Source organism: Euprymna scolopes, unplaced genomic scaffold (assembly GCF_053919585.1).
Source record: "Euprymna scolopes isolate OS-2025 unplaced genomic scaffold, ASM5391958v1 sca16, whole genome shotgun sequence".
Lineage (NCBI taxonomy): Eukaryota > Metazoa > Mollusca > Cephalopoda > Sepiida > Sepiolidae > Euprymna > Euprymna scolopes.
Genome location: NW_027633169.1, coordinates 1 through 52,500, shown reverse-complemented (window position 1 = coordinate 52,500; position 52,500 = coordinate 1). Strand labels below are relative to the sequence as shown.

Here is a 52,500-nt window from a genome sequence, read left to right as displayed (position 1 = left end):
CCTTGCGATATTCGTTTTCAGCATACCTGAACAAACTGAGGGTTGGAACCTTTCATATGCCGCCTCTTCAAACATGGTCGCCAGTGATTTACATTTCCAAATACATGCATGTTTTCAGCATACCTGAACAAACTGAACGGTTCGAGTTTTCCGGGTACGATTTTTCCAGAGACGAGTTTTCCCGGGACAAGTTTTCCGGGCACTGGTATAAATGCTATGGGTTCATGAGAGCACATCCCATTAAAGTACTTGTAAACAGGGATGCAACACTGAGGCGATGGGACAGACGTTGGAGATTGACCTATAGCACGCACGGGGCCTATTAGATTAGATACTCTTTTTTTTTGTTGTTTTTGTGCTCAACGATAAAAACCGACTTCTTCATTTGTGTTTGCTTCTCATTTTCGCTTTTTCTCTCATAAGTGTTTCGCTAATGTGAAAAAGAAAACATGTTCGAACGTTTGCTGACATTTATTGGATGTGTTCCTACCAGTATTTTGCTTAATTTTCGAGTTTGGAGCGATTATCGAGTCTCACAAGATGTCTGTAAAATGTCAGACACTTCTTTATTGTTCTAACTTAAAACCGTGCGCTACTTTTGTTTGTGTTAAATAAACGTTTTAAAATAAGTTAAAACAACAAACATGTGATCTAGGTAGGTAGAAGAGTAACTTTTCTTGCCTTTGGTAACATTCATTTTCTTATATATTTATTTGTTCACTACTTTTTCGTTTTGTTCTCTTGAATGCGAAATATTCGCCGTGGAATTTCCACGGGTCACGATTATTTCGTTTTATTAATCTTAAGTTTCATAGAATAAAAAGTTCAGACACAACTTTGTCGAGCCATTTATTTAACTTCTGTTTGACCCCGGCACGTGCAGTGCACAGAACACGACCCTTACTCCCCTTCCCCCACTTTCTCTCTTCTTCAGCTTGGTGACAAGAAGCGATGCCTATGTGTGCGTGCGTGCGTGTATGTGTGTACGTGCGTGTGTGTGTGTGTGTGTGTGTGTGTGTGTGTGTGTGTGTGTGTGTGTGTTGTCGGTTTCACCAAAATTTAAAAAAATAAAAACTTTTTTCCCGACCGGCCGGATTAGGGTTGTGAGGTGTGGTTAGAGTTTATGAAAATAAATGTTAGCAATAAAAACTTTTTAAAACCAAGTTAGAAAAAAGAAAACAATTTACTTGCCCACGGAGCCCCCGATTCTTCTTCTTTTTTTAGGCGATGTAATAAACCATATTTTTGAGTAGGGTTGCCTCCTCTCTTCATTTTGGTTTGTATATTTTTCATGTTGCAAAAATGCTCCCGGGAGATCTTTTTTAGGATTCTATAGGTTTTCTTTTTTTTACACTTTTTATTATCTTCGAAAAATGTAAAACAAAATGTAAACAGGCAGTTTACGATTTGAAATGCATCATTAAAATGATAGTTCTTTCAACTTTATATTTTTATTTCGTCGTCTTCAAGTCCTATGTAAATAAGTTCTTGATGAGCCGTTCCTCTTAAATAATCCAATTTACCAAATTTAAACTTCTAACGATTACTATGATATTGTCCATTGACTACTGTACACACTTTAACCCTTATCCTCGAGTGGCCTCTGGGACTTGATAAGTAGTGATTCCTATATAAAATAAAAAAAAATATTTCACTACTTTGATGGTGAATCTATAGTCAGTCTGTGCTGATTTTCCTTGCGATATTCGTTTTCAGCATACCTGAACACACTGAGGGTTGGCCCCTTTCATATGCCGCCTGTTTAAACATGGTCGCCAGTGATTTACATTTCAAAATACACGCATTAATAAAACTAGCTCCAAAACTAGTAGTCTGTCTGTCTCTGCTAATTTTCCTTGCGATATTCGTTTTCAGCATACCTGAAAAACTGATGGTTGCCCCCGTTCATATATCACCTGTTCAAACATGCTCGCCAGTGATTTACATTTCCAAATACACGCATTAATAAAACTAGCTACAACAGTATTTGTCTGTGCTCATTTTCCCTGCGATATTCGTTTTCAGCATACCTGAAACAAAAAGAGGGTTTGCCCCTTTCATATGCCACCTGTTCAGACATGGTCGCCAGTGATTTACATTTCAAAACACACGTATTACTATATCGAAAACTATTCGTCTGTCTGTGCTAATTTTCCTTGCGATATTCGTTATTAGCATACCTGAACAAACTGAGGGTTGCCCCCTTTCATATGCCGCCTGTTCAAACATGGTCGCCAGTGATTTACATTTCAAAATACACGCATAATTAAAACTAGCTCCAAAACTAGTAGTCTGTCTGTCTCTGCTAATTTTCTTTGCGATATTCGTTTTCAGCATACCTGAAAAACTGATGGTTGCACCCGTTCATATGTCACCTGTTCAAACAGGGTCGCCAAGGATTTACATTTAAAAATACACGCATTAATAAAACTAGCTCCCAAAATAAACTCTGTCTGTGTTTGCTAATTTTCCTTGCGATATTCGTTTTCAGCATACCTGAACAAACTGATGGTTTGCCCCTTTCATATGCCGCCTGTTCAAACATGGTCGCCAATGATTTACATTTCAAAATATACGCATTAGTATCTCGAAATATACGCATTAGTATCTCGAAAACTATTTGTCTGTGCCTTGCGATATTCGTTTTCAGCATACCCGAACGATTTTAAAATGGACAGTCCGAATGTTAACGAACCACACACACACAAAAAGACACACACACACACGTAAACTCAGTGAAAGTGTCTACTGTCGATAAGGTAGTTGTAAATTAGATTACTGGCTCTTATGAGTTTTAGTCTAACCATCCTTTACAACTGTGATACAGTAGAACAGTCCGTCTCTGGACAATTAGCAGTGTATCGCATAACTCAATGACAGTGTCGAATGTTGACTAGCTAGTTGTAAGTTAGGTTACTGGCTCTGATGAGTTACACTCTAACCACCCTTAATAACTGTGATACAGCGGAACAGTCCGTTTTTGGACAAGTGGCGGTGATCGCATAACTCATTGAAAGTGCCGAATGTCTATTAGCTAGTTGAAACTTAGATTACTGGCTTTAATGAGTTTCAGTCTAACCACACTTAATAACTTTGATACAGCGGAAGAGTCCGTCTGTTTCGCATAACTCATTGACAGTGTCGAGTGTCGATTAGCTAGTTGTAACTTCGTAGCCGAATGCCCCTTTAAGAAGAGACTTGAAGATAATAATTATTGTTATTTGTATTGTTATTCTTATCGTCCAGCCATGCACGTGCAGAAATCCATTTCCAACTCAACTGTGTTAAAAAAACTTACTTCAACAAGACAAGAACGCCGACACTCGACTTCGCACCGATACGCGAATGACGATTCATAGAAATTAAAGCTGTTGATTTTATGTATTGAATGTTACAACTTTGCCCCCACTCCTACACACACCCAGACACAGCGACGAACGAACTTGGCGACGCTTTCGATTGTAAATATAAGAGCGTTGTCGGCGGCGACAACCGGAAATGGCAAATCCTGTGTCAGTCAGATTTGTTTATTTCACGGCAATTTGAACTGCGAAATAATTCGTTTTAACTAAGGAGACCTGTGGAAATTCTAAGGTTAATCCTTCGGAGTTAAGACAACAAAGCGTAAAAGTTAAAAAAAAAACAAACAAATATATAATATATAAATGTTACCAAAAGGCAAGATAAGTTACTCTTCTACCTACCTGAACAAGTGTTTTAAGTTCTGCTGCGATATTCGTTTTCAGCATACCTGAACAAACTGAGGGTTGGCCCCTTTCATACGCCGCCTGTTCAAACTGTTCAAAAATGGTCGCCAGTGATTTACATTTCACAATACACGCATTAATAAAACTAGCTCCAAAACTATTTATCTCTGCTAATTTTCCTTGCGATGTTCGTTTTCAGCATACCTGAACAAACTGAGGGTTGGCCCCTTTCATACACCGCCTGGTTAAACTGTTAAACAGGGTCGCCAGTGATTTACATTTCAAAATACACGCATTAATAAAACTAGCTCCAACACTATTTGTCTCTGCTAATTTCCTTGCGATATTCGTTTTCAGCATACCTGAACAAACTGAGGGTTGGCCCCCCTCATATGCCGCCTTTTCAAACATGGTCGCCAGTGATTTACATTTCACAATACACGCATTAATACAACTAGCTCCAAAACTATTTATCTCTGCTAATTTTCCTTGCGATGTTCGTTTTCAGCATACCTGAACAAACTGAGGGTTGGCCCCTTTCATACACCGCCTGGTTAAACTGTTCAAACAGGGTCGCCAGTGATTTACATTTCAAAATACGCGCATTAATAAAACTAGCTCCAAAACTATTTGTCTCTGCTAATTTTCCTTGCGATATTCGTTTTCAGCATACATGAACAAACTGAGGGTTGGCCCCTTTCATTCACACCCTGCTCAAACATGGTCGCCAGTGATTTACATTTCCAAATACACGCATTAATATCTCGAAAACTATTCGTCTGTCTGTGCTAATTTCCCTTGCGATATTCGTTTTCAGCATACCTGAACAAACTGAGGGTTTGCCCCTTTCATATGCCGCCTGTTCAAACATGGTCGCCAGTGATTTACATTTCAAAATACACGCATTAATAAAACTAGCTCCAAGACTATTTTTCTCTGCTAATTTTCCTTGCGATATTCGTTTTTAGCATACCTGAACAAACTGACGGTTCGAGTTTTCCGGGTACGGTTTTTCCGGAGACGAGTTTTCCCGGGACAAGTTTTCCGGGCACTGGTATAAGTGCTATGGGTTCATGAGAGCACATCCCATTAAAGTACTTGTAAACAGGGATGCAACACTGAGGCGATGGGACAGACGTTGGAGATTGACCTATAGCACGCACGGGGCCTATTAGATTAGATACTCTTTTTTTAGTTGTTTTTGTGCTCAACGATAAAAACCGACTTCTTCATTTGTGTTTGCTTCTCATTTTCGCTTTTTCTCTGATAAGTGTTTCGCTAATGTGAAAAAGAAAACATGTTCGAACGTTTGCTGACATTTATTGGATGTGTTCCTACCAGTATTTTGCTTAATTTTCGAGTTTGGAGCGATTATCGAGTCTCACAAGATGTCTGTAAAATGTCAGACACTTCTTTATTGTTCTAACTTAAAACCGTGCGCTACTTTTGTTTGTGTTAAATAAACGTTTTAAAATAAGTTAAAACAACAAAAATGTGATCTAGGTAGGCAGAAGAGTAACTTATCTTGCCTTTGGTAACATTCATTTTCTTATATATTTATTTGTTCACTACTTTTTCGTTTTGTTCTTATTGAATGCGAAATATTCGCCATGAAATTTCCACGGGTCACGATTATTTCGTTTTATTAATCTTAAGTTTCATAGAATAAAAAGTTCAGACACAACTTTGTCGAGCGATTTATAATCGATTTCATTTAACTTCTGTTTGACCCCGGCACGTACGATCCTTTCTCTCCTTCCCCCACTCTCTCTCTCTCTTCTTTAGCTTGGTGACAAGTGATATGCTTATGTGTGCGTGCGTGTGTGTGTGTGTATGTGTGTACATGCGTGCGTATGTGTGTTGTCGTATTCACCAAAATTTAAAAAAATAAAAACGTTTTTCCCCGACCGGCCGGATTAGGGTTGTGAGGTGTGGTTAGAGTTCATGAAAATAAATGTTAGCAATAAAAACTTTTTAAAACCAAGTTAGAAAAAAGAAAACAATTTACTTGCCCACGGAGCCCCCGATTCTTCTTCTTTTTTTAGGCGATGTAATAAACCATATTTTTGAGCAGGGTTGCCTCCTCTCTTTATTTTGGTTTGTATATTTTTCATGTTGCAAAAATGCTCCCGGGAGATCTTTTTAGGATTCTAAAGGTTTGCTTTTTTTTACACTTTTTATTATCTTCGAAAAATGTAAAAAAAAAAATGTAAGCAGGCAGTTTACGGTTTGAAATGCATCGTTAAAATGATACTTTTCGCTAGTTCTTTCAACTTTATATTTTTATTTCGTCGTCTTCAAGTCCAATGTAAACAAGATCTTGATGAGCCGCCCCTTATAAATAATCCAATTTACCAAATGTACACTTCCAACGATTACTATGATATTGTCCATTGACTACTGTACACACTTTAAACCTTATCCTCGAGTGGCCTCTGGGGCTTGATAAGTAGTGATTCCTTTATAAAATAAAAAAATATTTCAATACTTTGATGGTGAGTCTATAGTCAGTCTGTGCTGATTTTCCTTGCGATATTCGTTTTCAGCATACCTGAACAAACTGAGGGTTGGCCCCTTTCATATGCCGCCTGTTAAAACTGTTCACACATGGTCGCCAGTGATTTACATTTCAAAATACACGCATTAATAAAACTAGCTCCAAAACTAGTAGTCGGTCATTCTCTGCTAATTTTCCTTGCGATATTCGTTTTCAGCATACCTGAACAACTTTATGGTTGGCCCCTTTCATATGCCGCCTGTTCTGACATGGTCGCCAGTGATTTACATTTCAAACTACACGCATAACTATCTCGAAAACTATTCGTCTGTCTGTGCTAATTTTCCTTGCGATATTCGTTTTCAGCATACCTAAACAAACTGATGGTTGCCCCCTTTCATATGCCGCCTGTTCAAACATGGTCATCAGTGATTTACATTTCAAAATAAACGCATTGATACAACTAGCTCCAAAACTATTTATCTCTGCTAATTTTCCTTGCGATATTCGTTTTCAGCATACCTGCACAAACTGAGGTTTGGCCCCTTTCATACACCGCCTGGTTAAACTGTTCAAACATGGTCGCCAGTGATTTACATTTCCAAATACATGCATTAATAAAACTAGCTCCAAAACTATTTATCTCTGCTAATTTTCCTTGCGATATTCGTTTTCAGCATACCTGCACAAACTGAGGTTTGGCCCCTTTCATACACCGCCTGGTTAAACTGTTCAAACATGGTCGCCAGTGATTTACATTTCCAAATACATGCATTAATAAAACTAGCTCCAAAACTATTTATCTCTGCTAATTTTCCTTGCGATATTCGTTTTCAGCATACCTGCACAAACTGAGGTTTGGCCCCTTTCATACACCGCCTGGTTAAACTGTTCAAACATGGTCGCCAGTGATTTACATTTCCAAATACATGCATTAATAAAACTAGCTCCAAAACTATTTATCTCTGCTAATTTTCCTTGCGATATTCGTTTTCAGCATACCTGCACAAACTGAGGTTTGGCCCCTTTCATACACCGCCTGGTTAAACTGTTCAAACATGGTCGCCAGTGATTTACATTTCCAAATACATGCATTAATAAAACTAGCTCCAAAACTATTTATCTCTGCTAATTTTCCTTGCGATATTCGTTTTCAGCATACCTGCACAAACTGAGGTTTGGCCCCTTTCATACACCGCCTGGTTAAACTGTTCAAACATGGTCGCCAGTGATTTACATTTCCAAATACATGCATTAATAAAACTAGCTCCAAAACTATTTATCTCTGCTAATTTTCCTTGCGATATTCGTTTTCAGCATACCTGCACAAACTGAGGTTTGGCCCCTTTCATACACCGCCTGGTTAAACTGTTCAAACATGGTCGCCAGTGATTTACATTTCCAAATACATGCATTAATAAAACTAGCTCCAAAACTCTTTATCTCTGCTAATTTTCCTTGCGATATTCGTTTTCAGCATACCTGCACAAACTGAGGTTTGGCCCCTTTCATACACCGCCTGGTTAAACTGTTCAAACATGGTCGCCAGTGATTTACATTTCAAAATACATGCATTAATAAAACTAGCTCCAAAACTATTTATCTCTGCTAATTTTCCTTGCGATATTCGTTTTCAGCATACCTGCACAAACTGAGGTTTGGCCCCTTTCATACACCGCCTGGTTAAACTGTTCAAACATGGTCACCAGTGATTTACATTTCCAAATACATGCATTAATAAAACTAGCTCCAAAACTATTTATCTCTGCTAATTTTCCTTGCGATATTCGTTTTCAGCATACCTGCACAAACTGAGGTTTGGCCCCTTTCATACACCGCCTGGTTAAACTGTTCAAACATGGTCGCCAGTGATTTACATTTCCAAATACATGCATTAATAAAACTAGCTCCAAAACTATTTATCTCTGCTAATTTTCCTTGCGATATTCGTTTTCAGCATACCTGCACAAACTGAGGTTTGGCCCCTTTCATACACCGCCTGGTTAAACTGTTCAAACATGGTCGCCAGTGATTTACATTTCCAAATACATGCATTAATAAAACTAGCTCCAAAACTATTTATCTCTGCTAATTTTCCTTGCGATATTCGTTTTCAGCATACCTAAACAAACTGATGGTTGCCCCCTTTCATATGCCGCCTGTTCAAACATGGTCATCAGTGATTTACATTTCAAAATACACGCATTAATAAAACTAGCTCCAAAACTCTCTGCTAATTTTCCTTGCCATATTCGTTTTCAGCATACCTGAACAAACTGAGGGTTGACTCCTTTCATACGCCGCCTGGTTAAACTGTTCAAACATGGTCGCCAGTGATTTACATTTCCAAATACACGCATTAATAAAACTAGCTCCAAAACTATTTGTCTGTGCTAATTTTCCTTGCGATATTCGTTTTCAGCATACATGAACAAACTGAGGGTTGGAACCTTTCATATGCCGCCTCTTCAAACATGGTCGCCAGTGATTTACATTTCGCAATACATGCATTAATAAAACTAGCTCCAAGACTATTTTTCTCTGCTAATTTTCCTTGCGATATTCGTTTTCAGCATACCTGAACAAACTGAACGGTTCGAGTTTTCCGGGTACGATTTTTCCAGAGACGAGTTTTCCCGGGACAAGTTTTCCGGGCACTGGTATAAGTGCTATGGGTTCATGAGAGCACATCCCATAAAAGTACTTGTAAACAGGGATGCAACACTGAGGCGATGGGACAGACGTTGGAGATTGACCTATAGCACGCTCGGGGCCTATTAGATTAGATACTCTTTTTTTTGTTGTTTTTGTGCTCAACGATAAAAACCGACTTCTTCATTTGTGTTTGCTTCTCATTTTCGCTTTTTCTCTCATAAGTGTTTCGCTAATGTGAAAAAGAAAACATGTTCGAACGTTTGCTGACATTTATTGGATGTGTTCCTACCAGTATTTTGCTTAATTTTCGAGTTTGGAGCGATTATCGAGTCTCACAAGATGTCTGTAAAATGTCAGACACTTCTTTATTGTTCTAACTTAAAACCGTGCGCTACTTTTGTTTGTGTTAAATAAACGTTTTAAAATAAGTTAAAACAACAAAAATGTGATCTAGGTAGGCAGAAGAGTAACTTATCTTGCCTTTGGTAACATTCATTTTCTTATATATTTATTTGTTCACTACTTTTTCGTTTTGTTCTCTTGAATGCGAAATATTCGCCATGAAATTTCCACGGGTCACGATTATTTCGTTTTATTAATCTTAAGTTTCATAGAATAAAAAGTTCAGACACAACTTTGTCGAGCGATTTATAATCGATTTCATTTAACTTCTGTTTGACCCCGGCACGCACGACCCTTTCTCTCCTTCCCCACTCTCTCTCTCTTCTTTAGCTTGGTGACAAGCGATATGCTTATGTGTGCGTGCGTGTGTGTGTGTGTGTATGTGTGTACATGCGTGCGTATGTGTGTTGTCGTATTCACCAAAATTTAAAAAAATAAAAACGTTTTTCCCCGGCCGGCCGGGTTAGGGTTGTGAGGTGTGGTTAGAGTTCATGAAAATAAATGTTAGCAATAAAAACTTTTTAAAACCAAGTTAGAAAAAAGAAAACAATTTACTTCCCCACGGAGCCCCCGATTCTTCTTCTTTTTTTAGGCGATGTAATAAACCATATTTTTGAGCAGGGTTGCCTCCTCTCTTTATTTTGGTTTGTATATTTTTCATGTTGCAAAAATGCTCCCGGGAGATCTTTTTAGGATTCTAAAGGTTTGCTTTTTTTTTTTACACTTTTTATTATCTTTGAAAAATGTAAAAAAAAAATGTAAACAGGCAGTTTACGATTTGAAATGCATCGTTAAAATGATACTTTTCGCTAGTTCTTTCAACTTTATATTTTTATTTCGTCGTCTTCAAGTCCAATGTAAACAAGTTCTTGATGAGCCGTTCCTCTTAAATAATCCAATTTACCAAATTTACACTTCTAACGATTACTATGATATTGTCCATTGACTACTGTATGTACACACTTTAACCCTTATCCTCGAGTGGCCTCTGGGGCTTGATAAGTAGTAATTCCTTTATAAAATAAAAAATATTTCAATACTTTGATGGTGAGTCTATAGTCAGTCTGTGCTGATTTTCCTTGCGATATTCGTTTTCAGCATACCTGAACAAACTGAGGGTTGGCCCCTTTCATAAGCCGCCTGTTAAAACTGTTCAAACATGGTCACTAGTGATTTACATTTCAAAATACACGCATTAATAAAACTAGCTCCAAAACTATTTGTGTCTGCTAATTTTCCTTGCGATATTCGTTTTCAGCATACATGAACAAACTGAGGGTTGGCACCTTTCATATGCCGCCTGTTCAAACATGGTCGCCAGTGATTTACATTTCACAATACACGCATTAATAAAACTAGCTCCAAAACTATTTATCTCTGCTAATTTTCCTTGCGATATTCGTTTTCAGCATACCTGAACAAACTGAGGGTTGGCCCCTTTCATACACCGCCTGGTTAAACTGTTCAAACAGGGTCGCCAGTGATTTACATTTCAAAATACACCCATTAATAAAACTAGCTCCAAAACTATTTGTCTCTGCTAATTTTCCTTGCGATATTCGTTTTCAGCATACATGAACAAACTGAGGGTTGGCCACTTTCATACACCGCCTGCTCAAACATGGTCGCCAGTGATTTACATTTCCAAATACACGCATTAATATCTCGAAAACTATTCGTCTGTCTGTGCTAATTTTCCTTGCGATATTCGTTTTCAGCATACCTGAACAAACTGAGGTTTTGCCCCTTTCATATGCCGCCTGTTCAAACATGGTCGCCAGTGATTTACATTTCAAAATACACGCATTAATAAAACTAGCTCCAAGACTATTTTTCTCTGCTAATTTTCCTTGCGATATTCGTTTTCAGCATACCTGAACAAACTGAACGGTTCGAGTTTTCCGGGTACGGTTTTTCCGGAGACGAGTTTTCCCGGGACAAGTTTTCCGGGCACTGGTATAAGTGCTATGGGTTCATGAGAGCACATCCCATTAAAGTACTTGTAAACAGGGATGCAACACCGAGGCGATGGGACAGACGTTGGAGATTGACCTATAGCACGCACGGGGCCTATTAGATTATATACTCTTTTTTTTGTTGTTTTTGTGCTCAACGCACTTCTGATGGTCCTTTTGGGCTAATTTTTCGATATTTCTCGTCCAGAGGGTCGGGTTTTAATATGATACCAAGTTTGTGAATTTTTGTTGCGTTTGTCAAAAGTTTTTACCAGACACACAAACATACATACATACATACATACATTTTCGCTTTTATATATATAGATAAATAGTATTTATAATTTTTTATTCGATAGATTGGCCTTTGTAAAGCCAAATTTGGCCTTTTTAATGCTGAACTGTTTTTTTTTTCTCATCTACCAATACCTACATCCCCTCTTGTTTGGACTTAGAAATTTTCAATTGAATACACGCTGAGATGCCTCTCATTCAGAAATCACTGGCGACCATGGTTGAACAGGCGACATATGAAAGGGGCGAACCCTCAGTTTGTTCAGGTATGCTGAAAACGAATATCGCAAGGAAAATTAGCAGAGACAAATAGTTTTGGAGCTAGTTTTATTAATACGTGTATTTTGAAATGTAAATCACTGGCGACCATGTTTGAACAGTTTAAACATGCGGCTTATGAAAGGGGCCATACCTCAGTTTGTTCAGGTATGCTGAAAACGAATATCGCAAGGAAAATTAGCAGAAACAGATAGTTTTGGAGCTAGTTTTATTAATACGTGTATTTTAAAATGTAAATCACTGGCGACCATGTTTGAACATTTTTAATATGCGGCTTATGAAAGGGGCCATACCTCAGTTTGTTCAGGTATGCTGAAAACGAATATTGCAAGGAAAATTAGCAGAGACAAATAGTTTTGGAGCTAGTTTTATTTTAAAAGCAATATGGCGGCCTCGATTGAATTTTGTTTCTGGTTTTATTTCAGCCTTTGGATCTAATAATGTGTTCTATATAAAAAATAAATAGTTTTTGTGAATGTTTGTCTGCCAAAAATTTTACGCCGCTAAACTACACATTTATTTGGACTCTTTGATATATAATTCTGTTTTATTTATTTATTTTTTTCTTTTTGTATTTTTAGGTACAAAATAAGATGACCAGACTTCATAAGAAAAAACCTCGGAGCGGAACGACTATGACCAAACATCAGATATTTTTTCAAATCTAACGAAATAAACTTTCTAAAGACTTCTTTTTAATAGCACGTCGAGGGAAATGAAGAAAAAATGGCTAAAAATAGCCAAAATTGGCGAAAGAGAAGTAGCTAAAAATAGCTAATAAAACCGGCTTTTTTTTTTTCTAAAGAAAAAAAATAAATGAGCCCAGATTTACACGAATTCAGAAAAATTATATTTTTAATCCACTAAAAGAAAAAGATTAATTAAAAATCCATCCATTTCTCTTGGCAAAAAAAAAAAAAAAAAAATACTGAAAACCTTATCAGGTTTGTATCGGTGCGTGTATGTGCAAATTTGCGTGCAATTTTTTTTTTTCGTATGTTTGTTTGTGTGCGGAAATTAGAAATAAAAAAATATTAATTAAAAAAAAGTATGTCTCTGACAAAAAAAAAAAAAAAAATTGGTTCTCCTGTATCAGATGTCTCCCTGATTCTGCTTATGCCTCTTCCGATTCACATGCCTCTATTCCGGATTTGTGGCAGCGGGCCGACATAGGTGTCTTTTTTTTTTTTTTTCTATCAAAGCGACCATAAACAATTTCTTTTTTAATATTTAATATATTTCGAACTGTTTTTTTTTTAATTATTGCATAATAAAGAACAATTGAATTAAAACAAAAATAAATTTTTATTTCGAATTGTTTTATCAAGTCAAAATGCTATTTGAAAAAGTTGTCAAAAAACAAATATATAATAAATAAATGTTATCAAAAGAAAGATAAGTTACTTTTCTACCTAACTGGATAATTTTTTAGCGTTTTTATTTACTGTAACATGTTTATTCAGCTCGAAAAACATGCAGTGTTTACAGATGTATTGGAAAATTAAAAATGGCGCTCGACTTTCTTGAGTAAGTTTGGGAAAATGAGTTTTAAAAAAATATATAAAAGAAACTCGCTCAATATATGTTACCGTGACATAGGCTGGGTTTTTAACAGTATTTTATATAATTTCTTATATTTAACTCATTTTCCCAAACTTACCTTGTTCAAGAGAGAGTCGGACGGCATTTTAAATTTTCCAATAAATCAGTAACCATTGTATTTTTTTCGAGCTGAATAAACATGTTACATTAAATAAAAAACACTAAAAAATTATCCAGTTAGGTAGAAAAGTAACTTATCTTGCCTTTGGTAACATTTATTTGTTATATATTTGTTTTTTTTTTCGGGGGGGGGGTGACAACTTTTTCCAATTTATGTGTATAGTAAGACAAACCACGTTTTTTATTTGAATAAAATGTTTAAAAATCTTTTCTAAATTTTAAAAGTTTTTTTTTATAGTAATAAAGTAAAAATATATATATAGTGTCGGCAAAAAGAATATATATATATATATATATATATATATATATATATATATATATATATATATATATAAAGGGGTTAGAACAATCTATATGTAGGTTACACACTTTTTGACGACACTTACGCTTGAATAAAATTTAAATGAGAAATTTGAACACTTTCAAGTGTCAGCACCAGAACAGCACATACATTTCTCCTTTCTTCTATTCCGAGGCATTACCTCCATCATGACACCAAAATTATTTGATTACATAATTCGAAATAATAAATTTTTTTTTTTTTAATCCAATTATTTTTATTCTGCGATCGTTTTAGTACATATATAAAAAAAAAAAAAGTCCACATAGGTCGGCCTGCTGCTTACGAATTCGGATTAGGAGCGCAAAAATAACACAGGCAACAGTAGAATCAGGGAGCCATCTGCTACAGGAGAACCAAAAGCTCATTGTAAAAAATTTAATTTTCAAAAAAAAAAAATTTAAAAAAAATTAAAAATACAAACTAGCAAATAAATATAAAATTGACGGCTCGTTAAGAGCGGTCGATTCGAAAAATCGAAATTTTTTGCACGGACGAAAACAATGCTGAAACGAAATCACACTTTAATTGGAGACTTTTTAAAAATATAAAAGTTTATAAAAAATATATGTGTATATATAAATAAATATATATATATATATACGTTTTTCCGCGGTCCCATACACTCTCATAAATATATATATATATATATGCGGGGGGTGTAAATACACATAAAAAAAAGACAGATGAAAACAAAAATTTTTTTTTTTTTACTTTTAATGGTTATCCTATTTCATGCATTCGCATAATAAAATAATATTTCATTCATTTGTTTTTCTTTTTTCTTTGTTAATTTTTTAATTTCTATTGTTTTTTTTTGTGTTTGCTGAGAGAGAGAGAGAGAGAGAGAGAGAGAGAGAGAGAGACAGACAGACAGACAGACAGACAGACAGACAGACAGACAGATTAACTTTATTACGACTATTGAAAATTTTGAAAAAACAAATGGTTTTCTCAAAATTTATATATATATTTAATCTTAAAAACTGTTTTTTTACCCATGGGTTTAACCTGTATCTATTTATCCAATAACAACTATATATATATATATATATATATATATATATATATATATATATATACATGTGTGTATATATATGTATTCACACATATATGTATCCATATATATATATATATGTATTAATATATATTATATATATATATATATGTGTATTAATATATATATATATATATTATATATATATATGTATTAATATATATATATATTATATATATATGTATTAATATATATATTATCTATATATCTATAAAAGTGAACGTGTCTGTCTGTCTGTGTGTCTGTCTGTCTGTGTACATTTCCCTACGCAATAACTCTGTCAATTTTTAGTCTATAGACTCGAAATTTGAAATACCGGGTACTGAGATTTGGGAAAATCGATGTGACGGGTGTCAGCCAGAAATTTGGCTGTTAAGGGGTGAAATTTCAACGATTTGACCTTTAAGAACTCTACCAAACTCCTCCGACAATTTTGGGTCTAGACACTTGAAATTTTAGATATAGGTTCCTTGAACCTGGATCTAACTTAATAAAGTGATTTGAGCCCGAAACTATAAATTTTAAGGGGTCATAATAGGGGTCAAAGTTTTAAAAAATTAACCATTTTTTTTTGTTTTTTTGCTTTTTTTGCACAGCATACACCTCCAAACACCCGAACAACGCCGGGCACCCCTGCTAGTATATATATATATATATATATATAATATATATATATGTATTAATATATATATAATATATATATGTATTAATATATATATGTATTGATATATATATATATGTATTAATATATATATATATGTATCAATATATATATATATATGTATTAATATATATATATGTATTAATATATATATATGTATTAATATATATATATAAATATATATATATTAATATATATATGAATATATATATATTAATATATATATATGAATATATATATATGAATATATATATATTAATATATATATATATATATATATATATATATATATATATATATGAATATATATATATATATACTAGCGGGGGTACCCGGCGTTGCCCGAGTGTTTGTTTCCGGGACGGGGGGGGGAGTTTTAAAAAATGTTATGGTAGGTTTTAAATAACTTCACATGAAAGAACTACGAAGCCAAACCGGTGTTCTTTTCTCAACTGTTCCTTGTGAACGATCCCCAAACGGTGTTAAGTGGTGGCAGGGGGGGGAGGGATTTATTAGAGAGAAAATATTTTACCACTTCCATTGATCTTAACCGATTTTGGCCGTGACTTCTCAGCAGAAAAAGTATAGAAATCTAAGATTATCGAGGAATTTGAGAAATAATAAGCCTATAACACACCTCAGATATTGTTCTGCCGTTTGTGCATATTATATTTGCATGAAATATCTTGATTTTTAATCCTATTAATGTCAAAATCAGACGGGAAAAAATGAGTTCATTTTATTTATATAGAGAAGATTAATATATATATATATATATATGAATATATATATATATTAATATATATATATATATATATATGAATATATATATTAATATATATATATATGATTATATATATATATATATATATTAATATATATATATATGAATATATATATATATTAATATATATATATATATATTAATATATATATATATGAATATATACATATTAATATATATATATATATATATGAATATATATATTAATATATATATATATATATATGAATATATATATATTAATATATATATATATGAATATATATATATGAATATATATATATTAATATATATATATATGAATATATATATATATATGAATATATATATATGAATATATATATATATATGAATATATATATATATTAATATATATATATATATGAATATATATATATTAATATATATATATATATATATGAATATATATATATTAATATATATATATATTAATATATATATATATATGAATATATATATATGAATATATATATATGAATATATATATATGAATATATATATATGAATATATATATATATGAATATATATATATATATGAATATATATATATGAATATATATATATGAATATATATATATATGAATATATATATATATATGAATATATATATATGAATATATATATATATGAATATATATATATGAATATATATATATATGAATATATATATATATGAATATATATATATGAATATATATATATATGAATATATATATATATGAATATATATATATGAATATATATATATGAATATATATATATGAATATATATATATGAATATATATATATATATATATATATATATGAATATATAACTACTTCATTTACTCACAGAAATTTAATATACGAAAGTATAGATTTATGCGTAAACTTTAAGTATTTACTTCCAAAGTGCTCAATACGTAGGTAGAGCTAGTTAGTAATTTATAAAATATATATGGTGCATAAGCCTGATGAATCCTACAGTGGATGAAACGCAGAATATTCAGTGTAGCTTAATCGCCATATATATTTTATAAATTACTATATGAATATATATATATATGAATATATATATATATATATATATGTATGTATTAATATATATATTAATATATATATATATGTATTAATATATATATATATATATATATTGACAGAGTTTCCCCACTCTTCATCTGTGCCTAAATCTAAATGTAGATTCCATGAGCAAAGCTTCTTTCTTAGAACTGCACACCTGTGGAACTCTGTTCCATTTACCTGCTTTCCAGCTGACTACAATATGGCCATCTTCAAGTCCAATGTAAACAAGTTCTTGATGAGTTGTTGCCCTTAAGTAATCCAATTTACCAAATTTACACTTCTAAAGATTGTCCTTTTGACTAATTTACACTCTTTAACCCTTATCCTCGAGTGGCTTCTGGGTCTTGATAAGTGGTGATTCCTTTTTACAAAATAAAAAACAATAAAGAAAAGGTCATACACATGTTTTTGTTAGTTTTTTGCTTTTAATATAGGGAAAATTCTGAACAAGGACAAAACACTTAAATTTTGCACCAGAAAGTTCCTAACGGGGTCACACTTCAAGCATAATCAAAAGCTTAAAATTCATTACCAACTTTATTTAGAAAACAATGTGATAGTCTTTTAATCGATTAAAAGACTATCGAAGAATCCACCGCGAAGCCAATCAGTTCCCAGTTTGGATTTCCGCCAAAGAATCATACAGCGCCTCGCTCAGTCTCGTATACAATCGGCCGATGTGGTCAAACATAGCCAGGTTGTTTGTAAGATAGGCAATTCCGAGATTGTTTTGTCGGTCGGCAATACCCATCTGACCACCGAAACCCGGATGTCCAAACATGGTGTTACCCTGAAAAAGAAATTTACATCATCTATATATATACAAGCGAAATAGGATTGAAACCGCTATCTTCAGACAATTCTCACCTGGAACCGTAGGGATTCAATGTCTCTATCCACTGCGCCACGGGCCCTGAAGAGCGATCAAGGTTGGATTATGTGGTCTTATAAACCCATGTTTATTCATTATCTGATCCTACCCAAAGCTGGCCAGAGACTTACTTGGCTAAAAACGTGGTGAGACGACAACTATGGAAGGCAGTGGTTGCGTTATTTAGAAAGCCATTCTTAATATTTAGAGGGGAGAGAATTTTTAAACTTATCTGTATTTTCACCTAACAATTTATTAATTCTTAATATAGAGAGGGAGGATAATATTTTTCCATTATGGAATAGGGACCGTGCCGAAATACAAATGTTATTATTTAGAAAGCCGTTCTTAATATTGGGAGAGTGATCCTTTTTTAAATCTTCTGTATTTACACCTAACAACTTATTAATTCTTAATATAAGGAGGGTGATAGTATTTTACTATTATGGAATAGGGACTGTTCTGAAATAAAAAAGTTATTTAGAAAGCCATTCTTAATATTGAGAGAGGAAAGAATTTTTTAACTCATCTGTATTTTCACCTAACAATTTATTAATTCTTAATATAGAGAGGGAGGATAGTATTTTGCTATTATGGAATAGGGACCGTGCCGAAATACAAATGTTATTATTTAGAAAGCCGTTCTTAATATTGGGAGGGTGATCATTTTTAATTCTTCTGTACTTTCACGTAAGAATTTAATAATTCTTAATAGAAGGCAATTTAATAATTCTTAATATAAGGAGGGGGGTAGTATTTTACTATTATGGAATAGAGACCGTTCTGAAATAAAAAACTTATTCAGAAAGCCATTCTTAATATTGGGAGGGGAGAGAGTTGTTTTTAACTCGTCTGTACTTTCACCTCTCTTAAATCTTCTATACTCACACCTAACAATTTAAGATAGTATTTTACTATTATAGAATTAATCAATTTCTGGAGGTTGTCCTATACATATGAAATGATGCTGACGAAAGTGATGAGGAGGAGAAGGACGAACGAAGGGGAAGTTTCCGATGAAGTCACAGAATGACAGGAAATCATTACGAAACTTACCTTCGGGGATTTAATCAACATGAGGCCGGGTCCGAAAGAATTATTAACGCCGATCACAAGATCCAAACCTTTCACGAGCGGCACCTCCATCGCATCCAATGTTGATTCCTTGAAGAGAGTTTTGTTCTCGTGGACACCTCCATTCGAAATGATTCCGTAGAGCTTAGCGATCCCACGTGCAGTGCCATAGCCGTTGAAACTTGACATAGGGGTCAGGCGTAATTTGTAGTCCATGCATGCATCGAAAGGTGCATCATTCTGAAAAGATAAACATAAAATTACAATTTTTGAATTTTTCACATATATATATATATATATATATATATATATATATATATTAAGTAATGTGATTTACAATTTAAAAATTAAAAAAAAAAAAAAATTTTTTAATTAAAAAATCAAATTTTAATTAAATTAAAAATCAGTTTCATAAGAAGGAACAACAACAAAGTCAATTATCTGTACGATCGTTTCGGAAATCCGTGCTTTTTATTTGTGGTATACATGAAGTCACGTAGAACAATTATACATAGTTTTTTTGGTAAGCACGGTCTCCTCATCAGCAAATTTAGGAGGATTTCTATTGAATTTACAAGACACCAAAAATAAACCTAGCATTAAAAGTAAGGCAGATGAATCTGAAAAATTGAAGTAAAAGGTTTGGATTTAAAATTTATAAGAAAATTAGTATAGGTTAGAGATAGAAATGAGTAGAAAAAATATATATTTTTTTGAATTTACATAATAAATTTGATTTAAAAATATATAGAGATAGTTACCTTTTAGTTTTTCTTTTTTTGAAATCAGGAACTGTATTTAAAGTAGTCATTTAGATGTTTGCTATAGCTTTTTATTTTATTGAATGATGAATTTTAAAAGGGCGACGCTCGTGCAGTAAATTGTTTCCGTTAGCGTATTTTGATTTAAAGACGCTACAGTTAATATCTATAGAGAGAGAATATTTATTTTGCAAGTTTTTAAGGGGAGATAATTGTCATGTGTTATTGGCTTTATTTATTATTTGATATATATATATATATATATATATATGCATCAACTTGCTCTCTCGAATTCACTATAGTACTAATGTCAATTTAAGGAGTCATCAGTTGTTTACCATGAAACACTGTGTCGGGGATTTAAAAACAAAACAGTATATTAAATCATGGCTCCCCAGCAGTGTTGATCAAACACCACCTCCCTTAATCAAAAAGAATTTTTATGAAAATTATGGACAGAAGATGGTAAGCAAAACATACTTTACTCACATATATATATATATATATATATATATATATATATATATATATATATATATTTAAGTAGATTGTAGTTTGCTTGAATATATATATATATATATAAACATGTTTATATAACAATAAACAAATATCTATATATATATATATATATTTGTTTATTGTTATATAAACATGTTTACATCCCGCTGCTACAAACAGCCATTTGTTTCAATCAAACAACAGATATCAAATGTTGAATGAATAATGGATTTTTTTTTATTAAGTAGGAACTCTTTAAAGGTTGGAGTTAAAAAAACCCTTAAAACACAGAACTTTAATTTTGTAAAGAGGGAGGGGCAATCTAAAGAAAACTAATAAAAAAAATATAATGGAGAGAGAATGATGAGGAGGAGAAAAAAGAAATAGAGAAAGAAAATAAATAGAGAAAAAAAATATGGCGAAGAAAAAGAAAAAAACGATATAAAGGGTTATTATAAAGAAAACAAGGGCTAGAAGAGAAAAGAAAGAATGATGAAATATAGTTAAAGAGAGAAAGAGTGAAAGTAAGAATTAATAGGAAGGGAAGATTAAAATGTTAAGAGAATAGAGAAAAAGAGATTTATTATCTGCGTGTCAACTAATTTATGGACAATTATACATTACAATGACGAGACGCGTTATTACAACAACACAAACAAAAAACACAATCTTAGCGTTAAAAGCGTACATGTCAAAAGTGACAGCGAATGTAAGCAACCAACATATTTACCATCCATATATATATATATAAGTCTACAATTAATTAAGCCCTTTATACTAAATGATATAAGTTTAAAGTTTTCACGTTTTCTTTTAAATAAATATATAAAAATAATGATAAAACAATATATTAAAATTATTAATAATAATAATAACAATAATAATAATAATAATAATAATAATAATAATAATAATAAAACAGAATGAAATTAATATTTATTATCTTTTTTATATAACATATTTAGCCATAAAAGGGGATTGAAGAAAGTAAATAAGACTAATGATTAGAAAGAATAATCTACTAATATTAATGTAGATAAAAAGAATACAATACATATATATATATATATATATATATATATATATATATATATAGGTGTAACTCTATACTTATATAATTAGAAAGAATAATCTACTAATATTTATGTAGATAAAAAGAATACAATACATATATATATATATATATACTAGCGGGGGTACCCGGCGTTGCCCGAGTGTTTGTTTCCGGGACGGGGGGGGGAGTTTTAAAAAATGTTATGGTAGGTAAGTAGGAAGGATCAAACCCGGAGTCATGAGTAAAAGTAGGAAAATAAAGTGTGAAAAAAAAAACAAAAAAAAAACATCTGCAACGTTAACAGTTCGGCCACCAAGAAAAGTCCATTCCAGTTGTTTAGAAAAAAAAAAAAAAAAACCGACTACAGTAGGTCGGCGCGAACGTGAAAATATAATGTGAATTGTCCAGCACACTAACCACTACGCCACAGAGCACTGCAGCTTAGTTTAGTGATTTTAAATAACTTCACATGAAAGAACTACGAAGCCAAACCGGTGTTCTCTTCTGAACTTTTCCTTGTGAACGATCCCCAAACGGTGTTAAGTGGTGGCAGGGGGAGGAGGAATTTATTAGAGAGAAAATATTTCACCACTTCCATTGATCTTAACCGATTTTGGCCGTGACTTCTCAGCAGAAAAAGTATAGAAATCTAAGATTATCGAGGAATTTGAGAAATAATAAGCCTATAACACACCTCAGATATTGTTCTGCCGTTTGTTCATATTATATTTGCATGAAATATCTTGATTTTTAATCCTATTAATGTCAAAATCAGACGGGAAAAAATGAGTTCATTTTATTTATATAGATATATATATATATATATATATATATATATATATGGAAAAATGCGCGCATGAAAAGTAATATTCTTAAGATTTTATTAAACCTGGAAAAGTAAAGGACAAGACATTCAACCTGGAAAAGTAAAGAACAAGATATTCTAGTAAAGTAAAAAATAAGAATTTTTTAGACTTAAAATATCGCAGCTAAAAATAAAATTTGAATATTGATAAATATTTTATTTATTATTTGCATATGTTGTTGTTTATTGTTGAGTTAGAAAGGGTGTCAGTCGCTGGATTGAACTTATTTCCCCCCTATTATTTGCATATATTTATGTAGTGAAAATTGTTTGAGTAAAATTAATTCATTAGTTAGTTAGTTAGTAGATGGAATTAATAATTTTATAATTTACATAAAAATGAATTAAATGATCCTAATTATGATATAATAAAATTATTAATGTTTATTTACACCCTTTCTAACAGATTCTAGGTGTTTCCTAGTGTTGTTGGTTTCGAGGTTAAGTAGGGTTGGTATTGTTCAGTGTGTTGTATTAGAGATAAGGGTGTTATGTCTGTGTGTGGTTGTATACACGCGCGCGCGTGTGTGTGTGTTTCAATGTGTCGGTTGTGATTTATGTGTGGGTGTGTATATGTGTATGTGTATGGGTGTGCATGCGAGTGTGCCTTGCATTTCATGTTTTTGTGTGTTGATATTAAGCTCTGTTCAGTTCAGGAATGAATCTGGTGATGAAATTTTTTTCCTGTGTAAGTAAATAAAAATAATAATAATAATAATTGTCTGTTTGGAAGATTGGCATTATTTTGAAGCTGTTTCCACTGCATGTGTGCACGTGTTTTGAAACATAGAGGTGTCTGTTATCTGCAATTTTGATGTTGCTCTTATGTAAGGCCACTCTATTGCTGAAATTTTTGGTGGCGCCTATGTAGGATTTGTTGCATGTTGTGCATCTTAGTGCATATACTACATTTCTGGAGGTGCAATTTAGATCCTTTTTTATTTTGAATGTTTGTGCTGGGATTTTGAATGTGTATGTGTTACCTTCTATTATTATGTCACATACTCCACATCGCGGTTTGTTGTATTTTGTAACTCCTTTTGTAGTATGTGGGACGAGTTTTGAGGAAGTTAGGATGTGTTTTAAGTTTTTGGGTTGGCGTTTGCTTTTTATTATTTTTGTTGTTTTAAGTATGTTGTTTAGTTTGTCGTTCTGATTGAGGAGGATAAGGTTTTTTGTTATCTGTGTGAATAGTTCTGGGTTATTTGTGTTGTGTATAGAGTTCTAAGCCCGCGGATATTAGTAAATGCAAGCCTCAAGGGAGGAGGCAGGTTGGTTTTCTTTGAGTTTTGTCCTGGTTGTTTTGTTACTTTTTTTTTCTTCTTCCTTGCCATGTTGTAACGTCTAGAAAGAAAAAATGATTAATGAAAAAAAAAAAAGGGAAGAGCAAGGTTAAGAAAAACTTACGACCAAATCAGCGACGGCCCGTTCGGCGATATGGTCGTATCCATTTCCACTGAAGATCCTATATTTTATGCTCTTCCAAAAGACTTTACTGACTAGATGATACTTCTGGTCCCATAGAGACTGCATATAAACGCTGGGCCTGATCCTATACTGTTCCGAAGTCGGTGTTCCTTGGAAGAAATCGATTCCTACAAGAAGTAAAAGGAGTTCCGTTTAATGGTAATCGATACCACACGTACGGATGAAATGGATTTTTGCATTTTTTTTTTTTTTTTATCGGAAGAGGGGGGTTGATTTTATAAATAATTATTTTTTTGTATGCTCTATTCACGACTAGCAAGGAGACCCGATGTTGTTTGTGATTGTATTCCCCACTTCCAATACTTGTATCGGAATTGGTGAACTAAGATATTGTCAACTAAATTGCTTGTTCTATTATGTGTGTGTGTGTATATATATATATATATATATATATATATATATATATATATATATATATAGAGAGAGAGAGAGAGAGAGAGAGAGAATAAATGACAAATAGGTTATATTCCAAAATTTATGATGTTGACCATCTTATAATTTACTCTTTTAATTCAGTTGACTTATACAATTCTTGACATATATATATATATATATATATATATATATATATATATGATATGAAAAGAAAGCCGCCATCTTTCCAGCGTCATTGGCAACAGACTTGATGTATGTGTTTCATTTCAGTTAAGGAGTAAAGGTAAAGCCCAGAAGCTTGTCAAAACATGGGACTTCTCCTAGGTGAGAGCCATCCATTTCAATTGATGCCAGATGGGTATCAGAGTGTTGATGATGTAAGGATAGGAGTTTGGTTTTGGATGCATTAAAGGTAACTAGCCACATCTTCCCCCACTGAACCACGCACTTGAGATCAGAGGAGAGAGAATCAGAGAGAACTTTGTCATTTACAGCCTTTGATATGTTGCCGTAGATGGTCGTGTCATCAGCATAGATGTCAACGAATGATTTAAGTATCTGTTTAGGGATGTCATTGATGTAGATCAGGAAGAGAGTTGGTTTTCTGTACTATTTGAAAGCCGATTTTGCAAAAATTTTAGAAATATTCTTACATTACCAAATGGTTCTCAGAAACATTGCTACTGGAGCATGAGGACTAAAGGACAAAAAATAATAATTAAGCAAAAATTTTAGCCATATTGTTACATTACCAAACGGTTCAGTGATTTCTTCCCTCAAGATTTGGTCCACAGTTCGATTCTTCGGATCAGCTTCCATTAGAAGAACATCAACGTAAAGACCCCATGTCAGCATGTGGTATCCGAAGGCAGTCCCTATGAAATAAAGAAAAAAAAGAAGTCACCATTATCAAGGCCCGGAGGCCACTCAAGGATACAGATTAAAGAGTGTACAGTAGTACATTGGACAATATCATAGGAATCGTTAGTGGTAGAAATTCGGTAAATGGGATAAGTTAAGGGGAACCGTTCATCAAGAATTTGTTTAAGTTGAACTTGAAGATGACCATGTTGTAGTCAGTTGGAAAGTAGGAAAACGGAACAAAGTTCCACAGGCTTGCAGTTTTAAGAAAGAAGCTTTGTTCATGTTTATTTAAATTTTAAACTCTCACCATTTTACCAATAATTCACAATTAATCTCAAACCCAAAAATTGTTGCTAATAATTTACTATTAATATAACACCAAAATAATATTTGCTACTAATTTACTATTAATTCACTATTAATATCAAACATAAAAACTATTTGCTACTAATTTACTATTTAATCATTATTAATATCAACCATAACAAATATTTGCTACTAATTTACTATTTAATCATTATTAATATCAAACATAAAAAATATTTGCTACTAATTCACTATTTAATCACTATTAATATCAAACATAAAAAATATTTGCTACTAATTTACTATTTAATCATTATTAATATCAAACATAAAAAATATTTGCTACTAATTTTCTATTTAATCACTATTAATATCAAACATAAAAAATATTTGCTACTAATTCACTATTTAATCATTATTAATATCAAACATAAAAAATATTTGCTACTAATTTACTATTTAATCATTATTAATATCAAACATAAAAAATATTTGCTACTAATTCACTATTTAATCATTATTAATATCAAACATAAAAAATATTTGCTACTAATTTACTATTTAATCATTATTAATATCAAACATAAAAAATATTTGCTACTAATTTACTATTTAATCATTATTAATATCAAACATAAAAAATATTTGCTACTAATTCACTATTTAATCACTATTAATATCAAACATAAAAAATATTTGCTACTAATTTACTATTTAATCATTATTAATATCAAACATAAAAAGTATTTGCTACTAATTTACTATTTAATCATTATTAATATCAAACAAAAAAATATTTGCTACTACTTTACTATTTAATCATTATTAATATCAAACATAAAAAATATTTGCTACTAATTTACTATTTAATCACTATTAATATCAAACAAAAAAATATTTGCTACTAATTTACTAGTTAATCACTATTAATATCAAACAAAAAAATATTTGCTACTACTTTACTATTTAATCATTATTAATATCAAACAAAAAATATTTGCTACTAATTTACTATTTAATCATTATTAATATCAAACATAAAAAATATTTGCTACTACTTTACTATTTAATCACTATTAATATCAAACAAAAAAATATTTGCTACTAATTTACTATTTAATCATTATTAATATCAAACAAAAAAAATATTTGCTACTACTTTACTATTTAATCACTATTAATATCAAACATAAAAAATATTTGCTACTAATTTACTATTTAATCATTATTAATATCAAACATAAAAAATATTTGCTACTACTTTACTATTTAATCACTATTAATATCAAACATAAAAAATATTTGCTACTACTTTACTATTTAATCATTATTAATATCAAACATAAAAAGTATTTGCTACTAATTTACTATTTAATCATTATTAATATAACATAAAAAATATTTGCTACTAATTTACTATTTAATCATTATTAATATAACATAAAAAATATTTGCTATTAATTTACTATTTAATCACTATTAATATCAAACATACACATTATTTGCTACTAATTTACTATTTAATCATTATTAATATCAAACATAAAAAATATTTGCTACTAATTTACTATTTAATCACTATTAATATCAAACATAAAAAATATTTGCTACTAATTTACTATTTAATCACTATTGATATCAAACATAAAAATATTTGCTACTAATTTACTATTTAATCATTATTAAAATCAAACCAAAACATATTTGCTACTAATTTTCTATTTAATCACTATAATTATCAAACATAACAAATATTTGCTACTAATTTCCTATTAAATCATTATTAATCTCAAACCCCAAAAATATTGCTACTAATTTACTATTAAATCACTATTAATATCAAACGCAAAAAATATTTGCTACTAATTTACTATTTAATCATTATTAATATCAAACATAAAAAATATTTGCTACTAATTTACTATTTAATCACTATTAATATCAAACATTAAAAATATTTGCTACTAATTTACTATTTAATAACTATTAATATCAAACATAAAAATATTTGCTACTAATTTCCTATTTAATCACTATTAACATCAAACATAAAAAATATTTGCTACTAATTTCCTATTTAATCATTATTAATATACAAACATAAAAAATATTTGCTACTAATTTACTATTTAATCATTATTAATATACAAACATAAAAAATATTTGCTACTAATTTCCAATTTAATCACTATTAATATCAAACATAAAAAATATTTGCAACTAATTTACTATTTAATCACTATTAATATCAAACATAAAAAATATTTGCTACTAATTTCCTATTTAATCATTATTAATATCAAACATAAAAAATATTTGCTACTAATTTCCTATTTAATCATTATTAATATCAAACATCAAAAATATTTGCTACTAATTTACTATTTAATCCGTATTAATATCAAACATAAAAAATATTTGCTACTAATTTACTATTTAATCATTATTAATATCAAACATCAAAAATATTTGCTACTAATTTACTATTTAATCATTATTAATATGAAACAAAAAAATATTTGCTACTAATTTACTATTAAATCATTATTAATATCAAACATAAAAAATATTTTCTACTAATTTACTATTTAATCAATATTAATATAAAACATAAAAAATGTAGGTATAGATAGGGTGGAATACTATAGACCAAGCCTTCTCAACGTGTATTCAATTGAAAAAATTCTAAGTCCAAACAAGAGGGGATGTAGGTATAGATAGGTTAGAATCCTATAGACCAAGCCTTCTCAACGTGTATTCAATTGAAAAAATTCTAAGTCCAAACAAGAGGGGATGTAGGTATAGATAGGTTAGAATCCTATAGACCAAGCCTTCTCAACGTGTATTCAATTGAAAAAATTCTAAGTCAAAACAAGAGGGGATGTAGGTATTGATAGGTTAGAATCCTATAGACCAAGCCTTCTCAGATTGTATTCAATTGAAAAAATTCTAAGTCCAAACAAGAGGGGATGTAGGTATAGATAGGTTAGAATCCTATAGACCAAGCCTTCTCAACGTGTATTCAATTGAAAAAATTCTAAGTCCAAACAAGAGGGGATGTAGGTATAGATAGGTTAGAATCCTATAGACCAAGCCTTCTCAACGTGTATTCAATTGAAAAAATTCTAAGTCCAAACAAGAGGGGATGTAGGTATAGATAGGTTAGAATCCTATAGACCAAGCCTTCTCAGATTGTATTCAATTGAAAAAATTCTAAGTCCAAACAAGAGGGGATGTAGGTATAGATAGGTTAGAATCCTATAGACCAAGCCTTCTCAACGTGTATTCAATTGAAAAAATTCTAAGTCCAAACAAGAGGGATGTAGGTATAGATAGGTTAGAATCCTATAGACCAAGCCTTCTCAGATTGTATTCAATTGAAAAAATTCTAAGTCCAAACAAGAGGGGATGTAGGTATAGATAGGTTAGAATCCTATAGACCAAGCCTTCTCAACGTGTATTCAATTGAAAAAATTCTAAGTCCAAACAAGAGGGGATGTAGGTATAGATAGGTTAAAATCCTATAGACCAAGCCTTCTCAGATTGTATTCAATTGAAAAAATTCTAAGTCCAAACAAGAGGGGATGTAGGTATAGATAGGTTAGAATCCTATAGACCAAGCCTTCTCAGATTGTATTCAATTGAAAAATTCTAAGTCCAAACAAGAGGGGATGTAGGTATAGATAGGTTAGAATCCTATAGACCAAGCCTTCTCAGATTGTATTCAATTAAAAAAATTCTAAGTCCAAACAAGAGGGGATGTAGGTATAGATAGGTTAGAATCCTATAGACCAAGCCTTCTCAACGTGTATTCAATTGAAAAAATTCTAAGTCCAAACAAGAGGGGATGTAGGTATAGATAGGTTAGAATCCTATAGACCAAGCCTTCTCAACGTGTATTCAATTGAAAAAATTCTAAGTCCAAACAAGAGGGGATGTAGGTATAGATAGGTTAGAATCCTATAGACCAAGCCTTCTCAATGTGTATTCAATTGAAAAAATTCTAAGTCCAAACAAGAGGGGATGTAGGTATAGATAGGTTAGAATCCTATAGACCAAGCCTTCTCAGATTGTATTCAATTGAAAAAATTCTAAGTCCAAACAAGAGGGGATGTAGGTATAGAAAGGTTAGAATCCTATAGACCAAGCCTTCTCAACGTGTATTCAATTGAAAAAATTCTAAGTCCAAACAAGAGGGGATGTAGGTATAGATAGGTTAGAATCCTATAGACCAAGCCTTCTCAGATTGTATTCAATTTAAAAAATTCTAAGTCCAAACAAGAGGGGATGTAGGTATAGATAGGTTGGAATACTATAGACCAAGCCTTCTCAACGTGTATTCAATTGAAAAAATTCTAAGTCCAAACAAGAGGGGATGTAGGTATAGATAGGTTAGAATCCTATAGACCAAGCCTTCTAAGATTGTATTCAATTGAAAAAATTCTAAGTCCAAACAAGAGGGGATGTAGGTATAGATAGGTTTGAATCCTATAGACCAAGCCTTCTCAGATTGTATTCAATTGAAAAAATTCTAAGTCCAAACAAGAGGGGATGTAGGTATAGATAGGTTAGAATCCTATAGACCAAGCCTTCTCAACGTGTATTCAATTGAAAAAATTCTAAGTCCAAACAAGAGGGGATGTAGGTATTGATAGGTTAGAATCCTATAGACCAAGCCTTCTCAGATTGTATTCAATTGAAAAAATTCTAAGTCCAAACAAGAGGGGATGTAGGTATAGATAGGTTAGAATCCTATAGACCAAGCCTTCTCAACGTGTATTCAATTGAAAAAATTCTAAGTCCAAACAAGAGGGGATGTAGGTATAGATAGGTTAGAATCCTATAGACCAAGCCTTCTCAACGTGTATTCAATTGAAAAAATTCTAAGTCCAAACAAGAGGGGATGTAGGTATAGATAGGTTAGAATCCTATAGACCAAGCCTTCTCAACGTGTATTCAATTGAAAAAATTCTAAGTCCAAACAAGAGGGGATGTAGGTATAGATAGGTTAGAATCCTATAGACCAAGCCTTCTCAACGTGTATTCAATTGAAAAAATTCTAAGTCCAAACAAGAGGGGATGTAGGTATAGATAGGTAAGAATCCTATAGACCAAGCCTTCTCAACGTGTATTCAATTGAAAAAATTCTAAGTCCAAACAAGAGGGGATGTAGGTATAGATATGTTGGAATCCTATAGACCAAGCCTTCTCAACGTGTATTCAATTGAAAAAATTCTAAGTCCAAACAAGAGGGGATGTAGGTATAGATAGGTTAGAATCCTATAGACCAAGCCTTCTCAACGTGTATTCAATTGAAAAAATTCTAAGTCCAAACAAGAGGGGATGTAGGTATAGATAGGTTAGAATCCTATAGACCAAGCCTTCTCAACGTGTATTCAATTGAAAAAATTCTAAGTCCAAACAAGAGGGGATGTAGGTATAGATAGGTTAGAATCCTATAGACCAAGCCTTCTCAGATTGTATTCAATTGAAAAAATTCTAAGTCCAAACAAGAGGGGATGTAGGTATAGATAGGTTAGAATCCTATAGACCAAGCCTTCTCAACGTGTATTCAATTGAAAAAATTCTAAGTCCAAACAAGAGGGGATGTAGGTATAGATAGGTTAAAATCCTATAGACCAAGCCTTCTCAGATTGTATTCAATTGAAAAAATTCTAAGTCCAAACAAGAGGGGATGTAGGTATAGATAGGTTAGAATCCTATAGACCAAGCCTTCTCAGATTGTATTCAATTGAAAAATTCTAAGTCCAAACAAGAGGGGATGTAGGTATAGATAGGTTAGAATCCTATAGACCAAGCCTTCTCAGATTGTATTCAATTAAAAAAATTCTAAGTCCAAACAAGAGGGGATGTAGGTATAGATAGGTTAGAATCCTATAGACCAAGCCTTCTCAACGTGTATTCAATTGAAAAAATTCTAAGTCCAAACAAGAGGGGATGTAGGTATAGATAGGTTAGAATCCTATAGACCAAGCCTTCTCAACGTGTATTCAATTGAAAAAATTCTAAGTCCAAACAAGAGGGGATGTAGGTATAGATAGGTTAGAATCCTATAGACCAAGCCTTCTCAATGTGTATTCAATTGAAAAAATTCTAAGTCCAAACAAGAGGGGATGTAGGTATAGATAGGTTAGAATCCTATAGACCAAGCCTTCTCAGATTGTATTCAATTGAAAAAATTCTAAGTCCAAACAAGAGGGGATGTAGGTATAGAAAGGTTAGAATCCTATAGACCAAGCCTTCTCAACGTGTATTCAATTGAAAAAATTCTAAGTCCAAACAAGAGGGGATGTAGGTATAGATAGGTTAGAATCCTATAGACCAAGCCTTCTCAGATTGTATTCAATTTAAAAAATTCTAAGTCCAAACAAGAGGGGATGTAGGTATAGATAGGTTGGAATACTATAGACCAAGCCTTCTCAACGTGTATTCAATTGAAAAAATTCTAAGTCCAAACAAGAGGGGATGTAGGTATAGATAGGTTTGAATCCTATAGACCAAGCCTTCTCAGATTGTATTCAATTGAAAAAATTCTAAGTCCAAACAAGAGGGGATGTAGGTATAGATAGGTTAGAATCCTATAGACCAAGCCTTCTCAACGTGTATTCAATTGAAAAAATTCTAAGTCCAAACAAGAGGGGATGTAGGTATTGATAGGTTAGAATCCTATAGACCAAGCCTTCTCAGATTGTATTCAATTGAAAAAATTCTAAGTCCAAACAAGAGGGGATGTAGGTATAGATAGGTTAGAATCCTATAGACCAAGCCTTCTCAACGTGTATTCAATTGAAAAAATTCTAAGTCCAAACAAGAGGGGATGTAGGTATAGATAGGTTAGAATCCTATAGACCAAGCCTTCTCAACGTGTATTCAATTGAAAAAATTCTAAGTCCAAACAAGAGGGGATGTAGGTATAGATAGGTTAGAATCCTATAGACCAAGCCTTCTCAACGTGTATTCAATTGAAAAAATTCTAAGTCCAAACAAGAGGGGATGTAGGTATAGATAGGTAAGAATCCTATAGACCAAGCCTTCTCAACGTGTATTCAATTGAAAAAATTCTAAGTCCAAACAAGAGGGGATGTAGGTATAGATAGGTTGGAATCCTATAGACCAAGCCTTCTCAACGTGTATTCAATTGAAAAAATTCTAAGTCCAAACAAGAGGGGATGTAGGTATAGATAGGTTAGAATCCTATAGACCAAGCCTTCTCAACGTGTATTCAATTGAAAAAATTCTAAGTCCAAACAAGAGGGGATGTAGGTATAGATAGGTTAGAATCCTATAGACCAAGCCTTCTCAACGTGTATTCAATTGAAAAAATTCTAAGTCCAAACAAGAGGGGATGTAGGTATAGATAGGTTAGAATCCTATAGACCAAGCCTTCTCAACGTGTATTCAATTGAAAAAATTCTAAGTCCAAACAAGAGGGGATGTAGGTATAGATAGGTTAGAATCCTATAGACCAAGCCTTCTCAACGTGTATTCAATTGAAAAAATTCTAAGTCCAAACAAGAGGGGATGTAGGTATAGATAGGTTAGAATCCTATAGACCAAGCCTTCTCAACGTGTATTCAATTGAAAAAATTCTAAGTCCAAACAAGAGGGGATGTAGGTATAGATAGGTTAGAATCCTATAGACCAAGCCTTCTCAGATTGTATTCAATTGAAAAAATTCTAAGTCCAAACAAGAGGGGATGTAGGTATAGATAGGTTGGAATACTATAGACCAAGCCTTCTCAACGTGTATTCAATTGAAAAAATTCTAAGTCCAAACAAGAGGGGATGTAGGTATAGATAGGTTAGAATCCTATAGACCAAGCCTTCTCAGATTGTATTCAATTGAAAAAATTCTAAGTCCAAACAAGAGGGGATGTAGGTATAGATAGGTTAGAATCCTATAGACCAAGCCTTCTCAACGTGTATTCAATTGAAAAAATTCTAAGTCCAAACAAGAGGGGATGTAGGTATAGATAGGTTAGAATCCTATAGACCAAGCCTTCTCAACGTGTATTCAATTGAAAAAATTCTAAGTCCAAACAAGAGGGGATGTAGGTATAGATAGGTTAAAATCCTATAGACCAAGCCTTCTCAGATTGTATTCAATTGAAAAAATTCTAAGTCCAAACAAGAGGGGATGTAGGTATAGATAGGTTAGAATCCTATAGACCAAGCCTTCTCAGATTGTATTCAATTGAAAAATTCTAAGTCCAAACAAGAGAGGATGTAGGTATAGATAGGTTAGAATCCTATAGACCAAGCCTTCTCAGATTGTATTCAATTAAAAAAATTCTAAGTCCAAACAAGAGGGGATGTAGGTATAGATAGGTTAGAATCCTATAGACCAAGCCTTCTCAACGTGTATTCAATTGAAAAAATTCTAAGTCCAAACAAGAGGGGATGTAGGTATAGATAGGTTAGAATCCTATAGACCAAGCCTTCTCAACGTGTATTCAATTGAAAAAATTCTAAGTCCAAACAAGAGGGGATGTAGGTATAGATAGGTTAGAATCCTATAGACCAAGCCTTCTCAATGTGTATTCAATTGAAAAAATTCTAAGTCCAAACAAGAGGGGATGTAGGTATAGATAGGTTAGAATCCTATAGACCAAGCCTTCTCAGATTGTATTCAATTGAAAAAATTCTAAGTCCAAACAAGAGGGGATGTAGGTATAGATAGGTTAGAATCCTATAGACCAAGCCTTCTCAACGTGTATTCAATTGAAAAAATTCTAAGTCCAAACAAGAGGGGATGTAGGTATAGATAGGTTAGAATCCTATAGACCAAGCCTTCTCAGATTGTATTCAATTTAAAAAATTCTAAGTCCAAACAAGAGGGGATGTAGGTATAGATAGGTTGGAATACTATAGACCAAGCCTTCTCAACGTGTATTCAATTGAAAAAATTCTAAGTCCAAACAAGAGGGGATGTAGGTATAGATAGGTTTGAATCCTATAGACCAAGCCTTCTCAGATTGTATTCAATTGAAAAAATTCTAAGTCCAAACAAGAGGGGATGTAGGTATAGATAGGTTAGAATCCTATAGACCAAGCCTTCTCAACGTGTATTCAATTGAAAAAATTCTAAGTCCAAACAAGAGGGGATGTAGGTATTGATAGGTTAGAATCCTATAGACCAAGCCTTCTCAGATTGTATTCAATTGAAAAAATTCTAAGTCCAAACAAGAGGGGATGTATGTATAGATAGGTTAGAATCCTATAGACCAAGCCTTCTCAACGTGTATTCAATTGAAAAAATTCTAAGTCCAAACAAGAGGGGATGTAGGTATAGATAGGTTAGAATCCTATAGACCAAGCCTTCTCAACGTGTATTCAATTAAATAAATTCTAAGTCCAAACAAGAGGGGATGTAGGTATAGATAGGTTAGAATCCTATAGACCAAGCCTTCTCAACGTGTATTCAATTGAAAAAATTCTAAGTCCAAACAAGAGGGGATGTAGGTATAGATAGCTTAGAATCCTATAGACCAAGCCTTCTCAACGTGTATTCAATTGAAAAAATTCTAAGTCCAAACAAGAGGGGATGTAGGTATAGATAGGTAAGAATCCTATAGACCAAGCCTTCTCAACGTGTATTCAATTGAAAAAATTCTAAGTCCAAACAAGAGGGGATGTAGGTATAGATAGGTTGGAATCCTATAGACCAAGCCTTCTCAACGTGTATTCAATTGAAAAAATTCTAAGTCCAAACAAGAGGGGATGTAGGTATAGATAGGTTAGAATCCTATAGACCAAGCCTTCTCAACGTGTATTCAATTGAAAAAATTCTAAGTCCAAACAAGAGGGGATGTAGGTATAGATAGGTTAGAATCCTATAGACCAAGCCTTCTCAGATTGTATTCAATTGAAAAAATTCTAAGTCCAAACAAGAGGGGATGTAGGTATAGATAGGTTAGAATCCTATAGACCAAGCCTTCTCAACGTGTATTCAATTGAAAAAATTCTAAGTCCAAACAAGAGGGGATGTAGGTATAGATAGGTTAGAATCCTATAGACCAAGCCTTCTCAACGTGTATTCAATTGAAAAAATTCTAAGTCCAAACAAGAGGGGATGTAGGTATAGATAGGTTAGAATCCTATAGACCAAGCCTTCTCAACGTGTATTCAATTGAAAAAATTCTAAGTCCAAACAAGAGGGGATGTAGGTATAGATAGGTTAGAATCCTATAGACCAAGCCTTCTCAACGTGTATTCAATTGAAAAAATTCTAAGTCCAAACAAGAGGGGATGTAGGTATTGATAGGTTAGAATCCTATAGACCAAGCCTTCTCAACGTGTATTCAATTGAAAAAATTCTAAGTCCAAACAAGAGGGGATGTAGGTATAGATAGGTTAGAATCCTATAGACCAAGCCTTCTCAGATTGTATTCAATTGAAAAAATTCTAAGTCCAAACAAGAGGGGATGTAGGTATAGATAGGTTAGAATCCTATAGACCAAGCCTTCTCAACGTGTATTCAATTGAAAAAATTCTAAGTCCAAACAAGAGGGGATGTAGGTATAGATAGGTTAGAATCCTATAGACCAAGCCTTCTCAACGTGTATTCAATTGAAAAAATTCTAAGTCCAAACAAGAGGGGATGTAGGTATAGATAGGTAAGAATCCTATAGACCAAGCCTTCTCAACGTGTATTCAATTGAAAAAATTCTAAGTCCAAACAAGAGGGGATGTAGGTATAGATAGGTTAGAATCCTATAGACCAAGCCTTCTCAACGTGTATTCAATTGAAAAAATTCTAAGTCCAAACAAGAGGGGATGTAGGTATAGATAGGTTAGAATCCTATAGACCAAGCCTTCTCAACGTGTATTCAATTGAAAAAATTCTAAGTCCAAACAAGAGGGGATGTAGGTATAGATAGGTAAGAATCCTATAGACCAAGCCTTCTCAACGTGTATTCAATTGAAAAAATTCTAAGTCCAAACAAGAGGGGATGTAGGTATAGATAGGTTAGAATCCTATAGACCAAGCCTTCTCAACGTGTATTCAATTGAAAAAATTCTAAGTCCAAACAAGAGGGGATGTAGGTATAGATAGGTTAGAATCCTATAGACCAAGCCTTCTCAACGTGTATTCAATTGAAAAAATTCTAAGTCCAAACAAGAGGGGATGTAGGTATAGATAGGTTAGAATCCTATAGACCAAGCCTTCTCAGATTGTATTCAATTTAAAAAATTCTAAGTCCAAACAAGAGGGGATGTAGGTATAGATAGGTTGGAATACTATAGACCAAGCCTTCTCAACGTGTATTCAATTGAAAAAATTCTAAGTCCAAACAAGAGGGGATGTAGGTATAGATAGGTTTGAATCCTATAGACCAAGCCTTCTCAGATTGTATTCAATTGAAAAAATTCTAAGTCCAAACAAGAGGGGATGTAGGTATAGATAGGTTAGAATCCTATAGACCAAGCCTTCTCAACGTGTATTCAATTGAAAAAATTCTAAGTCCAAACAAGAGGGGATGTAGGTATTGATAGGTTAGAATCCTATAGACCAAGCCTTCTCAGATTATATTCAATTGAAAAAATTCTAAGTCCAAACAAGAGGGGATGTAGGTATAGATAGGTTAGAATCCTATAGACCAAGCCTTCTCAACGTGTATTCAATTGAAAAAATTCTAAGTCCAAACAAGAGGGGATGTAGGTATAGATAGGTTAGAATCCTATAGACCAAGCCTTCTCAACGTGTATTCAATTGAAAAAATTCTAAGTCCAAACAAGAGGGGATGTAGGTATAGATAGGTTTGAATCCTATAGACCAAGCCTTCTCAGATTGTATTCAATTGAAAAAATTCTAAGTCCAAACAAGAGGGGATGTAGGTATAGATAGGTTAGAATCCTATAGACCAAGCCTTCTCAACGTGTATTCAATTAAAAAAATTCTAAGTCCAAACAAGAGGGGATGTAGGTATTGATAGGTTAGAATCCTATAGACCAAGCCTTCTCAGATTGTATTCAATTGAAAAAATTCTAAGTCCAAACAAGAGGGGATGTAGGTATAGATAGGTTAGAATCCTATAGACCAAGCCTTCTCAACGTGTATTCAATTGAAAAAATTCTAAGTCCAAACAAGAGGGGATGTAGGTATAGATAGGTTAGAATCCTATAGACCAAGCCTTCTCAACGTGTATTCAATTGAAAAAATTCTAAGTCCAAACAAGAGGGGATGTAGGTATAGATAGGTTAGAATCCTATAGACCAAGCCTTCTCAACGTGTATTCAATTGAAAAAATTCTAAGTCCAAACAAGAGGGGATGTAGGTATAGATAGGTAAGAATCCTATAGACCAAGCCTTCTCAACGTGTATTCAATTGAAAAAATTCTAAGTCCAAACAAGAGGGGATGTAGGTATAGATAGGTTGGAATCCTATAGACCAAGCCTTCTCAACGTGTATTCAATTGAAAAAATTCTAAGTCCAAACAAGAGGGGATGTAGGTATAGATAGGTTAGAATCCTATAGACCAAGCCTTCTCAACGTGTATTCAATTGAAAAAATTCTAAGTCCAAACAAGAGGGGATGTAGGTATAGATAGGTTAGAATCCTATAGACCAAGCCTTCTCAACGTGTATTCAATTGAAAAAATTCTAAGTCCAAACAAGAGGGGATGTAGGTATAGATAGGTTAGAATCCTATAGACCAAGCCTTCTCAACGTGTATTCAATTGAAAAAATTCTAAGTCCAAACAAGAGGGGATGTAGGTATAGATAGGTAAGAATCCTATAGACCAAGCCTTCTCAACGTGTATTCAATTGAAAAAATTCTAAGTCCAAACAAGAGGGGATGTAGGTATAGATAGGTTAGAATCCTATAGACCAAGCCTTCTCAACGTGTATTCAATTGAAAAAATTCTAAGTCCAAACAAGAGGGGATGTAGGTATAGATAGGTTAGAATCCTATAGACCAAGCCTTCTCAGATTGTATTCAATTGAAAAAATTCTAAGTCCAAACAAGAGGGGATGTAGGTATAGATAGGTTGGAATACTATAGACCAAGCCTTCTCAACGTGTATTCAATTGAAAAAATTCTAAGTCCAAACAAGAGGGGATGTAGGTATAGATAGGTTAGAATCCTATAGACCAAGCCTTCTCAGATTGTATTCAATTGAAAAAATTCTAAGTCCAAACAAGAGGGGATGTAGGTATAGATAGGTTAGAATCCTATAGACCAAGCCTTCTCAACGTGTATTCAATTGAAAAAATTCTAAGTCCAAACAAGAGGGGATGTAGGTATAGATAGGTTAGAATCCTATAGACCAAGCCTTCTCAACGTGTATTCAATTGAAAAAATTCTAAGTCCAAACAAGAGGGGATGTAGGTATAGATAGGTTAAAATCCTATAGACCAAGCCTTCTCAGATTGTATTCAATTGAAAAAATTCTAAGTCCAAACAAGAGGGGATGTAGGTATAGATAGGTTAGAATCCTATAGACCAAGCCTTCTCAGATTGTATTCAATTGAAAAATTCTAAGTCCAAACAAGAGGGGATGTAGGTATAGATAGGTTAGAATCCTATAGACCAAGCCTTCTCAGATTGTATTCAATTAAAAAAATTCTAAGTCCAAACAAGAGGGGATGTAGGTATAGATAGGTTAGAATCCTATAGACCAAGCCTTCTCAACGTGTATTCAATTGAAAAAATTCTAAGTCCAAACAAGAGGGGATGTAGGTATAGATAGGTTAGAATCCTATAGACCAAGCCTTCTCAACGTGTATTCAATTGAAAAAATTCTAAGTCCAAACAAGAGGGGATGTAGGTATAGATAGGTTAGAATCCTATAGACCAAGCCTTCTCAATGTGTATTCAATTGAAAAAATTCTAAGTCCAAACAAGAGGGGATGTAGGTATAGATAGGTTAGAATCCTATAGACCAAGCCTTCTCAGATTGTATTCAATTGAAAAAATTCTAAGTCCAAACAAGAGGGGATGTAGGTATAGATAGGTAAGAATCCTATAGACCAAGCCTTCTCAACGTGTATTCAATTGAAAAAATTCTAAGTCCAAACAAGAGGGGATGTAGGTATAGATAGGTTAGAATCCTATAGACCAAGCCTTCTCAGATTGTATTCAATTTAAAAAATTCTAAGTCCAAACAAGAGGGGATGTAGGTATAGATAGGTTGGAATACTATAGACCAAGCCTTCTCAACGTGTATTCAATTGAAAAAATTCTAAGTCCAAACAAGAGGGGATGTAGGTATAGATAGGTTAGAATCCTATAGACCAAGCCTTCTCAGATTGTATTCAATTGAAAAAATTCTAAGTCCAAACAAGAGGGGATGTAGGTATAGATAGGTTTGAATCCTATAGACCAAGCCTTCTCAGATTGTATTCAATTGAAAAAATTCTAAGTCCAAACAAGAGGGGATGTAGGTATAGATAGGTTAGAATCCTATAGACCAAGCCTTCTCAACGTGTATTCAATTGAAAAAATTCTAAGTCCAAACAAGAGGGGATGTAGGTATTGATAGGTTAGAATCCTATAGACCAAGCCTTCTCAGATTGTATTCAATTGAAAAAATTCTAAGTCCAAACAAGAGGGGATGTATGTATAGATAGGTTAGAATCCTATAGACCAAGCCTTCTCAACGTGTATTCAATTGAAAAAATTCTAAGTCCAAACAAGAGGGGATGTAGGTATAGATAGGTTAGAATCCTATAGACCAAGCCTTCTCAACGTGTATTCAATTAAATAAATTCTAAGTCCAAACAAGAGGGGATGTAGGTATAGATAGGTTAGAATCCTATAGACCAAGCCTTCTCAACGTGTATTCAATTGAAAAAATTCTAAGTCCAAACAAGAGGGGATGTAGGTATAGATAGGTTAGAATCCTATAGACCAAGCCTTCTCAACGTGTATTCAATTGAAAAAATTCTAAGTCCAAACAAGAGGGGATGTAGGTATAGATAGGTAAGAATCCTATAGACCAAGCCTTCTCAACGTGTATTCAATTGAAAAAATTCTAAGTCCAAACAAGAGGGGATGTAGGTATAGATAGGTTAGGAATCCTATAGACCAAGCCTTCTCAACGTGTATTCAATTGAAAAAATTCTAAGTCCAAACAAGAGGGGATGTAGGTATAGATAGGTTAGAATCCTATAGACCAAGCCTTCTCAACGTGTATTCAATTGAAAAAATTCTAAGTCCAAACAAGAGGGGATGTAGGTATAGATAGGTTAGAATCCTATAGACCAAGCCTTCTCAGATTGTATTCAATTGAAAAAATTCTAAGTCCAAACAAGAGGGGATGTAGGTATAGATAGGTTAGAATCCTATAGACCAAGCCTTCTCAACGTGTATTCAATTGAAAAAATTCTAAGTCCAAACAAGAGGGGATGTAGGTATAGATAGGTTAGAATCCTATAGACCAAGCCTTCTCAACGTGTATTCAATTGAAAAAATTCTAAGTCCAAACAAGAGGGGATGTAGGTATAGATAGGTTAGAATCCTATAGACCAAGCCTTCTCAACGTGTATTCAATTGAAAAAATTCTAAGTCCAAACAAGAGGGGATGTAGGTATAGATAGGTTAGAATCCTATAGACCAAGCCTTCTCAACGTGTATTCAATTGAAAAAATTCTAAGTCCAAACAAGAGGGGATGTAGGTATAGATAGGTTAGAATCCTATAGACCAAGCCTTCTCAGACGTGTATTCAATTGAAAAAATTCTAAGTCCAAACAAGAGGGGATGTAGGTATAGATAGGTTAGAATCCTATAGACCAAGCCTTCTCAGATTGTATTCAATTGAAAAAATTCTAAGTCCAAACAAGAGGGGATGTATAGATGTAATAGATAGGTGAGAATCCTATAGACCAAGCCTTCTCAACGTGTATTCAATTGAAAAAATTCTAAGTCCAAACAAGAGGGGATGTAGGTATAGATAGGTTAGAATCCTATAGACCAAGCCTTCTCAACGTGTATTTAATTGAAAAAATTCTAAGTCCAAACAAGAGGGGATGTAGGTATAGATAGGTAAGAATCCTATAGACCAAGCCTTCTCAACGTGTATTCAATTGAAAAAATTCTAAGTCCAAACAAGAGGGGATGTAGGTATAGATAGGTTAGAATCCTATAGACCAAGCCTTCTCAACGTGTATTTAATTGAAAAAATTCTAAGTCCAAACAAGAGGGGATGTAGGTATAGATAGGTTAGAATCCTATAGACCAAGCCTTCTCAACGTGTATTCAATTGAAAAATTCTAAGTCCAAACAAGAGGGGATGTAGGTATAGATAGGTTAGAATCCTATAGACCAAGCCTTCTCAACGTGTATTCAATTGAAAAAATTCTAAGTCCAAACAAGAGGGGATGTAGGTATAGATAGGTTAGAATCCTATAGACCAAGCCTTCTCAGATTGTATTCAATTGAAAAAATTCTAAGTCCAAACAAGAGGGGATGTAGGTATAGATAGGTAAGAATCCTATAGACCAAGCCTTCTCAACGTGTATTCAATTGAAAAAATTCTAAGTCCAAACAAGAGGGGATGTAGGTATAGATAGGTTAGAATCCTATAGACCAAGCCTTCTCAACGTGTATTTAATTGAAAAAATTCTAAGTCCAAACAAGAGGGGATGTAGGTATAGATAGGTTAGAATCCTATAGACCAAGCCTTCTCAGATTGTATTCAATTGAAAAAATTCTAAGTCCAAACAAGAGGGGATGTAGGTATAGATAGGTTAGAATCCTATAGACCAAGCCTTCTCAGATTGTATTCAATTGAAAAAATTCTAAGTCCAAACAAGAGGGGATGTAGGTATAGATAGGTTAGAATCCTATAGACCAAGCCTTCTCAACGTGTATTCAATTGAAAAAATTCTAAGTCCAAACAAGAGGGGATGTAGGTATAGATAGGTTAGAATCCTATAGACCAAGCCTTCTCAACGTGTATTCAATTGAAAAAATTCTAAGTCCAAACAAGAGGGGATGTAGGTATAGATAGGTAAGAATCCTATAGACCAAGCCTTCTCAGATTGTATTCAATTGAAAAAATTCTAAGTCCAAACAAGAGGGGATGTAGGTATAGATAGGTTAGAATCCTATAGACCAAGCCTTCTCAACGTGTATTCAATTGAAAAAATTCTAAGTCAAAACAAGAGGGGATGTAGGTATAGATAGGTTAGAATCCTATAGACCAAGCCTTCTCAACGTGTATTCAATTGAAAAAATTCTAAGTCCAAACAAGAGGGGATGTAGGTATTGATAGGTTAGAATCCTATAGACCAAGCCTTTTCAGATTGTATTCAATTGAAAAAATTCTAAGTCCAAACAAGAGGGGATGTAGGTATAGATAGGTAAGAATCCTATAGACCAAGCCTTCTCAACGTGTATTCAATTGAAAAAATTCTAAGTCCAAACAAGAGGGGATGTAGGTATAGATAGGTGAGAATCCTATAGACCAAGCCTTCTCAGATTGTATTCAATTGAAAAAATTCTAAGTCCAAACAAGAGGGGATGTAGGTATAGATAGGTTAGAATCCTATAGACCAAGCCTTCTCAGATTGTATTCAATTGAAAAAATTCTAAGTCCAAACAAGAGGGGATGTAGGTATAGATAGGTAAGAATCCTATAGACCAAGCCTTCTCAACGTGTATTCAATTGAAAAAATTCTAAGTCCAAACAAGAGGGGATGTAGGTATAGATAGGTTAGAATCCTATAGACCAAGCCTTCTCAACGTGTATTCAATTGAAAAAATTCTAAGTCCAAACAAGAGGGGATGTAGGTATTGATAGGTTAGAATCCTATAGACCAAGCCTTCTCAGATTGTATTCAATTGAAAAAATTCTAAGTCCAAACAAGAGGGGATGTAGGTATAGATAGGTTAGAATCCTATAGACCAAGCCTTCTCAGATTGTATTCAATTGAAAAAATTCTAAGTCCAAACAAGAGGGGATGTAGGTATAGATAGGTAAGAATCCTATAGACCAAGCCTTCTCAACGTGTATTCAATTGAAAAAATTCTAAGTCCAAACAAGAGGGGATGTAGGTATAGATAGGTTAGAATCCTATAGACCAAGCCTTCTCAACGTGTATTCAATTGAAAAAATTCTAAGTCCAAACAAGAGGGGATGTAGGTATTGATAGGTTAGAATCCTATAGACCAAGCCTTTTCAGATTGTATTCAATTGAAAAAATTCTAAGTCCAAACAAGAGGGGATGTAGGTATAGATAGGTAAGAATCCTATAGACCAAGCCTTCTCAACGTGTATTCAATTGAAAAAATTCTAAGTCCAAACAAGAGGGGATGTAGGTATAGATAGGTGAGAATCCTATAGACCAAGCCTTCTCAGATTGTATTCAATTGAAAAAATTCTAAGTCCAAACAAGAGGGGATGTAGGTATAGATAGGTTAGAATCCTATAGACCAAGCCTTCTCAGATTGTATTCAATTGAAAAAATTCTAAGTCCAAACAAGAGGGGATGTAGGTATAGATAGGTGAGACTCCTATAGACCAAGCCTTCTCAACGTGTATTCAATTGAAAAAATTCTAAGTCCAAACAAGAGGGGATGTAGGTATAGATAGGTTAGAATCCTATAGACCAAGCCTTCTCAACGTGTATTCAATTGAAAAAATTCTAAGTCCAAACAAGAGGGGATGTAGGTATAGATAGGTGAGAATCCTATAGACCAAGCCTTCTCAGATTGTATTCAATTGAAAAAATTCTAAGTCCAAACAAGAGGGGATGTAGGTATAGATAGGTTAGAATCCTATAGACCAAGCCTTCTCAGATTGTATTCAATTGAAAAAATTCTAAGTCCAAACAAGAGGGGATGTAGGTATAGATAGGTAAGAATCCTATAGACCAAGCCTTCTCAACGTGTATTCAATTGAAAAAATTCTAAGTCCAAACAAGAGGGGATGTAGGTATAGATAGGTTAGAATCCTATAGACCAAGCCTTCTCAACGTGTATTCAATTGAAAAAATTCTAAGTCCAAACAAGAGGGGATGTAGGTATTGATAGGTTAGAATCCTATAGACCAAGCCTTTTCAGATTGTATTCAATTGAAAAAATTCTAAGTCCAAACAAGAGGGGATGTAGGTATAGATAGGTAAGAATCCTATAGACCAAGCCTTCTCAACGTGTATTCAATTGAAAAAATTCTAAGTCCAAACAAGAGGGGATGTAGGTATAGATAGGTGAGAATCCTATAGACCAAGCCTTCTCAGATTGTATTCAATTGAAAAAATTCTAAGTCCAAACAAGAGGGGATGTAGGTATAGATAGGTTAGAATCCTATAGACCAAGCCTTCTCAGATTGTATTCAATTGAAAAAATTCTAAGTCCAAACAAGAGGGGATGTAGGTATAGATAGGTGAGACTCCTATAGACCAAGCCTTCTCAACGTGTATTCAATTGAAAAAATTCTAAGTCCAAACAAGAGGGGATGTAGGTATAGATAGGTTAGAATCCTATAGACCAAGCCTTCTCAACGTGTATTCAATTGAAAAAATTCTAAGTCCAAACAAGAGGGGATGTAGGTATAGATAGGTTATAATCCTATAGACCAAGCCTTCTCAGATTGTATTCAATTGAAAAAATTCTAAGTCCAAACAAGAGGGGATGTAGGTATAGATAGGTTAGAATCCTATAGACCAAGCCTTCTCAACGTGTATTTAATTGAAAAAATTCTAAGTCCAAACAAGAGGGGATGTAGGTATAGATAGGTTAGAATCCTATAGACCAAGCCTTCTCAGATTGTATTCAATTGAAAAAATTCTAAGTCCAAACAAGAGGGGATGTAGGTATAGATAGGTTAGAATCCTATAGACCAAGCCTTCTCAGATTGTATTCAATTGAAAAAATTCTAAGTCCAAACAAGAGGGGATGTAGGTATAGATAGGTTAGAATCCTATAGACCAAGCCTTCTCAACGTGTATTCAATTGAAAAAATTCTAAGTCCAAACAAGAGGGGATGTAGGTATAGATAGGTTAGAATCCTATAGACCAAGCCTTCTCAACGTGTATTCAATTGAAAAAATTCTAAGTCCAAACAAGAGGGGATGTAGGTATAGATAGGTAAGAATCCTATAGACCAAGCCTTCTCAGATTGTATTCAATTGAAAAAATTCTAAGTCCAAACAAGAGGGGATGTAGGTATAGATAGGTTAGAATCCTATAGACCAAGCCTTCTCAACGTGTATTCAATTGAAAAAATTCTAAGTCAAAACAAGAGGGGATGTAGGTATAGATAGGTTAGAATCCTATAGACCAAGCCTTCTCAACGTGTATTCAATTGAAAAAATTCTAAGTCCAAACAAGAGGGGATGTAGGTATTGATAGGTTAGAATCCTATAGACCAAGCCTTTTCAGATTGTATTCAATTGAAAAAATTCTAAGTCCAAACAAGAGGGGATGTAGGTATAGATAGGTAAGAATCCTATAGACCAAGCCTTCTCAACGTGTATTCAATTGAAAAAATTCTAAGTCCAAACAAGAGGGGATGTAGGTATAGATAGGTGAGAATCCTATAGACCAAGCCTTCTCAGATTGTATTCAATTGAAAAAATTCTAAGTCCAAACAAGAGGGGATGTAGGTATAGATAGGTTAGAATCCTATAGACCAAGCCTTCTCAGATTGTATTCAATTGAAAAAATTCTAAGTCCAAACAAGAGGGGATGTAGGTATAGATAGGTGAGACTCCTATAGACCAAGCCTTCTCAACGTGTATTCAATTGAAAAAATTCTAAGTCCAAACAAGAGGGGATGTAGGTATAGATAGGTTAGAATCCTATAGACCAAGCCTTCTCAACGTGTATTCAATTGAAAAAATTCTAAGTCCAAACAAGAGGGGATGTAGGTATAGATAGGTTAGAATCCTATAGACCAAGCCTTCTCAACGTGTATTCAATCGAAAAATTCTAAGTCCAAACAAGAGGGGATGTACGTATAGATAGGTGAGAATCCTATAGACCAAGCCTTCTCAACGTGTATTCAATTGAAAAAATTCTAAGTCCAAACAAGAGGGGATGTAGGTATAGATAGGTTAGAATCCTATAGACCAAGCCTTCTCAACGTGTATTCAATCGAAAAATTCTAAGTCCAAACAAGAGGGGATGTAGGTATAGATAGGTTGGAATCCTATAGACAAAGCCTTCTCAGATTGTATTCAATTGAAAAAATTCTAAGTCCAAACAAGAGGGGATGTAGGTATAGATGGGTGAGAATCCTATAGACCAAGCCTTCTCAGATTGTATTCAATTGAAAATTTCTAAGTCCAAACAGGGGTGGACGTAGGTATAGGTAGATGAGGAGCTACTAGACCAACACATGTCAAGTAGTATTCAATTGAAATTTCTAAGTTCAAAACAGTGTAAGTAAGTGTCTGGAAGTGCCCGATCGACTCCTACTGCCATGTTGGGTGCATGTAGGGGTAGCAAAATGCCTTCTAATCTGCTAGGCACATCGGGACTTAGTTTTTTTTCTGTCCTTTCTCTGCACCGTGTAGGTTGGCGTCTGGATGGGCCTCATCAACGCCTTCTGTTACCTGGGATAGCAAGACGGGGAATAGGGATAAAGAATAAGAAAAGGGAGATAGACAGATCTAGATAAATACAGAGGTATAAAGAGAGACAGGCAAGGGAGATACATTTCATGATTCAACTTATATGCTAATAAGAAATAGTTGGTATATCAGGAACACAAGCATTGTTTTTACTGGTTAATTTTACATCAGAATACACTTGTAGATTTTATGTAGCTTTTTTTCTATAGGGAACATGCAAATAGCACACATAACATCTAGACATATAAATATATACATAAAACAATTATAGTTATGAGATATATCTGAACTAATCCAAAAAGACAATAATGATGAATATCATCACTTACCTTGGAAAATTATCCAGGCTGTATGCCTACTCACATTCCATCAAACACCAGGAAATCATGAGCCATTGCTTGGTTGATTTTTTTTATTTTTATTTTTTTCATACACATTTGTAATTGTGTTTTGCTTTATCAAGTATTTTTGTAGTTAATCTGTGGTGTTGGGAGAGGTGTTAACATGAATCAATTTTGCTTAACATTTTTTATTATGTATATTTTTTTCAGTTTACAGAGTCATTGCAGTACCAAGTCTGACACTGTAATTGCTTGAAAAGTATTGCATTGGGAAGGATTCTTTTTTCTTTTTTTTTCTTTTTTGAGGTGTGCAGGAATTTCAGTAGGGGAAGTTTCTACTGATTTCAGATTCCAAGACAGCAAAGTTGTATTTTATTGTTTGTGCATTCTTTTATCCAGTTTTTACAGATGTTTTTGTGTTATGAAAGTGAAAATGAATGAGTTGCAAAGACATTTACATTTTTGCATTCTTTTTTTTAATTCTTCACCTTGTGTGTTTTAATGTCCCAAGAGTGAACCAAGACGGATGAGTCTTATTCAGCAGAGTGGAAAAAAACACGTTACCTTTGGTTGTCCTCAATGGATTTGTCCAGAGTATAATGTGTCCAAGTTATTGCCCTAATAAAGTGAGAACCATACCCCAAAACTAATGCAGAACTCTACTTACATATTGCACAGCTACAAGAGTTAACTTGTCTAGGATAAGTGCCATATAAGTTTGCACAAGTCACTATATAGCTCTATTTATTAACTCATATGAACTTAAATTGCTGAACATGTCTCAAAAATTTTCTACAGAGCTCTACTTAGAAATGAGCACTCTCAAAGACAATTTATCTAACATAATTTTGAAATATGTTTTATAAAGTTACCATAGAGCTCTCAAATATATTAGGCACTCAAATAAGAAACTTGTTTTAAATACTTGTCATATATATATATATATATATATATATATATATATATATATATATATATATTAAACACTTACAGTATATCTATACTTACATATTGACATTTAGGTTTTCAAAACATACTGCAGAGCTCTTCATGTTTTCTGAATTTTATTCTTTCGTCTACTAATGTATTGAGCACTCTTAAGTATATGTGTGTAGCTGAATTGCCATACATGTTTTTTGAAAGTCTATATTTAGCTCTACTAATGTATTGAACTCTGTCAAAATAAATTTATGCAGTTGAAATGCCATATCTGTTTCTCAAATGTTTTATTTAGCTCTACTAATATATTGAGCACTCTGGAAGTAGATTTGTCTAAAATAATTGCCAAAATGTTTCCAACTCTTACTACAAAGCTCTATAAATGCATTGAGCACTCTTAAAGTAAAATCGTCTTGTATAATCAAACAAAGCAATTTTTAAATTTACTACACAGCTATATAAAACTATGGAGCACATGCAAGAATCATTGGTAAATATATAAATCACATAATTATTAGAAGTTATTTTTTTAATTGAAATACATATATATATATATATATATATAATCTATATATATATATATATATATATATATATTCAAGGGAGACAATTTGTATATAGATCACATAATTATTAGAAGTTTTTTTTTATTGAAATAAATAAATATATATATATTCAAGGGAGACAATTTGATATAGATCATATAATAATTAGAAGTTATTTTTATTAATTGAAGTAAATATATATATATATATATATATATATATATATATATATATATATTTCAATTAAATCAATGAGACATAGAGCAATAAAGTCATGTTATTTAGATTTTTACTTAATAATAACACTTTAAAATAGTGCTCAAAACTAGACAGAGCTGATATTATAAAACGTTTATTTATTACAGGATAAGTAAACATTAAGATTAAACTAGAGTTATATAAGAGTGCTCAATTAGACATAGAGCAATAAAGACATTTTATTTAGATTTGTACTTAATAATTACACTTTAAATAGTGCTAAGAAAAAGGGAGACAATTTGTATATGGATCACATAATTATTAGAAGTAATTTTTTTAATTGAAATATATATATATATATATATATATATTCAAGGGAGACAATTATTTAAATAGATCACATAATTATTAGACCTTATTTTTTTATTGAAATAAATATATATATGTATACATATATATTCAAGGGAGACAATTTATATATAGATCACATAATTATTAGAAGTTATTTTTTTTATTGAAATATATATATATATATATATATATATATATATATATATAAATATATAAAATATATATTTATATATATATATATAATATATATATATATAAATATTCAAGGGAGACAATTAATACATAGATCACCTAATTATTAGAAGTTTTTTTTTATTGAAATAAATATATATATGTATATAATCTCTCTCTCTATATATATATATATATTCAAGGGAGACAATTTGTATATATATCACATAATTATTAAAAGTTATTTTTTTAATTGAACTATATATATATATATATATATACATATTCAATTTTTATATGTATTTTCTTTTATTACAGGTAAATAAACATTAAGACTCAACTAGTTATATAAGAGTGCTCAATGAGACATAGAGCAATAAAGACATTTTATTTAGGTTTGTACTTAATAAATACCCTTTAAATAGTGTTCAAAACTAGACAGAGCTGATATTATAAAACGTTTATTTTACTACAGGAAAAATAAACATGAACATTTAACTAGAGTTATATAAGAGTGCTCAATTAGACATAGAGCAATAAAGACATTTTATTTAGATTTGTACTTAATAATTACACTTTAAATAGTGCTAAAAAAGGGAGACAATTTGTATATAGATCACATAATTATTAGAAGTTATTTTTTTAATTGAAATATATATATATATATATATATATATATATATATATTACATATAATATATATATATATATATATATATATATATATATATATATATATATATATATATATATATATATATATATATATATATATTACAGGGGGACAATTTGTAAATAGATCACATAATTATTAGACCTTATTTTTTTTATTGAAATAAATATATATATATATATATATATATATATATATATTCAAGGGAGACAATTTTAATATAGATCACATAATTATTAGAAGTTATTTTTTTTAATAAATATATATATATATATATATATATAAATATATATATTTTATATATATATAATCTATATATGTTCAAGGGAGACAATTGTTATATAGATGACATAATTATTAGAAGTTTTTCTTTTTATTGAAATATATATATATGTATATATATGTATATATATATATATATATATATATTGACATTTTTGATTTTTCATTGAGAATCATAACATTTAGAATAAAATTATTAAAATTTATATTACATTATGTCATATTCACACAAGAATACCAAAAAAATTGTGGTTATCTAAATTGACGTATGAATTTTTTTTTAACTTATTACCTTGCTCTACTGATGTATTGAGCACTCTACATATAAGTCCTGTCATTTGAATTTCTGTGTATATATTTTAAATATTAACAGTTAGCTCTAAGTCTTACCATCAAATTGCCATACATATTTCCAAAAATTTAACAACTATCTCTACTAATTCATTAATCATTGTATATATTTATCTTTCTGTCTCTCATTATTTATCTATCTATCTATCTATAGAATTGAATATGTCTGTCTGTGTGTACATTTCTCTGTCAATTTTAGTCTACATATTCCAAATTTTGAGAAAAAGGGTACTGAGATTTTGGAAAATCTATGTGATTGGTACTTGGACAGAAATTTGGCGATTGAGGGGTCAAACTTCAATGATTTGGCCTTTGAGAACCCTACAAATCTCCTCCGACAATTATGGGTCTAAATACTTGAAATTTTACATATAGGTTCCTTGGACATGGATCTAACTTAATATCTCCGTTGGAGCCCCAAACAATAAATTTTAAGGGTTCATAATAGGGGTCAGGTTTTAAAAATTAACCGTTTCTCTGCTTTTTTTTTGGTTGGGGAGGGGGGCAGCATACACCGCTAAACACCGGGGCTACGCCATTAACCCATGCTAGTATAATATATATATATATATATATATATATATATATATATATATATACATATATATATATAAATATATTTATTTCAATTAAAAAACAAAAATCTAATAATTATCTGATCTTTATACAAATTGTCTCCCTTGAATATATATATATATTTATTTATTTCAATTAAAAAAAATAACTTCTAATAATTATGTGATCTTTATACAAATTGTCTCCCTTGAATATATATATATATTCAAGGAAGACTATGTGAATACAGATAACAATTATTAGAAGTTATTTTTTTAATTGAAATAAATAAATAAATATATATATATATATATATTTGAATTAAAAAATAACTTCAAATAATTATATGATATATATACAAATTGTCTCCCTTGAATATATATATATATATATATATATTTCAATTAAAAAAATAACTTCTAATTATTATGTGATCTATATACCAATGGTCTCCCTTGAATATGTATATATATATATTCAAGGGAGACAATTTGTATATAGATTACATAATTATTAGAATTTATTTTTTTTTATGCTTAATTGAACTTTAATGCTTAGTTTTTCCATCAATTGTTTGACTTGGGTAATTTTTTTAATGTATATTTGAAAAAAATCTATATGCTAGTTGAGATAAGAAATAAAGAAAATTCTTACCTGTTACTTCCCAGGTGTTATCTCCACTTTTTCTCTTTTCTGCTTCTTGCTGAAACTCATGGCAATTTCATTTTTGTTTGTGTTCTTTGTTACATATATATAATTTTTACTGTGATGATTTTTTTCCTTTTAATAATTTAAAAACTTCTTTTTTTTAATAATTTAAAAACTTTTTTTTTAATGATATATTTAACTTTCTGGTTATGATCAAACACCCATGTACTACTTTTTTTTTTTTGTAGTTGCATAAGTTAGCTGATGAGAAGAAATACAAGCAGAACTGCATTCATTTAAATAAAGC

General features: G+C 32.2%; 2 protein-coding genes across 2 annotated transcripts; both read right to left on the bottom strand.

Moving 5' to 3' along the window:
- Positions 1–17,843: 17,843 nt before the first annotated feature.
- Positions 17,844–19,624, bottom strand: LOC145273781 (beta-lactamase domain-containing protein 2-like). Its single transcript, XM_080127119.1, has 2 exons — positions 19,366–19,624; positions 17,844–18,228 (listed from the first exon to the last, which is right to left on the bottom strand). Exons 1-2 carry the CDS (start codon positions 19,597–19,599, stop codon positions 18,046–18,048), a joined length of 417 nt encoding a protein of 138 aa, XP_079983245.1. The 5' UTR covers positions 19,600–19,624; the 3' UTR covers positions 17,844–18,045.
- A 4,314-nt stretch (positions 19,625–23,938) lies between these two features.
- LOC145273780 (uncharacterized) lies at positions 23,939–25,320 on the bottom strand. The gene is made up of 2 exons (XM_080127118.1): positions 25,177–25,320; positions 23,939–24,156 (listed from the first exon to the last, which is right to left on the bottom strand). The coding sequence occupies exons 1-2, from the start codon at positions 25,277–25,279 to the stop codon at positions 23,954–23,956; spliced, it is 306 nt and encodes a 101-aa protein (XP_079983244.1). The 5' UTR covers positions 25,280–25,320; the 3' UTR covers positions 23,939–23,953.
- Positions 25,321–52,500: the final 27,180 nt, after the last annotated feature.

Excerpts from the sequence above, each read along its gene's own strand:
- LOC145273781 (XM_080127119.1), bottom strand. The coding sequence starts at position 19,599 with ATGGACTACAAATTACGCCTGACCCCTATGTCAAGTTTCAACGGCTAT. Across the intron at positions 18,229-19,365 it reads TGTTGATTAAATCCCCGAAG|GGTAACACCATGTTTGGACA; the intron begins GTAAGTTTCGTA and ends TTTCTTTTTCAG.
- LOC145273780 (XM_080127118.1), bottom strand. The coding sequence starts at position 25,279 with ATGCTGACATGGGGTCTTTACGTTGATGTTCTTCTAATGGAAGCTGAT. Across the intron at positions 24,157-25,176 it reads AGAAATCACTGAACCGTTTG|GAATCGATTTCTTCCAAGGA; the intron begins GTAATGTAACAA and ends TACTTCTTGTAG.